The sequence below is a fragment of the Meles meles genome, chromosome 19 (genome assembly GCF_922984935.1).
Source record: "Meles meles chromosome 19, mMelMel3.1 paternal haplotype, whole genome shotgun sequence".
In the NCBI taxonomy this organism is placed as follows: domain Eukaryota; kingdom Metazoa; phylum Chordata; class Mammalia; order Carnivora; family Mustelidae; genus Meles; species Meles meles.
This window is the reverse complement of record NC_060084.1, coordinates 47,186,643-47,244,982: the sequence shown is the minus strand read 5'-3', so window position 1 is coordinate 47,244,982 and position 58,340 is coordinate 47,186,643. Positions and strand designations below refer to the sequence as shown.

At 58.4% G+C, this 58,340-nt stretch overlaps 2 protein-coding genes across 3 annotated transcripts; both read right to left on the bottom strand.

Annotated features, from left to right (window-relative positions):
- Window positions 1-29,686: 29,686 nt before the first annotated feature.
- Window positions 29,687-32,336, bottom strand: RABAC1 (Rab acceptor 1). Its single transcript, XM_045986864.1, has 5 exons — window positions 32,176-32,336; window positions 31,673-31,885; window positions 31,301-31,398; window positions 30,058-30,159; window positions 29,687-29,974 (listed from the first exon to the last, which is right to left on the bottom strand). The coding sequence occupies exons 1-5, from the start codon at window positions 32,229-32,231 to the stop codon at window positions 29,886-29,888; spliced, it is 558 nt and encodes a 185-aa protein (XP_045842820.1). The 5' UTR covers window positions 32,232-32,336; the 3' UTR covers window positions 29,687-29,885.
- A 3,871-nt stretch (window positions 32,337-36,207) lies between these two features.
- Window positions 36,208-55,954, bottom strand: ATP1A3 (ATPase Na+/K+ transporting subunit alpha 3). Of its 2 annotated transcripts, none has more exons than XM_045989051.1 (23): window positions 55,826-55,954; window positions 51,582-51,671; window positions 51,384-51,443; window positions 50,579-50,782; window positions 49,251-49,364; window positions 48,999-49,133; window positions 48,168-48,285; window positions 47,768-48,036; window positions 45,875-46,073; window positions 45,689-45,798; window positions 45,466-45,600; window positions 43,491-43,683; window positions 42,983-43,158; window positions 42,757-42,893; window positions 42,340-42,490; window positions 42,070-42,238; window positions 39,461-39,615; window positions 39,261-39,384; window positions 38,348-38,493; window positions 37,875-38,005; window positions 37,376-37,477; window positions 36,799-36,890; window positions 36,208-36,599 (listed from the first exon to the last, which is right to left on the bottom strand). In XM_045989051.1, the coding sequence occupies exons 1-23, from the start codon at window positions 55,829-55,831 to the stop codon at window positions 36,571-36,573; spliced, it is 3,045 nt and encodes a 1,014-aa protein (XP_045845007.1). In that variant the 5' UTR covers window positions 55,832-55,954; the 3' UTR covers window positions 36,208-36,570. The 2 variants fall into 2 exon arrangements, with proteins under 2 accessions (XP_045845007.1, XP_045845006.1); XM_045989050.1 differs by having other exon boundaries at window positions 51,582-51,710; window positions 55,826-55,846.
- Between the last annotated feature and the right edge of the window lie 2,386 nt (window positions 55,955-58,340).

Here is a 58,340-nt window from a genome sequence, read left to right as displayed (position 1 = left end):
CTGCCGCCACCCCCTCACACGCGCACACACACACACACCCAACAGGCACACACATCACGCCTGGACACGCACACACACTCCCACACTCCGCCTGCACCCACCCGGAGACACACCCCTCCCTGTGCCACACACCCATGAGGACATAGCTGTGCACGTAGCAGACACACACAGAGACTCCTGCACGCACTCTCCAGGCACCCCCAGTAGACACACTTCACACACCCTGTCCCATCCTGGCGCACAGAGCCCGGCGGCCTGCTGACACGCTGTGGCACACGTGCACGGACACGCACATACACACACCCCTGTCCATACAGATCACAGCCATACCCAAGCGTACACGAGTTCGAGGGAGGCCCCACTATGGGCACCAAGGAGGTCCCTGGGACTGTCCCCGGGCAGACAGGGTCAGGAAGGTGACGGGGGCTTTCCTGCCTGGACTTGCCACAAGAAACCCCGAGGTCACCCCAACTCCCAACACGACCTGCATCAACCAAATGCTGTAGTATGACCTGGGCAGGGTGTCTCTGTGCCTGGGGTGTAGAGTGCGTGTGTACGTACATACACACACACACACACACCACTCACTACTTCTCTCAAAGCCACACACTGTCATCCCCCCAACAGGCTGGTGCCTTTGCCAGCTCGCTCATGCCCACACGGACACACAAAACACTGGGATGGAACCACACACACCTGGGCACCCACAACACACAGGCCCCCAGAACCCACACAACACACACAGCAGCGCCAAACACATGGCCATGCTCCCATGTCACCCCAGACACGCAGCATCACGCGCCACTGGGCATCCGCTCCCAGGAGCAGGGCATGCAGACCCATCCAACCGCCACACACAGACCCACACCCACAACCACATGAAGACTTCACCGCTCTCCAGGGCCCACATGGAATAATTTCCTGGCCAGTCCCAGACTCGGACATAGCCCGCAGGCTCAGAGGCACAACGGCAGCCCCAGAACACAGAGTCCATGGCCAAGCAGGCCCCCACGGGTGGCGGCTGTGATGCCCAGGTCTGGGGGGGGGTGTTGTGAGCACATCCCACACCTGCTCCTCCCCTGAGGTCCACATACCCACACTCACCAGCCCGGCGCCTGGGGTCTGGCACCCACTCGGTCTTCCCACCAGGCCTCACTCGGTCTCCTCGCCTTCAGGGAGACGTGCTCCCTGTCACTGAGACACACCACCCGCCTGGCCAAGTCCAGACACGGCCCAACTCCAGAGTTTCGGGCAGTCACCCCAGACACTCTTGGCACAGCATCGCACAGCAATCACGCACGGGCTCACAGACACAGCTCCAGGGGCTCCTCCTGCTCCCACACTCACGCACCTGTGCTCGGGATGCACACACACTGCCACAGGTCACACCTACGTGGAGTCCACACAAATCCCAGTCACACAGAGATAGCCCCCCCCCCCCACGCAGTGTCACACACAGAGACAGCTGGAGACACACAAGCACACACGCGGGCACGTGGGCCAGAAGGTGCACTGTGAGAGAGACAGAAGGACAGACTGGCAGATAGACAAGGCTCTGGCTTCCCAGCCTGGAGAAGGTGTGTCTGCGACACGGGGTTTGGGGTCGTTGGGCAGACGGAGTTGGGGCAGGGGTGGAGACCTCCTAGCCACCCTCTCCCCCACTCCCTGTCTCTCCCTGGAGCCGGTGTCTCTGTCTGTCTTGCGTCTCTGGGTCCATCCAACCCCCTCACTGTCCCTCCCTCTCTCTCTCTGAGTCCCAGTCTCTGCACGAACGTCCCTGGGGCTGTGGCCAGCACGCGGAACCATGTCAGTTGGGGGGTGGGGGAGAGCATCCCCCGGGGAGGCGGGCGCCGCAGTGCCACGCACCCGGCCTACCAAACAGAACTGGGGGAGGGGAGGGGAGAGGCGCAACCACGGACCTGGAGCTCAGGCTGCTTCCCTACCCCCTGCCAGCATCCCCCTGCCCTTCCCCACGGAGACCCTAGAGACGGAGGAAGCATGGCAGGGGACGGAGGGGGAAACAGGGAGCAGGAGAGACATGGGGGGGCGCAGAGAGAGAAGCAGGAAGCAACACCTACCGGCAGACAGATGGGGACAGAGACCAGAGGGACACGGAGAAAAGATGGGAGAGCAGAGAGTCCTGCAAAGACAGGGAAAGAACAAGACCCTGAGAGAGACATGGTGGTTGGTGTGGTTTTTTTGGAGGGGGGAGCCAGGGGAAACCCGGAGAAGGGGAGCGAGTCAGAGCAGCCCCGACAAAGTGAATTAGAGAATGGAGGTCGGGAAGAGAGATTGCTCCAAGGAGGGACCGGGGTGAGAGAGGAAGGAGAGGAGGGGCAGAGAGGCGGAAAATTGAGGGATTAGGGCAGAGGCGAAGGAGTGGACAGGGAGGGCAGGGGACTGCTGGGCAGAGGCAGGAGTGAGGGGGGGAGAAGTACAAGTGTGGGTTCAAGGCCAGCGCCACGCCCAGTTGCAGTCCTGGGGGGCGGTCTGCGTTGCAGGGGTCTGACCCGGCCCCTGGCTCTCACCCCAACTCCTTCCCCTCCAGATCTCTGCCTGGCCAATGTCAATTCCCAACTCCCCCCTCATCCCAAACCCCAACCTCCTGCTGAGGCTCCTTAGTCCCAGCATCCTCCCCCCAGCTCATCCCCACCCCCTAGGCCCCACCCAAGGGCAGGGCTGGACCTTTTGGCCCTAGGCCTTGCACCAGAGACAGTGGTAGGAGCAGTGACTGTGACTGGTGGTGGGGAGGAGGGACAGAAAGCCGGAGGCAAGCGTGGCCAGCTAATCCCAGGAGCCAAGAGTCCCAGAGCCCCTCTGGGACTCAGGGGCACCAGGGGTCCTGTTCGTGGGACTTGGCACCAAGTATGTGCTCAGGAAATATTGCTTAAAGGAAATTCAGGTTAAAAGGAGCAAGGCAGGGAGACAGAGAAACAGGTAGTCAAGGGACAGAAAGCCAGAGACCAAGGGATAGCCAGACCAGGGGTGAAAGGCCTATAGATGGGGGACAGGAGGACGAAGGAATGGAGACAGGAATGGGGCAGAGAGGCAGAGGGACAGATGGGGAACTGAGGCCCAGAACACAGGGGGACAGGGAAACAGATGGGGAAATGGGGGAGAAAGGAGTGACTGAGGGTCAGAGAAAATGAGCAGATAAATGGGGTCAAAGACCCAGGAAGGTGAAGTTGAGACTCAGAAAGGGAAGAGAGGGGGTAGGAACACAGGAAACAGAGGGCAGGGCCTGAGAGCCTGGGGCTAGGTGTGGGGCCTGGGTCGGCTGGAGTTGGGTGCCCTGGGTTCAGGGGAATCCCATGAGGGCCAGCAAAGGGCCGGGGTCCGGCTAAGCTAGGGGAGGCTCGGGGCTCCAGGGGCGTCGCACGGTGCTAATTCAGCTCCATCGATCAGACGGGATGAGAGCAATAAATTATTGTGACAAGATGCAATCCTGGCCCGCATTCTGCCGCCGAGGCGGATCGATCCCTGTCCCCAGCCCCACACCGGGGCCCGTGCCCAAGCCATGGCCCGGACCCCTCTGCCCATCTCCTCTGTTCCCCGACCTCACACACTCCCGCTGCCAGCCAGGTAGGGCAGCAGCCCTGGGGAAGAGGAAGGGAGCCTTGGAGGGAAGACCAGCCCCTATCTGTCCCAGCACCTCTTGCTTCCCCCTCACCACCCCATCCTCGCCAAGACCTGGGAGGTAGCAACGGCCAGGATGCCCATTTCCCAGACGTGGAAACTGAGGCTCAGATAAGAAAAGTAACTTGGCCGAAGTCCCACAGGGGTGGGTGGGGCGGCCTGGCTCAAATGTAGGTCAGCATGACTTCAAGCCCCCCAAAACCTGCACTGCCAGAAAGAACAAGGGACCGGGAAAGAGGATGAGGGAGGAGACAGAGAGAGCCTGAGAGAGAGAGTACAGGACACAAGGAAAGAGCCAAATGCTAAAAAGAGATAAGGTAGAGAGAGAGAGAGAGAGAGAAACACAAAGAACAAAAAGACAAGGAGGTAGGAAGACACAGAGAAAGAGACTCAGCTTGGGAGACAGGCAGGGAGGAGGTGGGCAGCAGAAGGCAGAGACGGAAGAGAGGAAGGGAACAAAGACAGGGTGGGCAGAGAGGGATGGAGCTGGGAAAGCAGCCCATGGAGTGATGGGGAATTCTGGAGAGCAAGGTGTGTCTGAGGGGACAGGTGTGTGGTGACAGGACCCAGGCTGCCTGGTGGCAGGTGGGAGGGAGTCCCCCTCAGAGAGAGGCCAGGTGTGCAAGCAGGGAGGAGGGCAGGAGTGGGGGGCTGGCAGGAGGCTGGGGTGCAGGAGAGCTGGCGGCCGATGCAGAGACATGCGTTGCCCAAGCAACAAGGTGGGCAGATGTGTCCATGGAGGAAGAAGGTCACCTGACAGGCAGGTGTGGGAGCTAAGGACACCTGGGTGATGGAAGTCAGATGGCCTCCGAGATCGACCAGCTCCTGAGACCTCCAAGAAATGACTGCATTTCCCTGGGCTCAGTTTCCTTCTCTGTACAGTGGGAAGAAGAGTAAGGATGTGCCTCATATGGGCCTGGAGAGGATGAAAGAAGACCGTGGTTAGGAAGAACTGAGAACACTGCCTGTCCCAGAGACAGGGATGAATAAGCGGCCGCTGGAGGACAGTGCGTGACTCTTGATCTCAGGGTTGTGAGTTCGAGCCGGAGGCTGGGTGTAGAGATGACTTAAAAATAAAATCGGGGGGGGGGGGGCGGGGAGAAGCAGTAGCTGGGAACATGGGAGGAGCAGGCAGATGCTACTCCAGGGGTGGTCGGTGGACCAGCTTGTGAGGAATGCAGAGTCTCAGGCTCCGTCCCAGACCCACCGCACCAGAATCACTGGCGTGAGACCCTGAGCTCTGGGTCCCAGCAGGCCCTGCAGGGGTTTCCATTGACCGCTGCAGTCGGAGAACCTCTGGCATAAGGGGGTGTGTACAATGCAGGGCCGGTGCGGGACGGCTGGGAGCAGGTGTTCCAGGTGTTTAACAAACACCACAGGTGGTATCATGACCTTCCAGAAAGGCGTTCCCTGAGCAGGCAGAGGGCTGGTGACACATTCTGTGAAAAGGGACAGGCATCTCCTGAAAGGGGCAGGGCGGGAGACAGGGGGAGGGATCTGAGGGTGGGCTCTGAAGGTGTGGGGGTGACAGCTTCCATGAGCCGCTGGTGCAGACGAGCGCAGCTGGGACAAGATGGCTTCAAGCCATCTTGGGGTAGGTACACGACATCTGAAAAATCCACAAAGGCAGTTGCCTGGCTGGCTCCGTCAGTAAAGCCTGTGGCTCTTGACCTTGGGGTCCTGAGTTCAAGCTTCACACTGGGCATGGAGCTTACTTTAAAAAAAAAATTTTTTTTAAAGAAAAAGCTATGAAAGGACAAAAGTTACATGGCATGGGGAGATGTGAGGGGGACTCCATGTTGGGTCTGGATGTTATGTCCGGGGCAGGACCCCTTGGGGACAGGCTGGGGCGGACCCCAAGGTTAGGGTAGGGGCCCACTGGCAGAGGTGTAAAGCCAAGGGAGATTAAGGAGGGAGCAGGTGGGGAAGTCTCAGCATCTGTGAGCCGTGGAACCCAAGCCGGTGATGCCTGTGGGCAGACAGGTGAGGGAGGTGCAGAGATACCGGTGTAAGCTTGGGCATCAAGGAAGGAGGAAGTGAGAAAATGGGGAACTTGTGTGGGTAAAGAAGAGAAGCAGACGGTGCTGGAGGGAGAGGTGTGGGGATACAGGTATACAGGTCAGACAGGACCGCATGGCCAAGGACAGATTCCCTGCCCCAACCTGCGCATGTGGGAAGGGGCCATGTGAGATAGTGAGACGAAAGAGAAGCAGAGACAGAGACACCGAGAAGGAGTTGAGCAGCAAGTGTGGAGTCGAGTCAGGTGATTTTCAGAGGATGAAGGCTTGTAGGAGAGGGACAGGAGGAAGGAGGAGCGGTCAAGATGTGCTGAGGTCAGGAGACCCAGGGGTAGGTGCACGTGTTGTCTGGGATGAGTTACCTGGAAGACAGGTGTGGGCAGGGCAGGCGGAAGTAGGTATCTCTGTGGGAGGGTGGGGGAGTTAGGGACCTTCGGAAGAGCACTGGGGTGAGGCATGTGTTCCGAAGCCCTTGTGGGAGGACCGGGTTGGGGTGGCCCAGGTGAGTATCTTGAGAGAGAAGAATGTGACCGGAGAGGTGGGAGGCAGCAGGCGTGACCTAAGGGCAGATTAAGAGAAGGCACGGGTCCATGCTGCTGGGCAAAGGAAGGTGTGTAGGTGGGTGTGTGTGGGTGTGTGCGGGCGCAGTGCCTGTGCATGAAGATATGGTAACAGGTACTGCTTGAAGGGAGGCAGAAGCAAAGAAATATGAAAGTGTGAGAACTAAGTGTGTTTGAAGCTTTAGGGAACAGGTCGGGTGGTACAGGGGCAGGTAGGAAAGGGACAGAACAGCACAAAATGAGACAGATGCAGGGATTCAAGCGGGAAGGGCAGATTCTGGAGAACAGGTGTTACCTGGAGGGGCAGGTAAGAGGGGCCGTGTGTTACCTGAGAGACCATGGGCATCTCTGGGGCACGTTTCAAGGGACAAGTGAGAGGTGGTGAGAGGAAACAGGTGGTACCTATAGGGACAGACGAAGAGGACAGGTCACCTGCAGGGGACAGGTACAAGGAGTCTAATGTTACCTGGCCATCCAGATGTGGGGAACTGAAGAGAAAATGTTAAGGTGACAGGTGTGCAGAGGGGCAGGTGTGGGCAAAAGGTGTTACCTGAGGCCACAGGTGTGTGCAGTGTGGCTCTTCAGGGCCATCTGTGGCCTTGGTTTCACTCACTTCCCTCCCTTCCCCTCCCCAGGGGCCCGTTCTGGCCCTGGGATCCCTTCCCTGGGCTTTGGAGCCAGACCGGGGCAGGGCACACGGTTAGCTCCCCACTCATGAGCTCTGGGCTCAGCGAGGCCAGCAGGGCCTGCCCGGCAGCCGGGCTCCTGAGGCTGCTTGGCAATGCGGAGCGCGTCTGGGCCTCGGCGGGCCGGCCGGGCAGGGGGAGCGGGCGGGGGGGCCGTTTAGCCGTGATAGATCCGCGCGCCGCTTGTCTCTTAATCTCCGGAGCGACCGATCGATTCGCTATTTCCCTTTGTTGCCAGAAAATTCGATCCTGGGCCTGGAATTAGGTCCCCGGCTTAATCTGAGCGGAAACCAGCGAGGGGGAGACAGAGACAGAGATGCTGGGAGAGACAGAGACAAAGAGATAGTAAGAGACAGAGAAAGGCAGAGACAGAGAGACAGAAAGGGATGCTGAGAAAGACGCGAAGAGAGAGAGGCACAGAGATTCTGAGACATCCAAGAGTTGGACCCCAAGAGGAAGAGAGAGATGCTGCTGTGAGAGACACAGATAAAGAGTCCGAAAGAGACAGAGAGAGATTCTGGGAGTTAGAGATGGACACGGAGGTGCCCAAAGAAACAGAGACCCAGCCAGAGAAGAGACAGCAGAGGTGGCCCTGCACAGCCCTGGGACAGTGGTGGAAGGACAGAGAGGGGACACAGCATACTCAGCCGCCTGTCCCCAGAAGGACTCAGCCCCCTCCTGGAAGGTCAGGGCTACACCTTACTCCCAGCCCCAAAGTGTGCAGACCCATTTATTGGCCCAATGTCCTTCCCACAGGCCATGCTGACCCCCTTACACGGAATATCCACGCCCCAAATATCTAGAGCCAACTGTGCAGACCCTCAGCCTTGAGCTCCAGCTCCAAACCCAGACCTCCCAGCTCACCCCCTCCAAACCTCCATACTACCACACAGCCCCAAATGTCCACTCCCATCCTCTGACCCCCAACCCCAGTCAACTCTCAACCCCAAATATGCAGTCTCTTGTCTCTGAACCCCCAGGTCCCAAATTCCAAGCCCTAAGTCCTGGCCCCTAGCCCCCGCCCCCCAATCCCATCGCGCCAGGATTCTAGCCCCAAAGGTCCAGGCCCACCCTCAGGTGTGCCCGCCAGCCCCGGTTCCCAAACAGACCCGGGGCTCTCCCGGCCCCCTCCCCTCGCACTCTCGCACGCACTCCTCCGCCCCCGCGTCCGGGCCCCCTGCCCCGAGCGCGCACCTCCAGCCCTCTCCCCCTCCCACCTCCCCAGAGCCGAGCGCTGCCCCACCTGCCGCCTCCGCGGGGGCCGACGACCCCGCCCGCCTTCCCCGCCCCGGGCTCCGCGGCCGGGCTCGGAAGGTCCCCCGGGAGCACCTCCCGCGCCCCGCCCCCCTCTCCGCCCCTGCGCCGGCCCGCGGCGCTCACTCACTTTCCGGGGTTTGCGCCTCCGCTCCGGTCCGGCGACAAGTGTTTAAAGTTGGGATCCCGCGGCCATGGCCCCCACGGCGTCCTGGGGAGCGGGCCCCGGGGTGGGGGGCGAGGCGGGCAGGGGTGGGGGGGCGAGGCCCGGGGCCCCGGGGGGACGGAACGGGAGCGAGAGTCGAGCAGAGACCCGGACCCGGAGGGACGGCCGGAGACCCGGAGAGGGGGGCCGCGCGGGGACCAGGAGGCGCGGAGATGGGCGCAAGGGAGAGAGGCGCGGGAAGAGACGCGGGCCGCGGGGCGGGGGCGCGGGGCGAAGGGGGCGCGGGCGGCGGGCCTGCGGAGCCTCCTGCGCTTCCTCCTCCTCCTCCTCCTCCTCCTCCCTCTGCTCCTCCGCGGCGCGCCGCGCGCCTCCGCCCTCGCGGCCGCCGGGCCGGCTCGGCGCGCAGATATATGGAGGCGGCGGCGGCGGCGGCGGCGGCGGCGGGCGCTGCGGGGGAGGGGGCGGGAGCGCGATCGATGGAATATAATTTTCCTCAAACTCGGAAAATAAAGTTCAGAGCTGATCAAATTTGAAAACAGATGTCGAATCGCGACTCTAAATAAGGTTCGATCCCGGGACTGAGGGAGTGGGGGGTGGGGGCGAGGGGGGGTGGAGAGGTGGAGAGCCCCCCCTTCTCTCCCCGCCCCGCCCCTCCCCTCCCGAGGAGGGCACGCGGACAAACCCACCGGCGGGCGGGCGGGAGGTGGAGGTAGCAATTACGCGTCTGGGACCCCCTACTGGACACGCGAAACTGGACCCGGACACAGAAGCCCAGGACGTCGGGACGGGCGGATACAGTGTTACAGACAGTGCCAACACACACACAGGCTCCATAGCCTAGCGGGCACCGGAGCACACAGACCTGCACACACAGATGTGCCCTGACCCCCACATGCACAACCATGGTGACATGCAGCTACACTCCACCTCCTCACACACAAGCCCTTGCCATATGGACAGACACAGCCACATTCCCCTGCAGGGGCCCACGGGGTCGCAGGAACTCACCACACCCGCAGCCACCAGGAAGGGCCGGGATCTACTCCCACTGAAATAACCAGAGAACAAGCCCTGGCCTCAGGGCCCTGAGACCCCAGCACCCCACCCCCACCCCGGGTTCAGCACCCCTCCACCCCTAGCCTGATGCTGGCCCTCACTATCTAGCCACTCTCCTCTTCCTTCCCTTGTGCCTTCCCCTCACCTCCTCCCTCGATCCCCCTCTGCACTTCTGTCCCCCCCTTTTTTCTCCCATTCTCCGGTTAGGCTCTGATGCACGCCCTCCAAACACTAGGGCCACCTTCTCAGGGAAACAGCAGCCCTTGGAGTCACCCGCCTCTAGAGGGAAAGTGCCTGGGGCAAAACGACTGTCCCCAAATGAATATGCTGGGTCCAGCGCAGCTCAGCAAGATTGCACCAACCCCCACTGACCTCAGAGGGCAGGGGGCGGGGGAGTGTTACTGAAGGCTGGAGAGAACCCCAGAGAACTTCAGACAGGCTCCAGCTCCTCTAGCCCCTGCTCAGCATGCACTTGGGCGAGCTCCTCAGCACCCACGTGGAGTGAGTAAGCACTAGCCTCAGTTTGCTCAGCTGCAAAATGGGTCAATAATGACAGCTTCCCTCCTGGGGAGGGACACAAAGCAGGCCTGTGGGGGGCGCTCTGCGTTGGGTCAAGCGCCTAGCAAAGCACTTGCCGTGAGCACCACAACTTCAAAATAACCACGTTAAAATGTACTAAATTCTGCTGGAAAACGAGGATCTCCTCATTTGTTTCGACGTGGAACATCACCCTTCCAGGCAGCCTGCGGAAAGCTGCCCTGGGGGTCTCTACCCCTTCATCAGGCCATACTTGAGACCCCCTCAGCAGAGCCACCCTCTTCTGGAGGTCTAGAACCACCCCCGACCCTATACAGCATCGTTAAGGATGGCTCACCAATCAGACTTGTACCTATCGGGTGTCCGCGACACCCACCAGACTGCGGAGAACACCCCACCCAGCGCCCGCTGGGAGGGAGGACTCCTCATCAGCATGTGATGCCCGTTCGGGAGGAAGACAACAGCCTCCAGGTGTTCCAAGAAAGCTGGAACACCGGCAGGCCATCAGGAACACCAGCCGGGATGTATTTAATGGCCATTCGATGCACGACAGAACACCTGGGAGAGAAGCACACCTGAGCAGAAAGGACCCAGTGGACTGTGTGCTACGCTGTCCAGTAAGAGCCTGCCCTCTGGGAAGGCACCATTTATCACGCTGCACACAACACCCTTCTGGAAAACACAACATCGTTGGGACGTCAGCAAAGAGCACCAGCCCCGAGGGCTTTCACACTCTTCATCTCTCAGCCCCGCCTCTGGGAGAGGAGGGCGTCCCAGGGGGTTAGACTAGAGGCAACACGTGTGAGGGGCTTCCATCACCCCATGAGAAGTAGTGGAGGAGCCCCGAGGGGGACTCTGATGCCCTCAGTGGCCAGGGCTGAATCGGCTGCACAACCACGCCCATAGGCACGTGAACACACTCCCATCTGACTGCTCAGACTCCCCCCACCAACTTCCCGCACCCCTCCTCCAGGAGACACCTTCCCAATTTCTGTAAGACCTCTGGGGCTGTGCAACTTTGGACGATCCGTGCACCCTCTCTGAGCCCCAGGCGGCTGGGAGGATTCGTGAGGAGGATGTCAGAGCGTGGCGCGTCCTGTAAGCACGCAGGAACTCGACAGAAGTGAGGGTTCTTACAGTCGAGCATTCCCTGGGAGGGGGGCGGTCACCCAGGCGGCAGCTTCCCTCGTTAGCAGTATTCACCTACCTGACTGCAAGAAGCGTCTCACAGGAGGGGGGCCATTAAGCTGTACTTAACATCCCCAGGGAGGCTGCACCAGCAGACGGCTATAGTTAATACCCTACTGAGACAGAACACCCTCGGGGTGTTTAATGCCCCCTGGAAAAGAGAGAGAGAGGGCACCCTCAACCAGCCTGTAACACCCAGTGGACTGAATTTATTACCCATGAAGCAGAGAACACCTCTGGGTTCCGTAACAGCCGTTAGACTCTCTTTACCCCACCCCGCAGGGAGGGAGGGGACCCCTCTGTTGGGGCACAAGCCTCCCTTTCCATTGCTTGTAACACCCTTGCAGGGGGTGTCTGGGGGCAGCGAATACCACTAAGGCTGACAGAGGGTGAAGCCAGGATGGGCATAGCAGGCCGCCCGCCTAATCCTCACCCTGCACGGCTCAGCCGTGGGGTGGACTGAACGTGGTCTTGGCGCAGTTCTAACAGCCATGACAATGAACACTTTACTGGTATTTGCTTGGGGCCAGGCATTGGCCCCAAGAGATGAACTCCTCTAATTCTGTCAGCGACAACCCTACGAGGCAGGGGCTCTTTTGGATTGTCTCCATTTTACTGATGAGGAAACCGAGGCGCAGAAGTCCCTTGCCTGCTGTCATACAGCTAGTTAGTGGAAGTGGTCCCCAGCCTCCGCAGCTTGGCTGGAGGGGGCGGGATCTGTTTTTCTCACCCCCCCCCAAGTCTGGCTAGACCCCCTGCTGCCTACATCCCCACCCCCGCGGATTAGACTCAGGTCTTGGGCTGGGACCAACACCACCCTACCCCTGCTCTCTGCATTTCCTCTACACAGTCTGATGTCCCCTCAGCAGCCCCAGGTTGGAGGCTCCCTGAGGGCAGGGCCTGTGGGCGATTCTGCTGTGGTTCCCCAGTGAGGGGAGAGCCTTTCGCTTAGGGACCTGGGGAGACCCAACTAGAGGAGGAGGGGAAAGGCAGTAGAGGGGGTGTGGGGAGGAGGGCAGGGGAGGGGGGCTGAAACTGGGCCAGGACTCACTGAAGTTGCTGGGGAGTGGGAGGGAATCCAGAGCCTAGGGGAGGCAAATCTGCGGGGAGGAAGGGAGCAGGCAGCCTCCTCACCCCTCCCCCACCCCCTGGAAGGTGGAAGAAGGCGGCTGGCAGGGGATGGGGCAGGCCAGACAGACCACCACACAGGCGAACAGGAGAGCAGAAGGAGGCAGGCAGCCAGGGCGTGGACCTGGGGGTCAGACAGATGGACAAGAGTGGGGTGTTGAGAAGACTGACAGACAGATGGGGGAGGGGTCCCAGGGGAAGGACCGGCAGACCTATCGCTTGGCGTTGGGCAGAGGACAGACGGACAGCAGAAGAGAGTGGCCATGGTGTGGGGGAGGGGCGGGGAGCCGGACAGACGGAGGACGGCAGGGGACAGGCGGCGGGCCGGGTGTGCGGGGTCGGCAGGCGCGGCCCGCGAGGCCGGGGCCAGGCCGAGGGCGCGCGCGGTGGCGGCCGGCGCGGGGAGGCGGAGGCCGGGCGAGCGGCGGTGTTTGTGGAGCTGTCGGCTGCGGTGGAATTATGAAAAATAGCAGGCATCGGAGCCGGCCTTCAGCTTCGATTAGGGGAGATGGGACATGACAGGTGCGATCAATACGCAGCCGTTCTATAAAGTGTCAAGTAATGAATCAATTTCGACTAAATTTTCCATTTTTCAGAGGCCGTTCTCCGAGAGAAGAATATCCTCTTTTGTAAAGATATTATTATCGATTTCGGCGGCAATTTGACATCAGGGGTAGTTAATTCCACTCAGAATAAAATTGAAAACACTTGAGAGAGAAAAGAGAGAGGCGAAGAGTGAGACAGAGGGAGAGGGGGGAGGGCGGGAGGGGCCGGGAAGAGAGAGACGGATGGACAGAGAGACAGAGACAGAGACCTAGGGAGAGGACAGACAGCGCGGCCCGGGGAGCCGGGGCAGAGACCGTGCAGAGACACAGAGACAAACTGAGAGGCTGTAAAGCCTAGAGTTAGTGGGGGCGACAGAGACTGACAGAGACGTTCAGAGAGACTGGGGGGCGGGCAGAACAGCATGACAGAGAGACGGAGTGTCTCCCAGATGAGCCTAGATGCTAGAGACTTGTCACACAGGCAAAGACGTGGACAAAGACAAATTCTGAGCTAGGCAGAGATGGCAAAAGAGGCAGGGGAAACAGAGAGGGGAGAGACACAGAAAGTGAGAGACGGAGAAGGGGAAGTTAGGGAGCTGGGGGGAGCGCCACCGAGCGAGTGGGTGGGGGGGGGGCAGCGGCTGGGGGGATAGGGGACCGGATGAGCAGGGGTGGGGCAGAGGTGAGAGAGGTCCGAGGGCTGAGGGCACATCCCGAGATGGGGTCAGTCCTGCCCATGCTGTCCCCCAAAGTCACTCTGAATGCAGAAGGTGTGTGTGTGTGTGTGTGTGTGTGTGTGTGTGTGTGACAATCCCGAACCCGAGCCGCAGGGGCTGCTTGAGGCAGAGCGTAAGTGTGCCTTGTGTGTCCATGAACTTCGCTGGTGGCCAGCGCTCTGATCCAGGCCCCCGGAGTCTGACTGGTGTTGCAGGTAGGGGAGTGCATGTGTTTGCCACCCTCGGGGTGTGTGTGCCCTTGCAGGCTATGACTTAATCTGATTACTTGTGTGTTTCCTGGAATCCTGTGTGTGTCCCTTTCCCTGTGCCTACACGTGCTGTGAGTCCCTGGCCTCGCAGCCCCATAGGTCTCAGCAGCAGGCAGGGGTGAGCCTGCCAGGCCCCCAGCTGAAATCCCAACCCCCCAACCCTAACCCCCTCCCACGCCCCCGCCACAGCTCACAGGCTGCCTGAAGGGAGGAAAGAGGGGGCTGGAGCATAGGACCCCTGGATTCTGAGAGAGAAGATGGCTGCGGACCCCGACTTCTGAGTCTGAGGGAGCCAGGGCTGGTTGGCTTGCACCCTCCTAAATGGGATGGTCTGGCCAGAGGCGAGGGGGCTGGCGGGGAAGCTCCTCAGCCATTCAGTCAGCCTCCCCACCGGAAAAGCCTGTGCCTGCTGCCCCCTAGTGGACGTGGAGATTGGGCTGGCCACCGAAAGGGAGCTGACAAGGTCAAGGGAAGGCAGAGGGACAGATGCACAGGGGAGCAGAGATAGAGAGATATGGACAGAGAGAGAGAGAGGAACACAGACAGGGACAGAGATGAACAGGGGACAGAGAAGTAGGCAGATAGAGAGGCAAGGGTCAGACAGGCAGAGGATTGAGATGCTGGTTGAGAGAGGAGACTGGCCAGGGAGACCAGCAGAATCTGGGGAGCAGACAGAGTGGGGACAGATGGGTGTTGGGCTGGTGTGAAGACTCAGGTACAGCTAGTATGAGAGACAGACAAGAGCCATGTGGACAAAAGGACAGTGTGACAGGGGGATGGCAGATAGATCTAAGGAAGGGAGACATAAGGAAGAGGAAACCTGGGGAGCAGGCAGAGAGAAGACAGGTAGACAGAGAGATAAGGAGATACAGGCACAGAGTGAAAGGCAGAGATAGAGATGGGCAGACACTCATGGAGAGACAGAGGGACACACAAAAACAGGCTGACGCACCTAGACAGACTGGCAGACACATACCAGAGAGACAGTCAGAGCAAGGCAGGTGGACAGAGGAGTACAGAGGAGCCAGGGCCCCCAATGCAAGTGGACACCCCGAGATGGAGCAGAAACCAGTAGGTGGGGGTCAGGCTGAACCCAGGATTGGGGGAGACCGTGGCCCTGTAGGGGTTCCAGGCTGAGGGGCCTCCCAAGGCACAGCTTAGGAGTGAAGCTGGGGACTGGGCTCCCCTGGCCAGGGTCTTTGCCCGCCACCCCCCTCCTAATCCCCCCCCACCCGGCGGGCTGCCCGGCGGAGGCGACAGATTGAGCGATGAGACGCATTACGCACTTAATCCGCCTGATTGAATGTTTTGCTTTCGCCCAAATTGAAACATTAAACAACACGGGACGAGAAGAGGCGGCCGCAAATCACTCATGAAAGATTCATCTTCTCCCCAGCAGCCACCACCGCCCGCCTCCACTGCTGCTGCTGCCGCCCACCCCAGCCGGGAAGCCTTGGGGTGCGGGTGGGGGCTGGGGCAGGGCCCCTGCCCACCCTGTGGGGCCCCAGCCCTCATGGCCCAGCAAAGTTCTTGCCCCTGTCCAGCCTCCATCCCACAGGTGGTCTGAGACCAGGACCTCAGATCCTGGGACCAGCCCAAGTAGCACGACCTTGGCCCTGTCCCTGTCCCTCTCTGGTGGGGAGCCCTTTCTGTCCCCTCTGGGATCTACTTCTCTAGCTCCCTTCCTGGACCAGCCCAGGACCCTGGGGCAGGGAGGAGTCTACTCAGTGTGATTTGGGGCAGGGGTAAGGAGGTCTGAGAGCCTCGTCTCTGTGCACATTCTAGATGCAGGAATGGGGTGGCATCTGGGGTGGGTGAGTCAGAGGGAGATGGCTGTTGTGTCATGAAGAATGGAAATAGGGGGACAGGGAGCCCGTGTGTGTGTGTGTGTGTGTGTGTGTGTGTGTTTTCTCTGCCACTTGGAGCCGTGTGTCTCTCCGTGTGTACGGATGGCTGTACTTTGTCTCTCTGTTCTGCTCTGTTGCTGTAACTTGCCTGTTTCTCCATCTATGTGTCACACGCCTGTGCCTGTGTGCCCTGGGGGTGAGCTGTAACTCCAGGGGCCTATGGGCGTCAGTCTCCCTGTCTGTGTCTGAGTGTGACTTTCTCTGTGTGCACTGTGTGTGTGGTATTGGGTGTGTTTGTACGACTTTAAGGGTGCGACTGTGTGCGACTTCCTGTGCTTGTTTGTGGGTGCCTGTGTGCTGGTGTCTGTCTGTCTGTCTGCTTGGATTTGTGTCTACTCTGGGTCTGACTTGGGATCTGCATTTAACTGTTTCACAGCCAGGTCTCTTATGCACCCATGTGTCTCTGCAACCATGTCTCTCTCTCTGTCTCTGGTTATTTCTTTCTCTGTCTCTGGTCAAGAGGGCACCTGCTGGGGACAGACAAATCACCAGAAGAAGTAGGGCTGGGGTGAGGAGAAGCAGGGGAGAGAGGAGGCAAAAAAAGACAGAGAAAGACAGGACAGTGGTGCCGCTTGAGAGCAGGGGAGCAGGGAGCAAGCGCGGGGGAGCTGGGGGGGCTGTAGTGGGCGCCACGGCCGGAGCGGGTGATCAATATTCGATTTAGGTTTTAATTCCGGGGCTTTCGGAGCCTGTCAGCCCTGATGTATGAGCTCACACCGGGGCCGCCCAGCCAGCCACCCCACGGATGCCCATGGCCTGGTGGCCTGTCCTGGCCCCAGCTCCCTTGCCCTGCTGGCTGCTGCCTACGGAAGAGCCAGAACGGGGGATGGGCCTGTCCAGAGACAGAGGGAGGGGCTGCACTTGCACGTGGGCATGAGTTCACAGTCAAGTTCACACCTGGTCCCTCAGGTACCTGCTGATCTTCTCCTTCCTGCCTGTGTTGGAGGGAAAAGGGAAGGAGCCCCCGGGCCCTGTCCCCAGGGATCTACAGAGGTCCTCACTGTCTTGGGGACTCCCTGCTAGAGTCCCACAGCCTGTCTGTGAGCACTAGTCACACACGCCCTAGTGCACACCCGCCCTGGGTTCGTGCATACCTGTGCCCGCAGGAATCTGACCATTCACGTGTCCGCACACATGCCTCTGGGCTCAAACACACATGTGCACAAACTCTGACACACATATCCACACGTGTCTCCTCTGACCCATATGTCTGTCCACATGCAAATTCTGACCGACACGTGTCCACGCACATGACCCCCAGGCCACACGGACACATAGATAAAGGTTACACACGGATGGGAAGTAGGATCAACGTGGGGGATGGTGTTCCAGCTAGAGACAGGGACAGAAGGACACAAAAACTCAGAGACAGAGGCAGAGATGGATAGAGGGAAGCCAGGGGAGGCTGCCAGGACAGGTGGGGACAGGGAGTGGGCAGCAGTCAGGGTGGGAGGGGGATGGGGAGCTCTCCCTTCTTCTCCAGATGCCCCCCCAAACCCTGTCTCTCTCTTAGGAAGATGGATCCACCGCCCTCCCTGATGACAATGCTGTCTGCGCAAACTTTAATTAACACTTTGAGTTAATTAGTTCGAGATCATTTAGGAGTAAAATGTTTTTATTAGGGAGGCTGCGAGCCTGTTGATGGATGGGGCGCGATTCGCTCTTCCGCCCGCGGGGACAGCCGGTAAACAGAAATCAATCAGGGGCCTCCCAACCCAGCCCCCCCAATGCCAAGCTCCCAGCCTAGGGCCCCCCCCCCAGAGTCCGGGCTCCCAACCCCCTCTGCCTCCCAGTCCCCTCTGCCTCCTGGGGTGCAAGAGTCCTGGTCCCCAACCTTCTCCTCTCTCAGGATCCAAAAGTTCATGCCTTGAGCCCACTTGTCTCGCGGACCCAGGCTGCCGGCCTCCCAGCTCCATCCTCCCCTCAGACCCACCAAGGCCTTGAACCCCTTTGCGTCGGGCTGGAGCCCCCACTCCCTCCTGGGCTCCCCGGCAGAGAGCTGGGGGCTGATTCACTGCTGCGGGTGGTGATCCGACCCTTCCCCTTGGCTCCCTCTCCGGGTCCCTGACTCGGCGTTTCCGGAACTTTCTCTAGGTCGCCAGCCGTCTCGCTCCCACTGCGGGTCCGGCCCCTGCCCGCTGTCCCGGGTCGGGCTCCCACAGCCCCTCCCACCCCGCTGACGGCTTCATCAGGTGTCTGGGCGGAGGGCGGGGAGGCCGGGCCGGGCGAGGGGAGGAGGGGGGGGGAGGAGGGGGAGCAGGGAGGGCGGAGGGGGCGGGGGCTCCGGGGCCGATAAATCTTCATCAGGCGGCGGCGGGGGGGCCATTAGGCGCTAATGGGAAGATGGAGGGGCCTGTCGGCCGCGCGGGCCGGGCCTCATTTGTCCTGCTTCCCGCTCCATTGGCCGCCGCCCCCACCCCGCCCCGCCCCCCCCCCCCCCCCCGCTGCTGCCGCGCGCGCCCCATTTCCGCTTCAAACCTTTGGAAGAGATTGGGGGGGATTAGGGGAGCCCGAAGAAAAAGGGAGTTGGAGTGTAGGGACCGACTTGGAAATGGGGTGGGGGCCAGGACGCGGAGGGGAAGGGGGTTAGGTCACAGGGGCAGTTTTGAACGTGGGCGACTCAGCTAGAAAGCAGGCGGAGCGGGGAGCAGACGTCGTGGGGTGGATCAGAAGGGGAGAAAGTAAACAGAACTCCCCGGAGGAGGGCAGAACCCCGGAGGGGGGCGCACAGGACGCGCCGGAGGGGACCTGGACCGTGGGAAGGGTGGGGACTGGAGCAAGGGCGGGGGGGGGGGAGGCAGGGCTGGAATTAGGGGAGAGGGTCAGATCACCCTGCCGGCCTCCGGGGCGGGGAGCGCAGGAAGGCGAGCGGGCAGCGTCCCTGGAGGCAGAGGCGCGGCCCCCGCCCGCCGCTGCCACCGCCCGCTCCCGGACTCGCGCCCCCCGCGCGTCCACTCTGATTTCTAGGCCCATTTTTCTTCCTCTCCTGTCACTCCGGCGCTCGCCCTCCCGCCGCCGGCTGCCCCGCCGCGCTCTGCTTCCCGCGGGAACCCCCGCCGCATCCAGTCCCGGGGCCGCAGCCGGGCTCTGCGCCCGCAGCGCCCCCCACTCCCACCCTGCCCGGGCCCCCTTAGTCCCCATTGGAACCACGTATTCCAGGCATGTCACCCCCAAATTGGTGACCCCGAAAATGCACTGTCTCCTTGAACACCCACAGGAGGGGCTCAGCCTTGGGGGCAGCACTGGAGTGGGGACCCCAGAGCCAGTGATCAAGACTTTAGCACTTCTGGGCCCATCTCAGACTCCCCAAAAGGAGGTATCCAGATACCCACAAGCCTATGTGAACCCCAACCCTCCTTCAGAAATGCCCATGAAGACTGAAGAGCCCAAGGATCAGACTTCTGTCTTGAGACAGTCACACTAGGCCTCGTGAATAGTAACCCAGACTCAGAAACAACAAGAGCTGTATCCCCAACCCAGCCCCAAACACCCCAAAATAAGGATTCTGGGCCCTAACTCCATTCACCCCAAACCTCCAGCCCAAGAAAATGATAGGATAAAGGAAATGGGCCTTAGTTTAGTCACCCCAAAATAAGCATCAGTACTCCACAAGCCACCCATTAAATATGGATTCATTCTTCCAGACTCAGTACCCCCAAATTAGGCATCAGGAGGCCCCAAAGTTGGCACACCTAAACTAGACCTTCCTCATTGAACCCTAAGCAAACACGAGGACCCCAAGAAAAATCAGGATCTAGACAAATGGGTCTTCAGCTGCAGCCACCCTACTCAGCATGTGACCCCCCCCATTCTCTACGCAAACTAGGAAATGGAGCTGAAACTCTGTCACCCCTAACTTGATCTGCCCCAATCTTGATCCCCAGACTCAATCTGTCCCGACTTGGGATCTTGACTCCCACACTAGACTTCTGGCTCCCCGGACTCATTTCTACTACACCAGGATAAGGAACCCCCCCCCCCCAGCAAATCACCCTGACATTAGTCATCCGGGTCTCTGCAATCACCCCAAACGCACTGCACCCATTCACTGGTGACCTTGACCTAGGCATTCGAACAACTAGCCATTCAAACAACTACCTGGGGTACCAGAGGGTTCCCAACCTGGCATCTAGAACCCCAGATCAGCTGTCCTTAAAATATACACCTGAGCTTCCCCGCTCAGAACTCACCCCCAGTCATAAGGGTTACGAACTTTTCAGGAAGTTAACCCACCATCTAGGCAGCTAGCCTCCCAACCTCAGACACTCCAATAATAGGACTCTGACACTGAGGCTCAGTGATCCCCAAACTGCAGCTTTGGTCCCCAAACTTCAATTACCCCTAGACTAACCATTTGAATCTCATAGGCTCTTACCCTTCTAAAGTAGGCAAATCAAGTAAAAAATCCCCAAACTGGTCATCTGGAGCTGACCCTCAAGTTCCTCATCCATCCTAAACCGAACTCTGGGAGCCCCATAATCAGTGTGACTCAAACTCAGAATTAGGGGTGCCTCTCTCAAACACCCCTGTAGGGCATTGATGGTAGTCCCCCCCAAAAGATACAACCATGTTCTAACCCCAGAACCTGCTCATGGACCTTATTAAGAAAAGAAGCTTTCAGTTGTGATTAAGTGATGGATCTGGAGATGAGATCATTCTGGATTACCTGGGAGGGTCCTAAATCCAAAGATGAATGGCCTTTTGTTTTTTGTTTAAAGATTTTTTAAAAATATTTTATTTTTTTGAGAGTGAGACAGAGAGAGCATGAACGGGGAGGGGGATGCAGAGGGAGAGGGACAAGACTCCCTGCCGAGGCTCCAACCCAGGACCCCGAGATCATGACCCAAGCTGAAGTCAGAAGCTTAACCCACTGAGCCACCCAGGCGCCCCTAAGATTTTTTTCTTTTTTAAATTTTTAACCAGTCTCCACACCCAACGTGGGGTTCAGACTTACAACCCCAAGATCAAGAGCCCTGTGCTCCACTGACAGCCAGCTAGGCGGGCCTGAATGTCCTTGTTAAGAGACTGAGGAGAAGGCCGAACGGAGACAGAGGCAGGAGGGCAGCGGCCACCAGAAGCTGGATGAAGCAAGAAGGGACCCTCCCCTGGAGCCTTCAGAGGGCGTGTGGCCCTGCGACACCTTGATTTTGGCCTTCTGGCCTCCAGAACTCTGAGAATCCGCTTCTGCTGCTTTAAGCCACAGGTTACTAATTTACTAATACACCCTGCACACTCATCCCAAACCAAGCCTCTGTATCTCTAGACTCAATGGACCCCCCAAACTAGGCTACGGACCCCCACAGTCAAGTGCCCCAAACTAGCCTCTATTCCCCAGGCCAGGCTTCTGGATCTCAGACCAACTGCCCACCACTGTGACCTCAGAGACCCACAGATACCCCCACATTTGTTAAGTAGATCCCAAGGCTCATTCAGCCATCATCACAATTAATAGCCCTCGGGATCGCCCACAGACAGTCACCTCCAACCTCTTCACCACCACAGGCTCGACAGACACCTAACATTGAACTCCCCCTGAAGGGGCAACTGGGTCCGCAGTGTCAGCACCTCCAAAATGGAATAAGCATTAGGACCCCTGTAGTTGGTTAACCCTAAACTCAGCATCTGGGCCCCGAGCTTAGTTCCCCCCGACCGAGGTATCAAGACCCCCACTTCAAGCCACTTCTAATCCACGCATCTAGGCTCCCCAAGGTCTGAGGCTCCATGTCCGTCACCCCTAACTAGGTACCTGGGTTGATTAGCCTCAGATACCCCCATATTAGACAACACCCCAAACTCCATCACTCCTAAACCAGGTACAAGGTACCCCAGTGACAGTTACCTCAAACTTTGGCAACTAGACCTTGAGGATCAGTAGCCCCAAATTGTATAGAAGTATTAGGAATCTTCATTAGTAACCCCCAAAGTAGGCAGCTAGTCCCCCCTAAACTAGGCTTCTGATACACCCGAATGACAGTTCTCCCCAGGTTGGCATCGGGTGACAGTCAACCACAGGGAACCTAGGGAGTTGCCCCTCAACTTGGCATCTGGGTCCCAGCTCTCACATACAACTTGGATTCCCAACTGGTCATTCCAACCTCGACATCTGGGTAGCCTACAGTGGGGATCCCTGAACTAGACATCTGAATGGCTTGTCTTAGTCACCCCCAAATCAGTCACCCCCAAACCAGTCACTCTCAATTGGACCGGTGACTCTCCAGATTCACTCACTCCAATCTCGACAGGCAAAGCTCAACAGGCAGGCAGACCCTTCTGGTCTAGGCAGCTAGGCCCCGTGGTCATTGCCGAGGCAAGCCTCGGGAGCCCCCTGAAGTCCCCATGCAAGTCCGCCCTATCACAGATCCAGAACCTGGCTTTAGGCTCCCCCAAACAGGAACATGGGCTCACAGACACCCAGAACTTGGCAGGAGGGACTCTGCCCAAATTCAGTATCTGAAACCCAACGTCCCATCTCCCCCAGGGAGGGATCTGCATCCCCATTTTCTTTACCTGTAACAACGAATCTCAACCGCCATGACTGTTTGCCCCCAGAACTGAATTTTGACCCTGGGGACCCTGTTGTGTCCAATGAAGATAGCCAAGCCCCTCCCATCCCCCCAGCCAGAAAGCCCCACAGCACATGGTGCCCCCGCCTCAGAGACCCCTCAGCCTAGCATCCAGGCCCCGCCCTCAACTGTCCCCACATTGGCTGTCTCTACCCCAGCGCCTGTCACTTTCACACTCATGTGTGGAGATGCCCCCAGCCTTGAGGGCCAGTGACTCTTCGTGCCCAAACCCGGTCAGGGACCCCTCCCGTGGGTCCTGGGTCCTGAGGTCCTGACCCCCAGACTCCCAGGTTCCAAATGCCCAGACGCCCAGCTCCAGTAACCCCCAAACAGGGCTCCACACCCCTGGCCATACCCACTCTGAAACCCACATTTGTCCAGGGACCCCCACGTCTGGGTTTAGGAAACCTCTGCCTCAGCCACCACAGGAGAATCAGGCATCAAGCATTCTCAGACTCAGCTGGACATGGAAGGTTCCAGGGTGCTGGGCTCTGCACCCCAAACTAGAAGACCAGAATGACGGCTCCTGCCGCCACCAACCTGGACGGGCACCCTGAGTCTGCGCACCCCCAGCCACACCTCCACTCTCTGCCCCAAGCCAGTCAGCAGCCTCTCCTGCGGCCACATCCCACACAGCTGGACTCCTGGCCTAGTGCCCCCCGCCAGGCCCTGGACCCTAATCTCGGCCATAGGCAGTGGGGCTCCCACACCCGTCATATGGCCCCAAACGGCACCAGACCCTTGTAATGAAAACAGTATCTGCGACACCAAGCATCAGCTCAGATCAGGCCATCAGATCCCCAGTCTGCTTCTCCAGGCTACACAGCCGAGCCCTTAGTCTCTCACCCCAAAGTAGATACCAGTCTCTGACCTCAACAAGGCCCCCTATTCTCTGTCGTCTGTAGGACACAAGCTGACCCCCATCTCCTCTCCGTCAAACTACCCAGTCTCCGCTACCTCGTCCCATCATCCCCAGAGAGAGAGCATGAGAACTCCAGCTCTTCACCCTAAGCTGGAGGCCTGGCTCACGGTCTCCGAGCCTCAGCTGAACTGTTGTTCAAACAAATTGGCCCCAGACTCAGGGACCAGCAGTCTCTGTCACCAGGAACTGAGAAAACTGAATCCCCGTAGTTGTCACCCCAAAGGAGGACCCTCTCACCCGGTTTCATCGCCCCCACCTAGATGACTGTCCCAGTCACCATCTTCCCCAGTCGGACAACAGAACCCCCATCACTGTCAATCCAACCCGGACAATAGGACCCCAGTCACTGTCACCCGAAACTAGAAAGCAAGACCAGCAGTTTGTCACCCTATCCAGACAACTAGACCTACAGTCCCTGTTACCCCAAATGGGACATTGGGTGAATCAAATCTGTTATTCCAACTGTCTTCACAAGTTAGCAAGCTGAGCACCCGTCCTCCCATGACCCCAGACTTAAAACCAAACCTCTAGTCTTAGCTGCTTTGTCACCCAAAGCATCCTGGAGATGTCATCTTCAGTTCCAAAAAACTGGACAATCGGACCTCAGTCTCTGCCACCCCAAACATACTCTGAGATCTCAGTCACTGTCCTAGCAAACTAGACAACCAGACCCCCATTCTCTGTCACCCCCAAAACACCCTTGGACCCCAGTCTCTGTCCTATAAAACCAGACACCCAAACCTCCAGTCTCTTTGCCCCAAATGCTCCTCAGAATCTCCAGTTTGTCGCTCAACACTAGACAACCAGCCCCCAGTCTGTCATCCCAAATTTTCTCAGGGACGCTAATCTCTGTCCTGCCAAACTAGGGCAGAGTTCCAGACTCTGTCAACCCAAATGGTCCCTGGGACCCCGGTTTCTCCCCGACAACGACTAAGACTTCAGTGTCCGTCCAATATTCCTGGAGCCTGTTCTCTGTCCCACAGTTCCAGACACCTGACCGCCAGACTCTGCCCCCCAAACAAGGCAACAGCTGCACAAGACTCTGTCTTTCCACACTGAGCAGCTCCAGGCCCAAAATACCTCCTCAGACTAACCACAGGGACCCACAGCCCCTCCAGCCTCCCTCTTGTCCATCACACTCCTCCGTCGCCCGAAATTGGACAAAGAGAACTTCATCCCAAACTAGACGTCCAAACCCCCCTTCTACACCACCCCACACTAGACCCTGGAATCCTTGTCGTCTGATCCCAAAGTGCCCAGCTGATCCCTATTTCTGTCATCTCAAACCAGACAATTGAGTTCCCAGTCTCTGTCCCTCCAAGCCAGGTCCTGAATCCCAGAAGCCTAGTCTCTGCCGCCCCAATCTAGACAAATGAAACCCTACTTCTTTTTCTAAAGATTTTATCTACTTAGGGCGCCTGGGCAGCTCAGTTGGTTAAGTGGCTGCCTTTGGCTCAGGTCATGGTCTCTGGAGTCCCGGGATCAGGTCCCTCATCAGGCTCTCTGCTCAGCAGGGAGTCTGCTTTTCCCCTGTCCCTCCCCCTCTCTCACTCTCACTCTCAAATAAATAAATAAAATATTAAAATACATATTTTATCTATTTAGAGAGAGAGTGCACATGCGCAAGGGGTGGGAGGAGAGAGAAGAAGAGAGGGAGAGGAGAAGCTCAAGCAGACTCCTCGCTGAGCACAGAGCCCAATGAGGGGCTCAATCTCATGACCTTGAGATCATGACCTGAGCTGAAATCAGGAGTCAAAACACCCAGCAAACTGAGCCAACCTGGTACCCCTGAACCCCCACTTTTTATGTCCAAAACCAGAAATTTGTGTCTCCAGTATCTGGCCTATTAGATAAAGGAACCCACAGTCCTCTGAAATCCCAGTCATGACAACCACATCTGTCATCTCTGCCTTCCAAGCCAAATGACAGACCCTAGTCAGTCTGTCATCCCAACGAGGCCACCAGACCTATAGTGTCTGCTGCCTCAAACTAGTCAAAGGGCCCTCCAATGTCTCTAACCCCAAACCAAAGCCCCAAACCCGTCATCACCCCAAAACAGATAACCAGCCCTTTGTTCTCTCTAACCCCAAACTGGACAATTGGTCTGTGCCCCTGACACCCCAAATGAGATGACCACGAGTCTCAGACACACCGATGGAATCCACCAGACCCCCAATTTCTGTTGCTCCAAACTAGTCACCGAATGTTCATCCTTTATCCCAAAACCTTAAAATGCTGGAATCTTACCAACTAGATACCATCTGTCTCCCCAAACTAGACGTCAAAATTCCAGCCCCCATCACCCCAGCCTTGACAAGGACCCCCATTTCTGACAGCGAGAACAACCCCAGTCCTGGTCTCTCCCAACCAGACAAAAGAGTCCCTCATTTGTCACTTACCATTTAGAACTAGACCCATTGTGTTTGTTCCTAACCCCAAACTATACCAGCAGACAGTCCCCAGACTTTAAAAATGCAACTCCCCGGTCGGTGTCACCTTACACTAGCCAGTAAGACTCCTCCGCGGGTGTTGTCCCAAGTTACACAGCAGGACCCCCAGGCTCCGGGGCTCCAGACTAGACCACATGGCCTCTCTCTGTGGCTGTAAGGAGATGAGAGACCCCCAGCATGTCACCTCCAGCCAAGGGGACACCCTACCTTGTCCTCCCAAACCAGGGTTCTAGACTCCCAAAGTCATGCCCCCAAACTTGCCACCTAGATACCCACACCCTTTTTCTATCGCCTGAAGCTGGGTAAATGACCACCCATCTCTGTCACTTCGACGCTGATAACAGATCCTCTGTTTTTCTGTAACCCTAAACTGGAAACTGTCACCCCAAAATAAGACAACTGGAGGCCCCACCTGACATGTAAAATGAGGTGTAGGCACCCCCTGGCTCTGTCACTCTGTACTAGACAATGACTTTTCTTAAAAAAAGATTTATTTATTTGAGAGAGAGAGAGAGAGAGAGAGACACGGTTGAGGGAGCCTAAGTTGGGGGAGGGGCAGAGGGAGAGACAGAAACTCAAACAGACTGCCCACTGAGCGTGAAGCTGGACAAGGGCCAATCTCACGACCATGAGATCATGACCTGAGCCCAAATCAAGAGTTGGATACTTAACCAACTGATCCCCCCAGGCGCCCCTGTACTAGACAATTAGATCCCTGCCCCTGTCACACCAAACCTGGACCCACAGGCTCTTTAATAATGAAGTCAACAACCAGGCTCCCAGTTTGTCACTCCCAACCAGCCAACTGGACCCCCAGGATCAGTCACCAAAACAGACGACCAGACTTTTGTCCCCTTGATGAGATACCGAGCCCTTGTTTTCATTGCCCCAATCCAAACCTCGCAACCCAAGGTCATTCAGGAGGGAGGCACAGGGAATGGGCCTCCAGTCTTGACCACCCCCACGGAAACTTCTGGTTTGAGGTATCTCAATAACCCGACATCAGAATTAGGGACCTGTAGTCAATCACCCCCAGATTAGGCCTCTGGGATGAGTCTCTCAAACTCCCACCATCACGCCACAACCCCAGGCTGCTGACACTTGCCTCATGGCCTCAGTCCTGGTCCTTGGGCCCCTGGCCTTGTCACCTCCAAACAAGGCATCCTGACCACATTCTCCAGGTTCACCAGTGAAAACGGGACATAGTGACCATCCACCTTGTGGGCATGAAGACCGTCTCCCTGGGGAGCACCGGCATCTCCATCAGTAGATGAAACGCCCTCTACAACCCCAGAAGTGGGATTGGGAGCAGGCCTTGTTGCAGACCCAGGGGCATGTCTGGGCCTGGGGCTCCTAGGTTTTCTCTCTCCAAAGTCCCGCTGCAGACTCTCTCCCTGGAGAAGATCCGCAGGAAGCACTTTGCCTCCCTCTGGTGGCAGCCACTGGAAGCACACCCCTGGTGACCGGCACCATTGTGGGCCCCAGTGCCCAGGTACCTGGGGCTCATCCTTGCCTTCTCCCTCCCACTCAGTTCCCATGCACATCAATCATTAAGCTCCTTGTTCTGAATTTATCTTCCCTGTCCCTACTCTCCACTCCACGTCCCTGCCTCATCCTCCCTGGCCCCATTCCCTTTAGCCCATCCCCATACACAATCCCAAACAGAGATTTCTGAAATTTACACCTGGTTCTGTCCCCCAACTGTTCAACACCCTTCCATAGTTCACGTTACCTTAAGCTAAAATACAAATACCTTCTCAATGGCTTGCAGGTCCTGTGTGATCTGGTTCCAACATCTCCCCACCACCATCTCCTACAGCTGTTCCCTTCACTCCCTTCACCCAGCCACAAGCGCTGCCTTGTCACTGAGCAGGTCCCACCCCAGGGCCTTTGCACTTGCTGTTCTCTCTGGCTGGAATACTCTTCCCCCGGCCTTCCAAGGAGCAATCTCTTCGTCCCAGCAAGGCCCTGCCTTGCCATTCCGAGGGAGCCCTCTCCTTCCATAATTCTCTAGTCTCACCCAGTCCCATTTATTGGCTTCACAAGCTTTTCACTTTCTGAGTTTTCTGCTTGCTGGGTGTTTGGTTCATGTATCACATGTGGCTCTCCCACCGAATGTGAGCCGGAAGAGGGCAGGGGCTCCTCTGTTTGCGGGGCTGTTTGCCCAGTGTGCCAGCCGGCGTGTCCTGGAGACTCAGGGTACGACCCACAGATGTCACTTTGTATTTTCTACCCAATCACATTTTCAAAAGTGAAGAAAAAAGTGGAAATAATAAATTTACCTGCAGGGCGCCTGGATGGCTCAGTTCACAAAGCATCCAACTCTTGATTTCGGCTCAGGTCATGATCTCAAGGTCCTGGGATCGAGTCCTGCTTCAGGTTCCCTGCTCCGTGGGGAGCCTGCTTCTCCCTCTATGCTCTAATACATACATCTTTAAAAAAAATAAGTCTTTTAAGAATAATAATAATCTTACTTGGTACCTATCCAATGTACTACTCTTCCAACATATAACCAGTACAGAAAATTATTAGTGAGACATTACACTGTTTCCTGCTAAGTGTTTGGAATCTGGTGTGGATTTAACCCTCGCGGCACATCTTAGTTGGGGCCAATGTGTTTCAAGGGCTCAGTTGCCACAGGAGGCAGAAGGATTTCGGAGCAACACCGAGGACTCTGGGGGCACTCCATAAAGTGCCTGCTCCATGATCGGTGAGTGGGTGAGTTTTGGGGATGATCTGCAAGGCCAAAGAGGCGAAGGGATCCCGTTGCAAGGTGTTGGCGCTGTGGCCTGGCTGAGACCACCCACCCACCACTCTCTCTGTGGCTGCCTCTGTGTCCCTCCGGGTTCCCTGAAATGTCACCTCCTCGGAGAGCCCTCCCGGACCATCCCCCTCGGAGATGGCTGCTCAGAGCCTGCCACCCTGCTTTGTTGTCCTATCTGTCCAGTGTTCTCCCGGTCTGGTGCGGTCCCACATGGCAGACTCTGGACGTTACAGTGAAAGGCAGGTTGCGTCCCTTCCACCTCACTCAAGGGAGAACCAAAGCCCTCACGGAAGCCTGTCCGTCCTCCACATTCCCCCGCGAGTCCTCCGCAGGAGCCTGGGCCTCCTCGCTGCGCCCTCGCCGCCCCCGAGGCCCACTGCACCCTCTGCCCAGAATGTTTCCCTCCTGAGGATCTGCAGCTGCTCCTTCACTCAGCTGCAGGACCTCGGGGAGGCCTTCCTTCACCTGCACCTCAGCTCCAGAACTTTCTCTGTGCAGGACAGTTAACACAGGAGGCCTTCTCTAGGACGGCGTGGTTGAATCCTGGCTGGTGTCTGGAACATGGATTCCAGGAGGCGGCTCCCCGGTGTCCTCGATACAAATGACTCACAGTGTCTACACTTGTTCGAGCAGATGATACTGTTTATGCTGAACACCTGCCTTCCTTTCTGGGAGTGTGGAATTTCCCTAAGTGCCAGACAGAGGGTGCTTATGGGGCCACTTCTCTGCAGAGGCCGGGCACCGAGTCTCTCCTGAGCCTCCCTGGCAGCCGCCCTCGCCGCTGCAGGAACGGAGCACAGGGTGTGGGAGGTCCCTAGGGGGACGCTGGGAAGCTTGCGCCTGGCTTTCTCTCGACTGCCCCATGGGCCTTTCCCCTTCCCTCGTTTTGCTTTGTAGCCTTTCATGATCATGAATTACAGCTATAGGTCCAACTGTCTATCTAATCCTTCTAGCCATTCACTGAACATGGGGGGCAGTCTGGGGCACCCCTGGCTCACTCTCCCCCCCAGCACTTACCACCATTCGCCATCCTATTTTATATTTTTAAAAGTGTTTACTTGTTTATTTATTTAAAGTAGGCTCCATGGCCAGTGTGGAGCCCACCTGGGGGCTTGAACTCACAACCCTGAGATCAAGACCAGAGCTGAGATCAAGAGTTGGGCCCTTAACCGACGGAGCCATGCAGAAGCCCCATCCTCCCCTTTTTAGTCATTCATCTTGCTTATTGAACCCTCCCTGTCCAGAGGACCCCTCCATCTGGGTCTCTGCAGTCCCCCACACCCCTGCACAGGCCGACAGAAGACCCTAGGAGAGTATCTGCTGAATGACAGCTGTAACAGTTTTATTTCCACAGCTGGAATCCCCCCCCCATTCCCCCCCCCCACCCCCGTGGGCTTGGGATGGCAAGGAGGCCTTTGACCAGGAGCACGGGGCGATGCGGGGCGATGCGGGGCAGGGGCAGTGCAGGGCGGGGGCAAGTGGGGCCAAGGCAGCGGGCTCGGGAGGCTGGCGGGTCCCCCTCACACAGGCTCCATCTGCAGCTCTTCCCCGTCCACAGCCTCGGTCTGGTGGAAGGCGGCGTGGGAGCCGATCACCACGAGGGTGGCTCCTGCAGGGAAACAGGCAGTTCAGGGCGTCGCTCCCTCACCTGCTCCCCACCGCCCGCCTGGGCGACCCAGAGCCTGTACTCACCCAAGACCCAGAAGACAGCAGAACCTGCGCCGGCCAGCCAGAAGAAGGGGAAGGAGACGCCCCCGGCCAGAGCATACTGATGGGCTGGGGTTACCTCTCGGCCTGGGGGGGCAGATGGCATTGGGGCTGCTGTTCTAACACTCATGCCTTCTCCCCAAGGAACCCCCGATACCCCACCAGCAGTCTGGTGTCACAAGCTCCGGGAGCCTCCTCATGCCAAGGCCCCCCAGCTTGGGTCTCACGCGTTTCTCTGATGTTCCCACTGCCCACCCGAACAGAGCACCTTCTTTACCACAACCCCCCACCCCAACCATGCTCACTGCCCTTCACCCCCACTTCTGCTAGGAAGCTCCCCGCCTCCCACTCCCCTGGACTACGGTTCTCCTGCTCCCATCCCCACTCACATACACCAGGAGTCTCAAATGGGTCACTCAAAGGCCAAGTCTGATCTGTGGATGTGTTTTTTGAGTCTGCACAATATTCCCCAAGAATCTGATTTGGGGCTGTTGGACTGAGCGATTTCACATAAGAATATAGAGTTCTGGCTTCTTGGGGCAGACTGGAGGATAGGGTCTGCATGCTCCAGGCGCTCCCTCCATGCCCTGTGCCTGCCTGACATGCCCTCAGGTGCCAGCCCACCTGTGTCACGGACAGAACAGACAAGCCTCTGAAGGACCCTGACTTGGGTCTTCCTGTTTGACCCCAGCTCTCCCATATCGCCACTCTGAACCTTGAGCTTCCCCTGGGTGGAGACGCAGGCCCCTCTTTCTTCCCAATGGTACCAAGGGCCAATCTGGGACCGCAGGAGCCACAAACTTCAGCTTCCCTCTTGGAACAGTCCCAAGATCTTTCTGGCCCCGCCCCAGGCAGCGGGAAAGGACAGGGGCCCAGATCTAGGCCAGCGTAAGGTCGCCACCTGGTGTCCAATGTGGGTACCTGCAACTGATGCTTTCCGCAGAGAGACGAGGGAGGATGGATGGATGCGAGGAAAAGGAGGTTTAAAGGACAGGAGCCAGGTGAAGAGTTGGTTCAAGGGTATCTCTAGCTTTGAGAATACCAACGAGGGGGGGGGGGGGGCTCTGAGACTGGGTGTGAGCACCTGGTGTGTCTGAGATTTTAATGGATGGAATTAGGAACCAGTGTAAATCTATGCTTGGGCAGACTGGGGTCGGGGGTCTAAGGCTTGTGTTCCAAGACCAGGATTTGAAGGATCAGGGAACCGTCTGGACAGGGGTTTTCTCACCAAAAAGCACAAACTTGGACTGCAACGTGCGCAGATAGAGGATGTAGCAGGCGCCAAAGAAAACTGCCAGAGCCACCAGCAGCATGGGGGACGTCACCCTGGAGAAGAGTAGGGAGGCATTGGTCAGGCGGCTGACCACCTACACCGGAGGATAGCAGGCTAAGTCCTTGAGGCCAGGCAAGACCGGGTCGCATCCGGTCACACTGTGTCCCGGCCAGGCTGATGGGGCAGTACGAGCCGGGCCCTTGGGTGAAAAGGTCTGGCCGAGCTGTGCCGTGGGGGCGGGGCCGACCAGCGCGGGCTGGGCTCTCCCGTAGGGGCGCGGCCCGGCCCTGCCAGAGGGGTTCAGTGCGGAGCGGGCGAGGCACTCACACACAGTAGAGGATGAGGCCCAGGAACACGAACACGTAGTTGCTCTGGTAGTACTCCACGTTGCGAACGAGGCGCTGGCACAGCTCGCCCAGGTTGCGGGGCCGCGAGAAGCGCCGCTGGTCCACGAAGGAGCCCCAGGGCCGGATGGTGGCGCGGCGCCTCTCCAGCCACTCACGGCCCGCGGCAGACGGGATCAGTTTCGGCAGCAGGGTCCTGCTGGGCAGCCCCGGGTCAGCCGTAGATCCCCCAACTCCCCACCCCCGAGCAAGAAGGGGGCCGTGAGGGCTGGACTCTGGGGCCCTGAGGAGGAAGGGTCCAAGCCTCCTGAATGCCGGAGGAGTAGGGGGCGGAGGGTCCAGACTCCAGAGTCCTTGAATTGGAGCCCAGGAGCCCAGACTCTAGTGTCTGAGGCCCGGATTCCCGGGACCCGAAGGAGGAGGGGGAGGAGGGCCAGGGCTCCCGGGTTTCGGTCGGGGTGGGGGGGCTAGAGCCGGCTTGCTCACGTGGCGCTCAGCCCTTCCGGCTCGGAATCCTTCTGCTGGTCCTTCTCGGTCGCCATGTCTGCGTCCTGAGGGGTAAAACCGCTACAACGAGTACGGGGCCCCGCAGACCCCCGCGGCCCCGCCCGAGCCCGGCCCCACCCAGCGGAGCCGACGTGGCGACGCCGTTCTGGAGCCACTGGGGGCGCTGGATCTGCCGCCGAGCACTGTGGGAGTTGTAGTCCTCATGGTGTTACGGAGGGTCCGGCTCGCGAAACACCTTGGGAGGCGCTGTCGCGTAAAGTAACGCTAAGCCCCTCTGGGTATTGTGGGAATTGTAGTTTCAGAAGCGGGGCGGGTGGTGCACAGGAGTCGGGGTGTCCTGGGAGATCTAAAGGCAGAAGCAGTCGTCCTGTACTCCCTCCCCTGCAGGGTACAGTGGGGCTCGTGGGGAACTGTCGTCCTGACTCGGGTGCATAAAAAACACCGGGGTGGGGCCTATTAATCTGCATTCCTAACAAGTTCCTAGGTAATGCTGATGCTACTGGTCCACGGACCCCGTTTTGAATGGCGAGACTGTAGATAATTTGTGGAAATCTATTCCTTTCTGGAGGCAGAGGCTAATGACAGAGCCATGGTTGCTGGAGGGGTATCTGAGGTGGAAAGCAAAGCTCCCCTCTATACCCAGAGATGGAGGGATTAGGACTAGGGACCTTGGGATACCCCCTGCCCCTCAGATAGGAAGAGGGGAGTTGGGAAAGGGCTGAGAATTTATTTATTTATTGGCTGGTGTGGGTGGGGGTGAGTGGGAGGGCAGAGGAGAGGGAGAGAATTTCAAGCAGTCTCCACAGCCTATGTGGAGCCCAGTGTGGGGCTCCATCTCAGGACCCCAAGATCCTGACCTAAGCCAAAATCAAGAGTCAGGCACTCAACTGACTGGGCCACTCAGGTGCCCCCAGGGTTGAGAATTTTTGAAAGAGGGACTTGTTATGACTGAAAGAGCTGGGATTCTGGAGTCAGAGATGAAAACCTAGGCTGTGATGATCTCCCTGAACCTCAGTGTCATCATCATCAGGACCGTGGAAACCCTGATAGTACCCCACTCGCGGGTTATGGTGATTCAGTTACATGATCCATGTATAGTGCTCAGAGGAGTCTTGATACCTGATGATCTTCAATAAATGGTAGTTGATGTTATTGCCATTACATCATCATGAATGCTTTGATTATATCTAGAGTTACACCTTCTAAAAAAAATTAAGTAATCTGCATACCCAATGTGGGGCTCGGACTCACAACCCCAAGATCGAGTCCCATGTTCTGCCAACTGAGCCAGTCAGGTGCCCCTCGCCTTCCTAAATTTAACAGTAACGTTAGGAACTGCTGGCCCCTTGGATGTCCCAAGGCGTGGCTGGTGTCTGAGCCATGGGCCTTTCTTTTCCCTGGTTCCCACAGCCATGGCTCCCTCTTGGTTCTTGCCCCTGCCCCTGAGTGAGTTGTGGGTAAATGGCCAGAATTCTAACGGGGTGCACCAGAAGAGCCTCAAGAAATGGGTGTATGGAAGTATCAGGAAGCCTGGGCTCCCTTACCTGGACTGTAGTTTCAGGGCTGGGTGGGATGGTTGAATACCCCCGTGGAATATCCAGGGGACTCTTAACCCCAGCTGTCTTCTGAGACCCATCTCCCTTCTGGTTTGAGCTATGAGGCCTGCTGGTGGGCATTCCCATGAGGTGGGGGAGGCAGCCCCTGCCAAAGGGGCTGGTAGAGCAGTAGGCAGGGAGGCCCCCGTGTGGGGAGGTCCCAAGCCGAAGCTGAATGAGCCAGAGTTTGAAGATCAGATTGGCTCAATCCTGTTTATTTCCCCTTTGTCACCCCCAGGCCTTTAGTGAAATCTTGTTCAGCCTTCCCACTTGGGTCTAGCTAGTTTCTGGAAATCAAAGGAGGACTGTGAGTGCACAATTAGCCTAGAGCATTAGTGGGGTAGCAGCACCTGAGTTCAAAGCGAGGGGGGCAGCAGAGGTGAGAAGAACCCCCAAGAGGGAGCTGAATCTTGGGAACGGAGAGTGGGAGGCTTCCTCCCGCAGCCAACCTTGGGGAATTTGGGTTTGCTTTTGTTAGGAGAGCCGGTTGGATTTCTTTATAGGAGGTGCTGAGCAGTATGGGCTTTGGATAGTGGTGTCTAGAGCAAGGATATTATGGGGAGTGGCCCTCTGGGTGGGGTGTGGGGAGCTCTGAATCAGGGGATCTCAGGAGATGGGGCCTCAGCACAGGGGCAATGTGGGAGAGGAGCCCCTCAAAACTGGGATTGTGGGAGAGATGGGAGGGTCCTTGAGGCAGGGAGATGGTGGGAGATGGCAGGGAGAGGGGGACTGAGGCAGGTGGGTCCTGAATTAGGGGGGTGGTGGGAGATAAGGGGGCCCCTGAAAAGTCTGTGGGCGACGGGCTCTGGCCCTGTGCTCCCTCCAGTCTGAGGCCTCCCTCCTGCCTCTTGGATTCCTGGAGGAAGTGGAGCTGGGAACATAGGAGGACCTCGGCACAGACAATCAGAAACCTGGCTTGTGTCCCTGCTACGTGACTTCAGAGAAGTCCCTGCCCTCTCTGAACCTCGGCTGTCTATGGGAGTACAGGTTGCCCCCACTATCCCAAACGGAGTGTTCCTAGGAAACCTTCCATAAGCCAAAATGGGGTAAAGCAAAGAATATCCCCACTTTCCAGAAGTTCATGCCACTTCGCTTTGATAAAAGACCCACATTAGCACCCGTTTTCACTAAATGAAAGAAATCCAAAGAGGATTTTCATCTTTCTGAAAAAGGCCATAAGGCCATCGGGCACTAATGTAGGTCAATGTAACTGTCGGGTACGGTGGGCGTGTGCATCTACTCACACTCACGTCTCTGGGGTCGGTCAGAAGGAGCCAAGGGCTGCTGCGGCCCAGCCAGGAGGGCTGGAAGTCAAGGGACGAACAACAGCCGGTGGGAATGCGGGTGACCCGGAAGCTCTGGGAAGGGTGTGGCCGGCTTCCATTAAAGCGGAACACAGCCTGTGCCACCCGCAGCCCTCCCTCTCCTAAGCATGAGCCCAACAGAGACGCATACACGTGTCGTCGGAGGACACTGTTAGAAAGGTCCTAAAGCAACCGATATGTGGGACATTGTGGTTGACTCTCACAGGGGTGCTGAGGACAAGAAGCCAGACACACGCGACCGCGTGCTTGTAAGATTTCATTTACTCGAAGTCCCAAAACAGGTGCAATTAAGGGATGACGGCAGAAATCAGAGCAGCCTCTGGTGGGGGAGGGGCGCTGGCGAGAAAGGGGCACGAAGGAACTTTCTGGGTGGGTAGAAATGTTCTGTACCTTGATCTGGGTGGTGGTTATGCACTGTAGTTTTTTTTTCTTTTTTTCTTTTTTTTTTAAGTAGGCTAGAGCTCGAACTCATGACCCCAAGATCAAGACCTGAGTTTAGCTCAAAAGTCTGATGCTTGACCGACTGTGCCACCCGGGTGCCCCACAATGTCATCTTAAAAATCATTGAGCTGTGCCTGTAAGATTTTGCACTTTACTGAAAGTTTATCTCAAAAAAATAAAAAGAGCGAGAGAAGAACACAGTACTTAGAGGTTGGACAACTCAGGTTCAGATCCCAGACTTGTCACCTCTCGGCTGTGTGGCCTTGAGCAGGTCACTTCCCCTCTCTGTGCCTCACACCTTGTGAGGATTAAATGAGCTGAGGCACAAGAGGGCAGAGCACAGGGTGGGCACTCAGTGAATCACCATCATCACCACACCACTGTCATCTTTGTCACCAGCATTGTCCCCCTCCCTTCCCCTTTGAGTTTGACTCTCTTCCTCTGCCCTGTTCTGATCCCATAATCCCACTGTCTGGTGATTTGAAGCTGCTCTCGCTGTAACCTCAATTGGGTCTAAAACCCAAGGACTTGACGACTCCGTGATTCTGTGGCTCCTGGGGTTGTGTGGGTCACAGGCCATGGATGCCAGCGCCGGGGAAGCCACCCGCCCTCACCCTCAGGGCCAGAAACCAAGCACAACGCACACACGCTTCTCTCTCCCCACTGATATATTTGATAATTGTCCAGAACCAGAGACGGCGTCAGCCAGGGGTGAGGGGGAGTAAAAAAGAGCCCAGGGAGGGGGCACAGAGGGGATGGGGAGGAAGAGGAGAGGGAGAGGAACAGTGACACAGAAAAGAGAGCGGGGAGAGGGGGGCCGGGAGGGGTTGGAGAGAGAAGCCAGCCAGAGGGGGGTCGCTGGGGAGGCAGGGGATAAACTGAGGGGGTAGGGGCCAAGGTGGGGCCACGGGGAGAGAGGGCCCCTCCCCCAGAATACAAAATCGGGGGACTGGTGGGGGCTGTCCTGGGTTTGGGGGGCAGGGAAGAGATGGGCGATGTGGGGGGGGGTGAGGTCAGTAGTAGGTTTCCTTCTCCACCCAACCTGGAGACAAAGAGAGAGAAAGAGAAAGAGACATGGAGAAGGGCACAGGACAGAGACCGAGAGGAGGGGGACCGTAGAGCCAGGAAGAGAGGAGGAGGGACGTCGGGGAGACAGAGAGGTTGGCACAGCGCTCTGCCCCCCGCCCCCAACTGCACCCCTGCCCCCCCAGCCTCGCCCCGCACCCGGGGAGCCCCCTCACCCCCGGGGTTCCTGCGCAGGATAAGTTTGCGGATCTCATCGTAGACGAAGATGAGGAAACTGTAGGGGAAGGCACAGAACCACCAGCTGGGCCTGCAGAGACAGGAGAGCAGGGGGGTGTGGGTGAGGGGCCGTCCTGGGGGACACAGAGGCCAAGTCCGGAGAACAGGAAGGACACCCTGGGGGGTGGGAATTCTCCCTCGCCCTCTGGCTGAGGCTGCGGACTGGGGCCTGCAGGGGCCCCCCTGCGAGGACGTCCATGGGGGAGGACTCCGGGGCATCAGAACAGAGACTCGGGGGCACCGGGCCGGCTCAGTCGGTGGAGCGGGCAGCTCTCCAACTCAGGGTTGTGAGTTTGAGCCCCACGTTGGGTGCAGAGGTGACTTAAAGATAATAAAATCTTAGAGAAAAAAAAAAAAGAACAGGGACTGTGATGGTGGATGGTCCAAGGAGACAGTAGGAGAAGTGAGGCTTGAGATCTGCGTGGGGCCAGGAAGGATGTCCCACGGGGAAGGCTCCTTGGAAGCTCCCGGAGTGGGAGGCGGGAAGCGGGAGGCAGGAGGGTGAGGGGCACTCACTTGAGCGGGTACATGCGGAGGGCCACATCCATGCCAGGGCAGTAGGACAAGAAGGCAGCGAGCGCCGTCTCCTCAAACAGCCCAAAGATCAGGATCTTGTTCCTGGAGGCACAGGCGGGGCTGGTTCAGAGGACCTGAGCCAGCCCCCAGCCCCCCAGAGCCAGGCATAGTCTGAGGTGGACAGAGACAGACAGCCCCGGAGTCACACAGACAGAGGGACAAGCAGGAGACAGAGAGTTGGCAACAGAAGGAGAAAGTCAGAAGGACAGAGATAGCAACACACAGACAGGCGTGGGAAGGGGACCCCAAAAGTGACACCCCTGCCCCCCCAGCACACACACACACACACACACGGAAAGACACACAGAAGGAATCCACGATAGATGGGACCACTCAGAGAAAATCACTCAGGGGCAAAGACAGACGTGTGGCACACGTGGGGAGGGACAGACAGACGCATGGATGGGACAGAACAGAGCCTCGTGCCGCCGGCCCTCACTTCATGCCCTGCTGGAAGACAGAGTTTCTTCGGGTCTTGCAGATGATCAAGTCGGCCCACTGGACGACCACGATGCTCACGAAGAAGGCCGTGTGGCATGTGAACTCCACCACCTTCCTCTGCTCGTACGTCTGCCCCAGCGATGACAAGCATGCAGGGTGGCCGTCAGCACCAGCACAGCCAGGCCCCAGCCCAGGACCCACGTGCCCCGTGTCTGCACGCCCTGCACCAGCCCTGGTGGGGGGCAGGGGCTCAGTCCCGATGGGGCCTCCCCTCTGTGGCAGTTGGGGGAGAGCGAGACCAGAGGTGGCGGGCACCTCAGCTGGGCTGAGAGCGCCAGGAGGCCTGAGCCCCGGGCAGAAGGACCATCCTAGGAGGCAGCCACACCCCGTGGCTGGGACAGTGGACGGGGGCTCCTGGCAGGGGCGCTGACCAGGAGCCCCCTCACCAATGCCGCGGGGCCGCCCACTCACCCACTGCTGTCCGTAACTGTCCTCCAGGTCGTTGACGGTGCGGTCGTCCCAGTTCAGCCGGATGCCCACCAGGTTGCTGGGCAAGAAGCCATTTTCTGCCAGAATCACAAAGTAGGAAAAGAAGCCACCAAGAGCCTGGATCATTCCTGGAGGTGGGGAGGAGATGAGAGAGGTTCAGGTCGGGACCAGCCCAGGGCACCTTGGAGTGAGACTCCACAGTTGGTTGGGGGGGGGGGGGCAACTCCCACAGAACACATGCCCGGCTCCCAGCTGGCAACCCGACAGCGCTACCTGATGGCGGGTGCCTGCCATGGCCACCTGGGACAGAAGCCTCAGGGAAGGGACTCACCTGGGGGCTCTCTCCCACCAGAGCCAGGCCCCCTAATAAACATCAGGGAGTCCCTGAGAACCATCGGGGTTTCAGTATGACAGGCTCCCCGATGCAGGAATGATCTCCCCGGGTCTCTGACCACCACCATGAAGCCTCTGCCTTCTGGGATACTCCCAGCAATGGGGAGCTCAGCATCTCCAAGGCTCCACACGTACACCTCCAGCAGCAAGGTGAGGAGGGAAGGGATGGGGCTCACTCCTGCCCTCAGAGCGCTCATGGGCAGATCCTGTCTTCCCCACCATGGAGGAGTGTGGAGCAGTGGGCTCTGAGGTGGCCAGCCTGGGGCCAACCCTGATCTGCCCCTTGGTGTCCCATTTGCCCCCCAGATGCACTCCCCAGGCCTGTCCTCTGTCTGTACTGGTCCCACCCTGGAGAGCACTACTCATCTACCAGTCACTCCCAAACTTCCAGCACCAAATCCTGCTTTCACCCCACTCATCCAACAGAAGGTTCCAGAGTGCCCACTGTGGGCCAGGCACTGGGCATCCAGCCATGAACCAGGTGGGGTCCCCAAGTCCTCACCAATCTGCCCGTAGGCCATACTGATGAGCCTCTCATTGACCAGTTTGTCAGTGCGGGGGTTCCTGGGCTGTCTCTTCATGATGTCACTCTCTGCAGCTTCGTATGCCAATGAGATGGCGGGGACCTGGGCAGGAGAGGCTGTGTGAGCTGGGAGTGGGGGACCCTCCCCTCATGGGGCCCAGAGGGTGGCTGGGACTCACCATGTCAGTGCCCAGGTCGATGCAGAGGATGGTGATGGTGCCCAGAGGCAGGGGGATGTTGGCCATGATGAACAGCAAGAAGGGCGTGATCTCAGGGATGTTGCTGGTCAGCGTGTAGGCGATGGACTTCTTTAGGTTGTCAAAGATCAGGCGGCCTGTGGCAGGGGCAGTCTCAGACCCCGGGCACCCTGGACCCTGCTCCTTCCAATCCACCCCCCCCCCACCTGCCCACCTTCCTGCACAAACACCCACTGCGGCACCCTGTTCGAATGTTCCTGAGAAATAGCCACTTGGAAAGACCATTGGGCGGTTTGTATTAAAGTTAAACACCCCCCTACTCTACTGACCCCGTAATCCTACTCTCAGTTTTAAAGGAGTGTTTATGTCCACCAAAAAACAAGTATGAGAAGGTTCACCATAGCGTTAGTCCCCATCACCAAAACCCAGAACCAACCCCAATGGCCATCAGTGTGGGACTGGATGAATGAATGACCTAGAGTCCCTCCCTACAACAGACAAGGAAAGGAACGAGCTACTGACACACCCAGCTCCACGGATGAATTTCATAGACGTTACATCGAGTGAAAAAAGCCAGACACAAAAGCGCTCATATCCCATGACTCCATTTAGAGGAGGTTCAAGACTATTGCCTGGTGCTCAGAGTCAAGGTATAGCCTATTTCTGGGCAGGGAGCTATGGGCCGGAGGGAACCTGATGGAGCTGGAAATGTTCTTTATCTTGGTCGGGGTCTGGTGTGTACATGTGTAAAAATTCAGCAAACTGCCCAGCTTACTGGACGCATGTCCTGTCTCGATACAAACTCCATCAGTCCAGTCTGTATAAAGTAAAAAGAAGCTGGGGCGGCTGGGTGGCTCAGAGGGTTAAGCGTCTGCCTTCGGCTCAGGTCATGATCCCGGAGTCCAGGGATCGAGTCCCGTCTTGGGATCCCTGCTCGGTGAGGAGCCTGCTTCTCCCTCCGCCCCTCCCCCTCAATAAATAAAGGAAATATTTAAAATTTAAAAAGTAAATAAAAGAAGGTAAAGACTAACGCAGCCAGCCCCTCCTCCCACCCTCCAGGGTGCGCTGAGAGGCTCGAGCAGCAAGGCATGTCATTCACGTGGAAAGAGAAAGGCAGGCTGCCCAGTGGTACAAATGGTCAGATGGCCTTTGTGTCAAAGTAAGACCCGCTCTTTCCTGTTTCCGCCGTGCGTGCTCGGCCTGCCGCAAACTGCTGGTATTGACGGAGGCAATGAGGACTGAAATGTGCTTCAGCGTAATCCAGTGTGTGTGTTGAGACAAGAAGGGTCGTGAGCAGTGAGGGAGCTGGGGGATGGGGACATGGGGGTTCCCTATGCCCTTTGCTCTGAACTTCCCCTACTGGAAGTTAAACTTTGTGGGTTTCTTTGTGTTTCCCACCTCCGAGAGGCCTGCCTTGCCCGCCCGATGTGGGTAGGGCCATGGCTGTTACCTGCCATGGCGTCCCACTTGTGAGTTTCTCGGCACTTGCTGCAATTTACAACTATGTGTGTTATGTCACCATGCGTTTGTTAACTTGTCTAAAACTGCCCCTCCCCGCTCCTGGAGGGGAGGGACCGTGTCTGCTCTGCTCACAGCTGTCTGTCCTGCACCAGGCAGGAGGCACAAGGTGGGAGCCCAGTACAAGTGTGGAAAGTGTGATGGATATTCCTACAAGGTCGTGTCCCATACACACAGATGTCTTGGGGAAGAAGAAAGGGTTACCCACGGTGTCTTCAGGGACCAAGAGGCAAGGGATAAGGGCATCTCATTTGTCACTTTAGGCTCAGCTTTCCTGCTGGCATTCTCTTTTATCATGCATTCTTTTTTTACCCTGGGGACACTGCCAAAGGGAGAGAGGAGCGGGAGGAGAATGCGCAGAGCAGGAGTAGTGATTATTTCTGGATGGTGAGGTTATGGGTGATTCCAATTTTCTTCCTAATGCTTGTCTACATTTCCTATAATTATCGGGAATTGCTTTGATGATCAGAATAAAATTAAATGTAAACCAGCTCCATCTGGGGCCTCATTAAAGCCTGTCAGGAAGCGGCAGTGTCCGTGGGCTCTGCAGCCAGGGCTCGGCGTCCCCAGCCCCAGACACCAGGTCCGGCCCCACACACGGGCAACCTCCCAGCGCCTTGCCTGTGTGCGCTCTGTCCCTCTGCCAACAGCTCCCTCCCCAGGCACTACTCTCCTTGAATGTTCCAGCTTGGCTCCTGCGACACCGTACACTGATTCCTGTCTACTCTAGGAGCTTCCTCACCCCCTGACCCCAGGTTGGGCGAGGGGCCTCCATGAGGCCCCTGAAGGACCCTCGGCTTCCCTGTGGCTGCACTTACAGGTTTTAAAAATGCTTCTGCGTCTGCCTTGCTCACCAGACTGGGCCCCAGAAATGCGTCAGCTCAGCCCTGTCCCCAGGGAGCCCCCAACCCCACTTCGGGGAAGAAGGATGGAAAGGACGAGTTTCAGGCGGTTCGGAAGGGTCCTGGTGTCTCCCTGCTACTCATTCCGCCACAGCCCTGGTCAGTTCCTCTTGCCCCTCTTGGGGCCTCCTGCAGGAACCCCAGTCTCCAGGACCTCCCCGGCCAACTCACCCTCCTCCACGCCTGTGACGATGGAGGCAAAGTTGTCGTCCAGCAGAATCATGTCCGCTGCCTGCTTAGACACATCGGAGCCAGCGATGCCCATGGCCACGCCAATGTCGGCCTTCTTCAGGGCGGGGGAGTCATTCACACCATCCCCAGTCACAGCCACGATGGCTCCCTGGAGGGAGAGGGGGTGAGGGGGACGCCCAGAGGCCTGGCTCCAGCCCCCTCATCTGGGTCGCAGCCCCCTCCTCCGAAGAGGCCTCAGGCCAAGCCCACCTGTCTCTGACAGCCTTCCACGATGATGAGCTTCTGCTGGGGGGACGTGCGGGCAAAGACGATCTCAGTGTGGTTCTGCAGGATCTCATCGATCTGCTCGGAGGTGAAGTCTTTGAGGTCGGTGCCATGGATCACACAGGCCTTGGCATCCCTGGGAAGAGCAGAGGGCCGGTCAGGACACGTGAGGAAGCAGGGACAGACAGCCAGGCCGGCCGAACCCACAGACAGGAGAGGTGGGAGGACCAGGCTCTGAAACCAAGGCTCAGGAAGTGTAATTGACTTGCCCAGGGTCCCAGGGCTGTGAACAGTGAAGCTCGGAGGCAGCCCTACCCCACCCAGCCCGTCCTCGCATGTGGAGGGGACGTGGGACCAGGTGCTAAGAGCCAGAAGGAAAGGGGGGTTGGGGGGACGCCTCACCGGGGGTTGACCTGGCTGACTGGAATGTTGAGCCGGGCAGCGATGTCCTCCACTGTCTCATTGCCCTCGGAGATGATGCCCACGCCCTTGGCGATGGCCTTGGCCGTGATGGGGTGATCACCCGTGACCATGATGACCTGTGGGCATTGGGCAGGGATGATCCAGTCTCACTGCTGGCACCCCCCGGAGGGCCCCGGCCCCAACCCCCGGCTGCCCCAGGCCACACCTTGATGCCGGCGCTGCGACACTTGCCCACTGCATCAGGGACAGCCGCTCGGGGCGGGTCGATCATGGACATGAGGCCGACGAAGCAGAGGTTGTCCGTGGTAAAGTTCACGTCATCGCAGTCAAAGGCGAAGCCCTTGGGGAACTGCTCCTCGGGCAGGTAGTAATGGCAGAAACCTGATGGCAGGATGGGGTGAGGGCATGAGGGCTCCCGCCTGGGACGGCCACCTCCTGGTCCATGGCCCTGCACCGCTAGGATCCCTGCAGTCAGGGCAGCCCCGGCCAGTGGGGACTGTCAACATTCACCCCCTAAAGATGCCTTCTCTCATTCATACACACACACACTCCCTTGTTCATCCATTCGTTCATTTATGGTGCATTCTGGGAGGCCCTATTCTGAGCCAGATTCTGGGCAGCCTCACACCCCTCCCCATACCCCCAAGGACCCCCCCCCACCCAGCAAACTGGCTGAGCCCCTACCCCAGGTCAGCCCCTCCCGAGGTGCGTACCCAGCACACGCTCGCCCAGGCCGCCGAGTTCGAGGTAGGCGTTCTGGAAGGCCTCCTTCATCTCCTCGTCCAGCGGCTGCTCCTTGCCCTGCAGCAGGATGGTGGAGCACCGGTCCAGGATACGCTCAGGAGCTCCCTTCATCACCAGCAGGTAGCGGTTGTCGTTGGGGTCCTCAGTCTCATGGATGGAGAGCTGTGGAGAGGCCGGAGGGCAGGCTTGCCTGAGCCTCGGCGGGACCCAGCAGGGGGAGAGGACGGCCCCCACCCTCCGCCCAGAGCCATGGGGGCCGGGACAGACCACAGCGGGGGCGCCCCCAGAATGCAAAACTCTCTGCCCCAAACTCTCTACCCAAGAGATCTCCATCTGGTTCTTGGCGTTTCTCCCAGAGATCGTGGCTCACCCCTGCCCATTTCTGTCTGTCTCACAGATGTTTCAGCCCGTGGGGCTCGCTCGCAGGAATCTCGGCCATCCTTAGGATACGTCTCTCTCTCCCTGCCTCGCTCAGCTTCCTCTCATCCCACATCTGACCCACCACCAAATCTGCCCAGCTCCGCTCTCAAATACACTCAGCTTCTGACCTTGCCTCACCTCCCCGTGCCCTCCCCGGCCGGCCACCCCCTGCCATGCCAAGGCTCCATGTTGCCCTCCACAGCCCATAGTACTGCCCAGCCACAGAGAGGTCTAGGGGACCGACACACACCACAGCGGGAGTGACGCTTGAGAACATCACACAAAATGGAAGACGCCAGCCACGAAACCCCACGTGTCTCAGGGTTCCGTTTATACGAAATGTCCAGAATAGACCAATGCAGAGAGACAGAAAGTAGACGAGTGGTTGCTGAGGGATCAGAGAGATGGGGAAGGAGGGGGACAAGCGCTAAGGAGTGCGAGGCTTCTTTTTGATGTGATGGAGAGTTCCATAATTGTGGCACTGACTGCACGTATCTGTGAACCACCCAAAATGCTGAGTTATGTACTTCATGTGGGCCATCTAGGATAGATGAATGATATCTCAGTGAAACTCTTTTTAAAAGCGTGAGTCATGGGATGCCTGGGTGGCTCAGTGGGTTATAGCCTCTGCCTTCGGCTCAGGTCATGATCCCAGGGTCCTGGGATCGAGCCCCGCATTGGGCTCTCTGCTCAGCGGGGAGCCTTCTCCCCCTCCCACCTCTGCCTGTCTCTCTGCCTACTTGTGATCTTTGTCTGTCAAATAAATAAATAAAATCTTAAAAAATAATAAAAATAATAAAAAATAAAAATGTGAGTCAGGCCCCACTGTTCCTCTGCACAGAGCCTTCTCGTGGCTTACGTCCCTCTTAAGAGTCACACCTGAGTCCTCTCCCCGGCCCATGAGCCCGATGGGTCCTGCCCAGGTACCCAATGCCCTTTCCTCCAGCACACTCCCTGGCTTCCTGCCCCACTATCCTGGCTGTCTGGATATCGTTCAAACATCAATACACTCCTGCCTCAGGACCTTTGCACAGGCTATGCCCCTGCCTAAAACACTCTTGCCCCAGACACCTGCAGCCAGCATATTCTGATATTCTGTATTTCCTCATGCTTTTGTCATTGTCTTCGAGCACTAGAGGGAGGGACTCCACTGTGTCACTCACTGCCGCAGGTGTCACAGGTATTCCAGCGCCTAAAACGTGTTCCTGACATGCACTGATGGCTCAACCAGAGACTGCAGAATGAATGAGAGCTCTCTGGTGGGCCCCCCTCTTCACTATAGAAAGATCTCCATTCCTCTCCCTCCCACTCGGACAGAGACCTTGCTCTCACTCCTCGGTCACCTTGTTCCTCACCTAACCAGGTGAATGCTGTCATTCCCATTTCACAGATGGTGAAACCAAGGCTCTGGGAGGTTAGTAACTTGTCCAAAGCATGGGGGCAGTGGGGCAGAGGTGACCGCGTACCGGCACGATCGAGACCTGGAAGTCCAGGCTGGCTCTCAGGCCAGACAGCCCAGAGTACCTGGTATTTGTTGGTGGAATTGAAGGGAATCTCGGCCACTTTCTTGTTACGTTCGCGCATCAGCTTCACGGAGCCAGAGGACAGCTCGATGCACTTGAGCAGGGCAGACTCGGAGGCATCGCCGGCCACGTCCCTCTGTGGGGACAGAGGGCCATCAGAACAGAGCAGCAGCAGCAGCCGTGGCCACGGGCAGAACTGAGGCAAAGGGGGCAGCTGGACCCACCTTGAGCACAGGGATGTTGTCCTGACCTCCCTTGAAGACGGCTCGATTGCAGAGTCCAGCGATGTGGGACAGGGCCACCCAGGTGTGCGAGCTCTTGTCGAATGAGGTGCCTGAAGGAGGCACGTGTCCCCTGTCACAGCGCCTTGGGGCCAGACCCCATGGTGCCCGCCAGGGCCCTAGCCTCACCTGACTGGTCCTCTGTGGTGTCGGCCTCATGGATCTGGTTGTCAAACCACATGTGGGCAACCGTCATGCGGTTCTGGGTGAGGGTCCCTGTCTTGTCCGAGCAGATGGTGGAGGTGGAGCCCAGGGTCTCGACAGCCTCCAGGTTTTTCACAAGGCAGTTCTTCCGGGCCATGCGTTTGGCCGTCAGTGTCAGACACACCTATGGGGCGGGCCGGTCACAATCATAGTCATGGAGGGGCGGGGTGGAGCCGGGCGGCAGGCTCGCACCAGCACCGCAAGCACCCACGACCTGCCCTAACATCAAACAGCAACAGGACAGACAGACGTTCGGAAGCCTGGTGCTGTCTGGCAGTTCCACCCCGAGGCACAGACCAACAATCACAGGCTTGGACATGTGCCCTCTGTGCACAGCAGCAGCCTTTAGAACCATCCAGAACGAGAAAAAACCCAAACAACTACGAATGACAGAAGGGGTGAATAAACCATGGGACAAAAAACATGAAATAATACAGAGCCATGAGGAAGCAGGTCCCCACTGCCTGCACCTGTGAGGATGAGGTTCAAGACCATTGTGCCTGATCTTGAGGCCGAAACTGAGCCCGAAACGGGGGTCTGGACTCAATTAATATATCTGGACTAAATTATTCTATGCAGTACGGTGAAGCTGCTGGAAGCCTGGGTAGGGGTTACCTTTGGGTTGGGGGCAAGAAGCTGGACAAGGTCTTGAGGGGGCTCTTGGGGAGGTCAGTCTGAGTGCCGCCCACCTGCCCGTGCCCAGACTCACACTGGGGCATCCGTATGCATGACCCCACGTTGGTAAAGAGCCCCTGACCTACCATTTGAACATGCTAATGGGGAAAACGCTGCAGGATATATTCAGTGAAAAAAAATCAAGCAGGCAGGGACACCTGGGTGGCTCAGTCATTAAGTGTCGGCCTTCAGCTTGGGTCATGATCTCGGGGTCCTGTGATCGAGTCCCACGTTGGGCTCCCTGCTCAGTAGAGAGCCTGCCTCTCCCTCTGCCCTCCCTCCTGCTTGTGTACATTCTCTCTCTCTCAAATAAATAAAATCTTTAAAAAAAAAAAGAATCAAGCAGACGAAGAGAATTCCTGGGACGGTTGGGAGTATGTGCCGTCAGCACTGCTCCACAGGCTGGAATATGCCTACGCTGGCGGGGGAGCTGTGTAGACGATGCACTTCTATGGTGGGGCTGACCGCTGGGCGGCAGGGCAGGGTGGGGGCATTATTTTATTTTTTTTTCAACTATTTTAATGTATTCTTTGGACCTTTTACCATGAGGGTGGACTTTCTTCTTTTTTTTTTTTTTTTTTAAGATTTTATTTTTAAGCAATCTCTACACCCAACGTGGGGCTCAAACTCACAACCCCGAGATCGAGAGTCATGTGCTCTCCTAACTGAGATAGCCGGGAGCCCCATGGGGGTGGACCTCTTAATCATGCAACTTAACTTAGAAAGTGGTAGGACTGAGGGGGTGCCCGGGTGGCTCAGCAGGTTAAGCGTCCGACTCTTGGTCTCGGCTCAGCTCATGATCTCAGGGTCCTGGGATCAAGCCCTGTGTCGGGTTCTGCGCTGAGCCAGGAGTCTGCTTGAGATCTGCCCCGTCCCCCTCTTGCTTCCTCCCTCCCTCCCTCTTTCTCTCAAAAAAGAAAAAAGAAAAAGAAAAAAGAACGTGATAGGCTGTTGGCCCTTGGTGCCTCGCAGTGTGCCCCAAGATTTCCATCTGCTTCATTAAGAAGGCCTCCGGAATCCCCAGACCCTGTCATTCAAGACCTAGGAGGCTCAGCCCTCAGGGCACAAGCCGTCCTCCTCAGGAACGTGGCAGTCAGGCCCCCCTGCCCCCTCCTCCCTCAAACACGGAGGTCCGGGCCTTACAGTGACGGTGGCCAGCAGGCCCTCGGGGACATTTGCCACGATGATGCCGATGAGGAAGATGACAGCCTCCAGCCAGGTGTACCCGAGAATGAGGGACAGGATGAAGAAGGACACGCCCAGGAAGACAGCCACACCGGTGATCAGCTGGATGAAATGCTCGATCTCGATGGCGATGGGCGTCTTGCCCACCTCCAGGCCTGAAGCCAGCGTAGCAATGCGGCCCATGACAGTGCGGTCACCTGTGGCCACCACCACGCCACGAGCCGTGCCTGTGGGTCCAGAGGGGAACAGGCTGAGCTGGGGGTGGGGTCTGGGCGAAGTCCAGAGGGACCCCGAGTCCCAGACACATAGCTCTCTGTCTGGACCAGCCCCGCCCCAACCTGGGGGGCCCCTGCCGCACCTTCCACGCAGTTGGTAGAGAAGAAGGTGATGTTCCGGGTCTCCAAGGGGTTGTCATGGGTGCAGTCAGGAGAGCGGGTCTGTGGTTCTGATTCGCCGGTCAGGGAGGAGTTGTCCACCTGAGGGTGGGTGAAAGGAGAGAGGGCTCAGCCCTGGGGTCAGGGGGCACTTGTCCAGAGGACACCAGGGCCAAGGCTGTACCCGTGGAGGTCGTAACTAGAAGCCTGGACGCCTGGGGGAGTGAGTGGTGTCTGGGGGCTAGAGGTTGAGCTCCTGAAGGTGGGAAACAGAGGCTCCTTGCCAAGGTCTAAGGTATTGATGGGTCCGGGGGGGTAGGGACAAGGGGCCTGGACTCCTGGGTCCTGGGGGAGGAAAGGGTGAGGGCCTGGAAGGAGGGGGTTAGGGGCCTGGACTCTTGGGTCTGAGGGAAGAGAAGGCTGAGGGCGGGACTCTTGTTTTGAGGGGGGGAGGCTAAGGGTCTAGACTCCTGAGCCTGACAGAGGAGGGGGCTGGGGCCTGGACTCAGGCCTGAGGGAGGAGGGGCTGGGGGCTTGGACTCCTGGGTCTGAGGGAATAAGGACTGGGGGCCTGGACCCCTGGGTCTGAGGGAGGAGGGGCTGGGGTCCTGGACGCCTGGGTCTGAGGGAGAAGGGGCTGGGGGCCTGGAATCCTGGGTCTGAGGGAGGAGGGACTGGGGTCCTGGAACCCTGGTCTGAGGCAGGAGGGGCTGGGGCCTAGAACCCTGGGTCTGAGGGAGCAGGAGCTGGGGGCCTGGACCCCAGAGCCACTTCAGGAAGGACAGAGCTGGGTCTGTCCCAGGTCCTGGTCCCACCTTGCAACCATGGGCTGAGATGATCCGTAAGTCAGCTGGGACTCGGTCTCCACCCTTGATCTCCACCAGGTCCCCGACCACCACCTCCTCGGCGTTCACCTGCATCTTCTCACCCTCACGGATCACCAGGGCTTGCTGCGGGCCCAACGGAGAAGAGTCAGCGCCCCGCCGTCCACCCGGGCTTGGATGGCACCCCTCACCACCACCTTCCTACCTCTTGCTCCCACCCGCCCCCTTCTGAGCCCCCCTCACCTGGGGCACCATGTTCTTGAAGGACTCCATGATCTTGGAGCTCTTGGCCTCCTGGTAGTAGGAGAAGCAGCCCGTGATGATGACCACAGCAGCCAGCACAATGCCCAGGTACAGCTGTGGGGGAAACAGGGCCGCACCTCAGAGCTGCTCCCTCCCAGGCTCAGCCCGAGAGGTGTGGGATCCAGGAAGGCCACCCCGAGTCAACAGGGGCAGGGGGCTCTGTATTTGTGTGACTGACCCCAGGTTGTGTCTACTCGAGGGTCCGTGTGTCCATCTGCCTGTTCGGGCCCCTCTTTCGGCACGTGGGTGCTTGTGTCTCTAGGTCAGTCAGTCTCTTGATTTTGTGTGTCCCTCTGTCTGTCTTTCTGCCTGTGTTTGAGAAGCTAAGCGTACGTTATTATCCGTGCACATGTCTGTCCTGCGCTCAGGTCAATGTGTCTGTCTCTCTGCTGGGCTGCGTGCCTGGCTTTAAACTGATGGGACTGTTCGTGTGTAGATCTCTGTGTGTGGATCTCTGTCTCTCCGTCTCTCCCTGCCTGGGTCTGAGACTCCGTGTCTGTCTATCTGCCTGTGTGCGTTTTAAATTTCCTTTTAAGTTTTGTTTATTTTCTTATTTATTTTTGGGGTAATCTCTACACCCAATGTGAGGCTCGAACTCAGGACTCCAAGGTCAAGTGTCGCTCGCTCCTCCGACTGGGCCAGCCAGGCGCCCTGGATTCCAAAGTCTAGGAATACGATCTGTCTCTGCCTGAGTCACAGGTCAATCTATCTGTCCCCAGACTGGACCTGCAGCTCTGTGCAGGTCTGAGTTCCTGTGTCTGTCTGTCTGCGTCGGTGTCCCTGCCTATGTGTCTGAACTAGGCAGCTGCGTCTGAGTCCGTGTCTAGGCGTGACGGTGTTGACTCCGCACATTTGTGCATGTGCGTGTACGAAGATCTCCACGGGGTCAGCATGCAGGTCTGTGTTCCCAGGCACGGGGTCTGCTGCAACCGCGTCCCCTGTGTGATCCCTGCATTGGGGGATGTGTCCTGGCAGCTCAGCAGCCAGGTGTGCCTGGCTCTCTACATGAGGGCACGCAGTTTTCTGAGGGGGGAGTCTTTCAGGCGATGACTGTCCCCAAGGCCACCCCTATATGGCAGAGAAGTTCCCTGGCTTTACTGAGCCTCAGTTTCCTAAGACCAACTCTGGCTTTCTCGATGAGGGATTATCCAGGTCTGATGACACAGCTGTGAGTGGGCTTTGAGAAGCCAGAAGGGGCCAGAAGCAGGGCAGGGCGGGGACCCCTAAATATCCAGGCCCTGGCGCAGGGCAGGGTGGGGGGCACTCACGTTGTCACCCGAGGGGTCGTCCTCTGTGCCCGCCTGGATGCCGTAGGCCAGGAAGCAGAGGATAGCTCCGATCCACAGCAGGATTGAGAAACCCCCAAAGAGCTGGCGGCAGAACTTGACCCACTCAGGGGTGGTAGGCGGTGGTGTGAGCGCATTGGGCCCATCCCGGGCCAGGATCTCCTGGGCTTTGCTGTGGGTCAGACCCTGGGGGACACAGGACTCACACAGAACCCTCCTTGAGCCACCCTGGCTCTCCAACACTTCACAAGCACCCCAGGCCCCCAGGACTCCACAGGGGTCTCTGCACCTCCTTGAGCCACCTTAGCTCCCCAACACTTCACAAGCACCCCAGCCCCTCCTCCCTCAGACCCAGTGGTCCAGGCTTCCAGCCCCTCCCCCTCAGACTCAGGGGTCCAGCCTTCCAGCCCTCCTCCCTCAGACCCAGGGGTCCAGACCACCCAGCCCCTCCTCCCTCAGACCCAGGAGTCCAGACCACCCAGCCCCTCCTCCTGCAGACTCAGGGGTCCAGGTCCCCAGCCCCTTCCTCCCTCAGACCCAGGGTCCCAGGCCCTCAGCCCCCTCCTCCCTCAGACCCAAGTGTCCAGACCCCCCAGCCCCTCCTCTCTCAGACCCAGGAGTCCAGGCCCCCAGCCCCTCCTCCCTCAGACCCAGGGGTCCAGACCCCCCAGCCCCTCCTCCCTCAGACCCAGGGGTCCAGACCCCCCAGCCCCTCCTCCTTCAGACTCAGGAGTCCAGGCCCCCAGCCCCCCTCCCAGAGGTCCTCCTCCTTCAGGCCCAGCCGCACCTGCACACAGTCCGTGTTGTATTTCCGGCAGACCTCTTCCACTGACATCTTGTGCTCTGTCTGAGGAACAAGAGTTTGGGGGAAGGCAGTGAGAGCCAAGGCCTTTGGGGGCCTGGGGCGGGACCTGAGGGCATGAGACCCACCCCCAGCCACATCTCTGCTCTGGGAGGCTGTGTGGGCACGAGGGGTGGGGCTTACCATAGCCACCTCCTTCTTGAGGTCATCCAGGTCCCTGCGCTCTTTGGTGCCCTTGCTCTTCTTGGGCGAGCCCTTGTCATCTTTCTTGTCCTGCGAGGTGGCGACACGATAGCTGTCAGAGCCACCAGACTGCGGGCGAGAAGGGGTTACAAGGGGGACACCCGCCCTCCCTCCGGCTCCACCCTCACCCTGGCCTGCTTCTGTGTGCTTTAGGCGGGGCTGGCTCTGGGGGTCATGGTCTGTCAGACACGTCTGCACCCCCCTGTCTCTGCCCCGTATCTCTGGGCGGTTGTCTCTCAGAACCCGTGGGTCTCGTCTCTGGCGCTGTGTTATCTCTGGGTCTCTGTCCCCGGGGGTCTCTGTTGGGTCTGTCTGTGATTCTGTCTTTCTGTTTCTGTGCCGATCTCTGTGGCTCTCTCTCCTTCAGTCACTTGGTGTCTCTTTATCTCTGTGTCTCTTTCTCCCCCTCCCTGGGCCTGTCCCAGATCCTGGAGTGTCCTTCTCTTGCTATGTCTGGTCTTTCTCTGTCTCTGGATCTGTCTCTCCAGGTCTCTGTCCCCTTCTGCCTTATTGTTCTATTTTGTCTCTCTGTCTCCTACCTCTGTATCTCTCCATCTCTGTCTCTCTGTGGCTATTTCTCTCCCCGCTCTGTCTCCATCTCTTTATGTCATCTGTCTGTCTGAGTCTCTCAGCATGGGTCTCTGTATAATTCTCTCCATCTGTCTGATCTCCAGCTCTGTATGTCTCTCTCTCTCATACAATGTCTGTCTGCATCTCCTGAATGATCTCTCCCCATGTCTGGCTGGCTGAGTCTCTCTTTGGATTCTCTCTGGGTTCCTGTCTCTCTCCAAGTTACCATGTTGCGGGATCTCAGACTGTCTCTGAGTGTCGCTATTTCCGCCTCGGTGTCTTTCCCTGTCCTTCTCTCACCCTCTCTCTGCCATGAGTCTCTGTCTTTAACTTTCGAGCTATGTCTTCCCTACAATGCTTGGTGTGTCTGTCGCTCTCCACCTCTCCTGTTTCAATCACCCTGTCTATCTCTGACTGTCTCACTCTGTGACCTTCCTGCCCATCCATCTGTCTGTCTCTCTCGGGTCTATCTCGGCATCTCTGTCGTTCTAGCTCCAGGTCTCCCTGCCTCTGTCACTCTCCCTGTCTTCCAGTCTTCTCTACCCAACTCTTTTCCTGGGCCCCTTCCTCAGCCCCATGGGTGTCTCAGTCTCCGTCTCTTGAAGGACCCACTAATCCTGGGAGGCCCCACAGGCCTGGCGGGGATGGAGGAAAGGGTACCGCAGCAGTTGGTCACAGCTGGGACAAGAGCCTGGGAGCCAGCCTCCTATGTGCATGGTGACACAGCCAGTCCCGGGGGCCCTGACGGACGAGCTGTGCGTCCTGGCCTCCGTCTTGGGGGTTGGCTGCAGCCTTGGACGGCTTTGAACAAGGGATGGTCAAGGTCAGGTCTCTGGAGGACAGACTAGGAGCTGGCTGGGATTTGGGGTACAGAAGCCCCAGCCTGGCTTGCCCTGGATGCAGTGTGAGTGGGGGAGGGAGGTGCCAGTCCGGGGGGCTTGGGCAGCTGGGGAAGACAGTGTCCCCGGAGGCTGGCAGGAGGGGTGGGGTGAGGCCAGGTGCTGGGAGAGGGCTGCTGACAGATCCTGTGGGCCAAGAGCCAAGCCGGGATCCTGGGCTCAGGCAGCTCAGGGCTAATCCTCTCATGACCTTGTAGAGGCCTGAGCTGCCTGTGGTCTGCCCCCAGACCCCGAGGCCGAGCCTGGGGGTTACCACAACCTGGAGGCCCAGGAGTCTCTGTGAAGGTGTCAGAGGGTGGGGGGGAGGCTTGGCCCCGGACCAGCCCTGCGGCAGCACTGCGTCTAACTCCAAAGCACGGAGGCCTGGGGGACAGACAGGACACGTCTCCACTGCCTGGGCCAGGAGGTCCCTTACCTCCCCACAGGGGTGGCCCCATGGATGGAGAGATGTGGAGATAGAAGGTCATGGGGTCAAGGTAGAGAAATGAGGGGCAAGGCAGGAGAGGAGAGAGATGGGGGTCTGGCAGGAGTCGGGAAGGAAACCAGCACCCGCCCCCCCCCCCTGGAACCTTAGGGAAGGTTGGGAGCTGATGCTTAGAGGGAGGAGGGGCTGGGGGCCTGGACCCCTGGTCTGAAAAAGAAGGGGGCCGGGGACCTGGGCTCCTGGGTCTGAGGGAGGAGGGACTGGGGGACTAGATTCTGGGGTCTGAGGGAGGAAGGGTCTGGGGGCCTGACTCCTGGGTATGAGGGAGGAGGGGCTGGGGGCATTGACTCCTTGGTCTGAGGGAGGAGGGGCTGGGGGCCTGGACTTCTGAGTCTGTGGGAGGAGGGGACCGGGACACCCTAGTCCCTGGCAGGCAAGCCTTGGCTCCTGCTTGCCCTTGCTATGACCAGACTCCCTTAGGGGCAGGCTTCCATCTGTTGGAGGGGGAGCCGAGGCTTTCCCAGTCAAGGCGGGAGGCCCAGATGGGCGCACTGCGGGGCGGGAGCACCTCTGAGGGTGGGGGACACGCCTGTCTCGTTCGCTGCAGCCAGTCTCTGCGTCTCCTCACCATTTTCAGCTGTCCGCCTCCCCCGACACCCGCCAGCTCACGCAGCTTCTGCACCTTGGCCAGCCTCTCCCTCCCCCTCTGAGAGTGTCTGGGGCCTTCTCTGAGCATCTCTCTCTCTCCACCTCCCCTTTTGCTCTCTGCCTCCTCCCACACTTCAGGCTGACTTTGGTGGTCTCTGGATAGGAAATGTCTGTCCTTGGGTCTCCTCATCTCAGACTCAGTTTCTCTCTTTGTCTCTGTATGTCTCTCCATGTCTTTGTCTCACCCATGTCTCTGCATGTCTCTCTGACCGTGTCTTTGTCCCTATGCCTATGCTTCTTTCTCTCTGTCTCTTTCAGAGCATCTCTCTCTGGCCCTGCCTATTTCTTTCGCTCTTTCCATAGGGTTCTGTCTCTCTGTTTGCCACCCATGTCTAAAGGGCCTTTCTTCTCCTGTCCCCTCTTCTTTTCCTTATGCTCCCCTTCCTTTCCTGCAGGGTACGGTCTCAGTCTCCTCCAGTGTGTCCACACCTCCCTCCCTCCATTCCACTTACCTGGAAGCCATCACTAACTTTCATCTTCCCCCCTTCTCTCTCCCGGTCCTCTCCCACCCAGTTCTTCTCCCCATCCCCCCTCACCCACTCCAAGCCAGAGATCTGCTGCCCCACCCCCCACCTCCATCCCTGGGCCCATCAGTGTTCATCCGCCATCTTTCTCCCCATCCCTCATATTCCCTCTCCATTAGCCTTTCCCATCCTGTGTTCCTCCTGCCCAGCCCCCTCCCTCCTTCTCCCACTCTCCCCCTATGGCCCCGCCCCAGACACGCAGGGAGGAATCCAGAGCTGCAGAGGGGATCAGGTGGTCAGCCGGGGAAGGAGGCGGCATCTGCTGGAGAGACTCACAGACAGACAAGGACACACGGACACAGAGGCAAGGGCATAGCCAGACATGCACGATACACTCCCCCCACCCACTACCCCCCACATGTGCACACATGCGCCCTCAGCCAGGCTCGCAATCTCCCTGCCACTGCTCTCCTACTTCTCCCAGCGCCCCCCCCCCCCAATATCAGCTTCCTCAGATTAGGGGCTGGACACACACACATGCCCAGGCCACCTGCCGCACTGCGGAGACCCCCCCCCCCATCCAGGCCTGGAAGGAGAAAGAGAGGTCATCTGGTGTTCACCCCATAGCCCAGACCTGTCCCCACCCGGCCGGGGAAGCAGAGGGGTTTCCACACCCCCAGACACAAACACCAGCTCTCAGACACACCCAGACACGAATGCAGTCAGACACAACCTGGGCCACAGGATCGCTGGCAGACGGTGCTGGCAGGACCTGACAGAGCCAGGAGCTCACCCGCGCACACACGCACACGCACACATACGGTGGAGCGTGCAACCGCACCAGGTCAGGCAGAGCTGCAGAGCTGCCGAGCTGCCGAAGGCCGGTCGGTGCCCCACGGACCCCGCACACAAAGACACGCCAACATACGCCACAGACCCCGCGGCCCCAGGCGGCCCCGTGCACACGCTCAACCAGCGGCACAACCAAACGGACCGGCCGGGTCCCGCGGACCTGGCCCCGGAGCGCAGGGGTCCCGGAGCCCCCGCCCCGCGCAGACACCCAATGTCACTGGACCCACAATGTCGCACACACACGGCCGGGCCGGCCCCAGCACCTACCCCCATCTTGGCGGCTCCGGGGGAGAGGGGTGGGCGGGCGGGGCGGGGGCCGGGGCAGAGGCCTCAGGGCGGGCTCAGGCGCGGGCTTGGGCTGGGGGGCCTCTGCAGCGCCCGCGCCTCGGTCCGCGGGTCCGTCCAGCCGGCAGCCCTCCCGCACAGAGTCTGCGGCGGCCGCCGCCTCCGCCTCCTCATATGTCCGCGCCCGCGGGGGGGCCGGCGCCGGCCAATCAGGGGCGCCGCCGCCCTGACGGATGGCCCGCGGCCCCGCCCCCGGTACTGCAGCTGTCCTCCCCGCCCCCCAGCCTCCGCAAAGTGGCGGCACCGCCGAGAAGGGGGAGCGCCGCAGAAGGGGGGATCCCGGAGACCCCGCAATGAAGAATGTGGAGACCCCCGCAATGGGGGCGCTGAGGAAGATAGGGCCCCGAAAATCTCCTCACTGTGGGGATGTTGCCACAACGAGAGAAGGGTGCGCTGGGGGAGGTGGACACCGGGTTGGGGGGAAGCCCCTTAAACCACCACAGTAAGGCAGGGGACACAGCGGACTGGAAGGGGGGCTGGAGACCTTGTGGGGGTGTTGTTCAGGAGGGGGAGCTGCAGGGCACCTAAGAGGCAAGGAAGACCCTACAGTGAGGAAGGGTGCTGCAGAGGGGAAATGAGCCTTGAGGCCCTCTCAGTAGTGTGCCCCCCCACACACAATGGCAGAATTCTGCAGGGAGACCCATTGCAGCCAGAAGACCCCCACCAAGCCTCACACTCATGCCCAAGCATCACCCAGATAGCCCAGATGGGGAGGATACACACATCCAGCACCCATCACACACCAGCACAGTTTCACCATCACATTCCAAAACACACCAGCGCGGATGCTCACACACATACCACACCACCCCATCACACAACCCCAGAGATTCACCAACATGTGGAAATAAAGCGCACCCCCCTCACATCACAGCGGAATTACAACCATGGTCATAAATGGCCTGGCCATGAGGACTGACTCACACCCTGTGAACACTACATCACAGACGTGCACATCACACACTCCACCACCGCACCTGGCCTCGAATCATTTCACACAAAGACCCACAACCACGCAGCCCATCAACCCACAGACGCACACGTACCCACACTCATTACCATCACCCGCTTACAGGCCTCGCACTCCCCCACGCACCCCAGGAACCTTTGTGGTCCCTGCGGCAGTCACACAACAGCACACACATAACCACCCACACTCCTCCCCGGGGGCAGAAGTCCACCGGGCACAATTGCCCAAGTGTCGCTGACTGTGAATGACAGACGAAAAGGTGCACACAGACTCACACACAGGACAATAATTCCCAGAGACAGAGCTCATGACACCGTCCCCACTTCCCACACTGCACAGACACCTTTGCTGCACTTGCAAACACCCCCCAGTGCCCCCACCCACACGCCACACATGTCCCAGCTCAGCGTGCGTATGCACACACACCCCCAGGCCTGCCACATACACACAACACCCCATCAGCCATTTGTCATAGCCCCAGCAGTCACAGCCTCTCACCCCCACTCTCTGCTCTCTGAGGAACACCTCAGACTTGCCCTGGGGATTATAGAAGGGACAGAGAGCAAGTGAAAGTCTGTCCCTGTAGCTTCCTCAGAATGTGGGTATTCTCCCCACCTGTGGGAGGGGAGGCATGGGGGACACAGGCAAGGGGCACAGAGTGAGCCTAGTGTGTGTGTGGTGGGGGGTGAAGGTTAAGGGTCTGATCAGGGAAATATGTGAAAGGCTAAAAGCCAGAATGAGACACAAAAAAAGATAAAGAGAAACAGAGAGAGAGATTTGAAGCTGAAGAGAGACAGACATGGACAAGGAGACAGGGCCTGGGAGTAAAGGGGGACAGGAAGTCAGCTTCCCTGGCTTTCCCCAGCACCCAGAGCCTCGGCCCAATCCTGTACTCTGACCCATCCCCATCCCTCCCTGCTGTCCCTTGTTGCCATGGTAACAGGGAGGCCGAATATGCAGCAAAGGAGGCTGGGCCTGCAGACCTGGCCCGTCTCCATGGAGACCGGGGAAGGTGGGGGGAGCCACAACTTCTAGCCCAGGTGATTGGCCCCCAGGTCCCCTCTGCAGTTCTGCCCCCTTCCTGGGGGTGGTGGGGGGGAGGATCTGTCAACATATTATCTCTCCCCACACCCCCACCTACACCTTGTCTGTTTCTGGCAGGGATGGGCCTGGACCACGGGCAAAGGGGTTGGGAGGACAGAGATGCCTAAAGATGTTTGGATCCCAGGAGATTCTAGGTTCTCTCTCTCCCTGTTCTCCAGTGCGGCTGAGGGAGACCTCGGCCCCACCATGCGACACCCCAGATACAGGCTTGTGTCCCCCTTTATGCACTCCCTCCTCAGACACAAGCCTGGTGAGACTGATGACTGTGCACCGTGCTCCCAGCGCGAGGCTCTGCGGAAGTTGGGGTGGGGAGGAGGGAAGACTTAGGAAGGTCACAGGGATGGACAGGGACAGGGGAGCTTG

Excerpts from the sequence above, each read along its gene's own strand:
- ATP1A3 (XM_045989050.1), bottom strand. Across the intron at positions 43,684-45,465 it reads ATTCCACCAACAAATACCAG|CTCTCCATCCATGAGACTGA; the intron begins GTACTCTGGGCT and ends GCCTCTCCACAG. Across the intron at positions 43,159-43,490 it reads CCTGGGCGAGCGTGTGCTGG|GTTTCTGCCATTACTACCTG; the intron begins GTACGCACCTCG and ends TCCTGCCATCAG.
- RABAC1 (XM_045986864.1), bottom strand. The coding sequence starts at position 32,231 with ATGGCGACCGAGAAGGACCAGCAGAAGGATTCCGAGCCGGAAGGGCTG. Across the intron at positions 31,399-31,672 it reads GGCCTCATCCTCTACTGTGT|GGTGACGTCCCCCATGCTGC; the intron begins GTGAGTGCCTCG and ends ACTCTTCTCCAG. Across the intron at positions 29,975-30,057 it reads TGCTGTCTTCTGGGTCTTGG|GAGCCACCCTCGTGGTGATC; the intron begins GTGAGTACAGGC and ends GTTTCCCTGCAG.